At 34.8% G+C, this 72089-nt stretch overlaps 2 protein-coding genes and 1 non-coding gene across 4 annotated transcripts; 1 reads left to right on the top strand and 2 right to left on the bottom strand.

The window, feature by feature from the left end:
- Positions 1 to 41463: 41463 nt before the first annotated feature.
- LOC114379121 lies at positions 41464 to 45061 on the bottom strand. 2 transcript variants are annotated; one of them, XM_028337706.1, is made up of 4 exons: positions 44666 to 45061; positions 44384 to 44601; positions 43942 to 44170; positions 41464 to 42020 (listed from the first exon to the last, which is right to left on the bottom strand). In XM_028337706.1, the coding sequence occupies exons 2-4, from the start codon at positions 44588 to 44590 to the stop codon at positions 41590 to 41592; spliced, it is 867 nt and encodes a 288-aa protein (XP_028193507.1). In that variant the 5' UTR covers positions 44591 to 44601; positions 44666 to 45061; the 3' UTR covers positions 41464 to 41589. The 2 variants fall into 2 exon arrangements, with proteins under 2 accessions (XP_028193507.1, XP_028193508.1); XM_028337707.1 differs by having other exon boundaries at positions 44720 to 45061.
- Positions 45062 to 53331: 8270 nt separating this feature from the next.
- On the bottom strand, positions 53332 to 53402 carry TRNAG-GCC. The gene has a single exon. It is a non-coding gene; the product is annotated as a tRNA-Gly (tRNA).
- Positions 53403 to 60700: 7298 nt separating this feature from the next.
- LOC114378483 (probable L-type lectin-domain containing receptor kinase VII.2) lies at positions 60701 to 63090 on the top strand. Its single transcript, XM_028337080.1, has one exon. The coding sequence runs from the start codon at positions 60826 to 60828 to the stop codon at positions 62842 to 62844; it is 2019 nt and encodes a 672-aa protein (XP_028192881.1). The 5' UTR covers positions 60701 to 60825; the 3' UTR covers positions 62845 to 63090.
- Positions 63091 to 72089: the final 8999 nt, after the last annotated feature.

Below are 72089 nucleotides of genomic sequence, written 5' to 3'. Positions count from 1 at the left end.
CTTCAAGAGAAGAATATTACAATGAAGATCCATGGATGAACTCTTAATGGATTTGCAAGTGTTTGCCCAAGAATTCTTGAGAGAGCATTTAGCAATGAAGTTCTCTTGGAATCTTTCTCATTTTCTTTTGAGAGGATAAGACATTTTGGACCAGCAAAACTCTCTCAATCTTTTGAGAGGATAAAACATTTTTGCCAAGCAAAACTCTCTTCAATTTCGTCCCAAGTCACACATATATATAGGCCTTTGATGGCCATTCAAAATCCAAATGATAAGATGTGACTGTTGGCGATATTCCTTGAAAATCCTATCTGGTAATCGATTACAGAATTAGTGTAATCGATTACATAGTTGTTTTCTTGAACAATTGTGACTCTTCATTTAAAATTTGATTTCCCAACATTCAGAGTCTCTGGTAATCGATTACATACGATGTGTAATCGATTACATACTTTTAAACCATTGGTAATCGATTACATGTGCCTTGGATGACTTGAAACCTTTCATTGTGAGGCAAGGCTTGATCTTGAAGAAATCTTGAATCAAGGCTTTGTTTGTTGAAACAATCTTGTATTAATCTTGAAGCAAATGAGTCTTGTTTGATTCTTCTTTTGACATCATCAAAATCATGTATACATACATTCACAAAAATATTTTATCACAAGTTGTGACTTTTGAAATTTGAAATCTAATGATTTAAAACATTGGTAATCGATTACATGCTCATGGTAATAGATTACAGCTTTGTAAATCAGTTTGAAAAACAATGTTGGCTACTGGTAATCGATTACTACCTTCTGGTAATCGATTACCAGAGAGTAAAACTCTTTGGTAAAAGATTTTGTGAAAAATTCTTGTGCTACTCAATGTTTTGAAAAAAAATTTCAGTACTTATCTTGATTGAGTCTTCTCTTGATTCTTGAATCTTGAGTCTTGAATCTTGATCTTGATTGTTCTTGAATCTTGATTCTTGAAACTTGATTGTTCTTGAATCTTGAAACTTAATTCTTGAAGCTTTTTGACTCCTGATTCTTTGGAACTTGCTTAACTCTTGATTCTTTGGCATCATCAAAATAATCTTGGAAGTCATTGCTTCCACAATGTCCCCCTTTTTTATGATGACAATCCTGAAATCAAGAGGATACATACAAGTTTTGTTCTACCGTTCACTCATCTCTTTCTCCCCCTTTCTTTTTGAATTTATGCTTAATTTTAAAGCTTTGAAAATATAATATCTTGATTTATAAAAATACCCATTTTTCTCTCCCCCTTTGGCAACATCAAAAAAGCCAAAGTGCGTAAAACATGAATAATTTAAACGTACAAAGCATAATTTGTAAAACGAACATAAATGATTCTAAAGCATACATAAAGCATAATTTGAATAAAACCAAATTGAAATGCAAACCACTTAGTCATATATCACAAACCATAAACATCAAGTTCAGTCATACTAAGCAAATATTAAAAGAAATACTAAGCGTTCAGTTGTCATAATAATATAGACAAATACACGGCTAGAAATCAAAATACTAATAATAATAGTAACGTCTAAACTGATGGTGGTGGTGGAGGTAAATCAAGGCAGTCGCGAATGATGGTGCCATCTTCTTCAACCTTTGCAATCCTTGAGTTCATCTCCTCGAATCGTGTGTCCACTTGACGTTCCAAGGAGTCAAACCTCTCACCAACATAGGTTTGAAGTCCATCAAATCTGTCCAAAATACTCTGAAGGAGAGAAGAGTCCCCTTCAACCGGAAAGTGTCCTTCATCATCATTTGGTTGAACACCCTTTTTTACCCTAGAGCCATCACGCTCTTTGCGGTAACCAAAGGAGGCAACCATAGCAGCACCGATCAAGAAAGATCTCTTGATTAGAACATAAGGTTCAAAATCAAGAGGGATGTTAAAATGTAGAAGGAACAAAGTAACTAAGTGTGGATAGGGTAAAGGAGCATTTAATCGCAATGCCTTATGCATGCGATACCGGACTAGATGTGCCCAATCAATTTGTCGACCGGTATGAAAGGCCCACGTGACTATTAGATCTTCTTCAGAAACCTGTGCAAGGTTTGAAGATTTGGGGAGTAAGATACGGACAATTAGATAATGGAGGATGCGGCTTTCAAGAGTCAATGAACCGGCAAGTAGCCTTCTGGTCATAACCGCTTGGTTGGTGCAAACCAACCGGCAGACATCATGCACAGAAAAATCAAATTTCCAATCATCATTCAGTGTTCCTTCCTTTAAATGGTACACCTTCGCTAGACAATTGGGTCAAATCATAGAAGAGGGATTGGTCAATGACCATCTTTATCCCATAAACCTCAGAAATCAAAGTACTTTCTTGAATTTCAAGGTTAGAATAAAAAGCTTTTACCAATTCAGAATACACAGGCAGGTTTAAAGACATAAAGGAAATGAGATTTGAGTTTTGAAATGCTTGAATGCATTCGAAACTCTCATAAAAAAAGAAATCCATATCTATGAACTTAGGGTCAATGATAGAACAAGAGGAGAAGAGGTTTGTGTATTGTACATTGTTCTTCTGATGAGAACAATGAGGATGAGGAAATGGAGGAAGGAATTGGAGTATCCTGAGCCTCAGAGTGTCGTTGGCTTCTACTCGAAGAACCCTTGCGCTTCTTTGATGGTTCCGCCATTTGAGAGACTTATTCAAAATTTCAATCAATTGAAATGAAAGAGGATGAAAAAAATATGAATTTTGGGCTTTGTGGGACGTGATTTGGATAAGAAATGAGTAAGTTATGGGAGAAAGAAAATTTGGGAATGAGGGTTTCGCAAGAGAAACGAAGTTGCAATTTCGTGAATTCTGAAATTTGTATTTATAAGCAGCAGAGACGCGTTGTAATTGATTACATCTTTTGGTAATCGATTACACTTAGCCTAACTCGTTGTTATCGATTACATATTGTGGTAATCGATTACCAGAGAACATTTTATCAGAACTAAGTGCATAATGAATTCTTAGGGTGAAAGGATTTGAAAGGAGATCAAAATGCTACATATCTAAAAGCTCTTATATATATGTTATATATATATATATATATATATATATATATATATATATATATATATATATATATATATATATATATATATATAACATAATAGATTTTTTTTAAAAAACTTTATGAATGACTTTTAAGCAACTAATTTACATATCATACTAAAAATCATGCAAGAATCATAGGCACTATCAAGTATTTGTTTTAATAATAAACTTCATGCTTTGAGAAAGAAAATAACTCAATCAAAAATATAAGCACATAATCAAAATAACAATCAATCAAGACAAACAAATAAAATTTTGTTAGTCATCATATAAACAAGTTAATAGAAAGAAAAGTTTCAACCAACTTAATTTAAAAGAGAATGGTTTTGATGTTACCTTTTTCATGATTTAAGTGCTTAGATCTTTAAAGATGGAAGTCAGACTTTTGTTTTTCTTGCTTAAACTTCTTGAGAGATGTTCTCATCACTTTCATAGTCCTTGGATAGAAGGTTGATCTCCTTCTCCGAACCATTGGATGAGTCATTGTCATCTCAAGCAATATACGCCTTCTTGGATCTTCTTTCTTTATAGCTTTTCTTCTCATTCTTCTCAGGCCATGACTCATTTGAGGGGCTGTTTGCCTTTATGTGACCGGGTTGATTACACTTATAGCATTTAAGTGTAGGAGAAACTTCTTGGGATCTCTTCCTATTGTTGAAGTTATCGCTTCTCTCCATTATTCTATTTTTTGACGAATTTATGAAACTTCTTCACAAAGAGTGAAAAGTCCTCTTCATCATCAAATTCTTCTTCCTCTTCTTCTTCTTGCATTGAGGATGAGGCTTTGAGTGTTATGCTTCTTTTCCTTTTGTCGGTCTCTTCATTTTGGTTGAGACGTTGAAGTTCCATTTCATGTTCCTACAATTTGCCAAAAAGAGTGGCAAAAGACATAGAGGAAAGATCTTTACTTTCAGAAATGGCAGTTACCTTGGGCTGCCATTCCCTACTTAAGCATCTTAAAACTTTATTGATTAAATCTTCATTTGAAAAGGTTTTTCCTAAGGAGGCAAGATGATTGACTATGTGTGTAAATCTTTTCTGCATGCTTTGGATGTTCTCATTAGTGTTCATCCTAAATAATTCATATTCATGTGTAAGAGTATTGACTCTAGATCTTTTCACATCAGTGATGCCTTCATGTGTAAGTTGGAAAGTATCCCACATCTCCTTTTCATTTGAACAGTTTGACACTCTAAAATATTCATCTATTCCTAGGGCAGAAGTGATGATGTTTTTGGCTTTAAGATTATATTGGATTCTTCTTCTATCCTCTTCAGTCCATTTATCTCTAGGTATTTCTGTTCTTGTGCTAGTGCTTGCATCTACTATGGTGGGTACATAAGGTCCTATTTATATTGCTTCCCAAATGTTTAAATCTATGGCTTCAACAAAGATTTGCATTCGGGTTTTCCAATAATGGTAATCCTCACCATTAAAGATAGGTGGCCTATGGATGGAGTTTCCCTTAGGAAACAGAGAATTTAAGGAGGCCATGAATCTTGAAGTTGTGAAACTTTTTTCAATATACCTGCTTTGATACCACTTGTTGGATCAAGTGGCCTCGGAATAATTAAGAAGGGGGGGGGGTTGAATTAATTATTGATGTGTCTTGACTAATTAAAAATTTATCCTTCTTAATGTTACTAGATTCAACTAGGCTTTTACTACTATGTTAAGAAAGTAAAGAACAGAAACAATAACTTAACCAAAAGTAAAAGCGGAAATTAAAGAGTGTAGGGAAGAAGAAGACAAACACAAGATTTATACTGGTTAAGCAACAACCCGTGTCTACATCCAGTCCCCAAGCAACCAATGGTTCTTGAGATTTCTTTCAACCTTTTAAAATCCTTTACAAGCCAAAGATCCACAAGGGATGTACCCTCCCTTGTTCTCTTTGAACAACTAAGTGGATGTACCCTTCACTTGAACTGATCCACAAGATATGTACCCTCTCTTGTTCTCAGTATAACAACCCAAGTAGATATACCCTCTACTTGTGCCACAAAGGATGTACCCTCCAATGTGTTAGGACAAAGAATTCTTAGGCGGTTAGTCCCTTGAATTCTCTGTGAGGGGGATACAAAAGATATCTCATGCGGTTAGTCCTTTGAAATCTTTTGTATAAAGGGAAAAGGAAAAAGATATCTCAGGCGGTTAGTCCTTTGAAATCTTTTGTCAAGAGGGAGAAGGGAAGAAACAAAAAAATTCTCAGGCGGTTAGTCCTTTGAATCTTTTGGTAAGAGAAAGAAGTGAATGAAGAAGAAGAGTAGCACAAGTTTTTGAACAATGAACTTTTCTTGGAAGAGAAAGTATTGAACAAAAACTCTTCGAAAGAAGTTGAGAAAGGAATCAGAAATTTCTGTAAAAACTTGTTTTTTGAAATTCATGCCATAGTCACATATTTATAGTCATTTGATGACTCAAGTTAAAGTTTGTAACTCTTGGAAATTTCTTTAAAACTAATCACTTTAAAAGATTGTGACTCATTTGAAAACTAGTCAGTTTAAAAGTTGTGACTCTTTTGAAAAAATCTTCAGAAAACTAGTCACTTTAAGAATTGTGACTTTTGGCAATTTATTTTTTGAAATCAGTCACTGGTAATCGATTACCATCAAGGTGTAATCGATTACACATCAACAGATGTGACTCTTCATGTTTAAATTTGAAAATCAAAACATTTAGAAATACTGGCAATCGATTACAAGTATTGTGTAATCGATTACACAAGTTTGAAATGATTTGAAAATGTTTTATCACAAGTTGTGACTTTTGAAATTTGAAATCTAACGTTTTAAAAATTGGTAATCGATTACAGCTTTGTAAATCAGTTTGAAAAACAATGTTGGCTACTAGTAATCGATTACTACCTTCTGGTAATCGATTACCAGAGAGTAAAACTCTTTGGTAAAAGATTTTGTGAAAAATTCTTGTGCTACTCAATGTTTTGAAAAACATTTTCAGTACTTATCTTGATTGAGTCTTCTCTTGATTCTTGAATCATGATCTTGATTGTTCTTGAATCTTGATTCTTTAAACTTAATTCTTGAAGCTTTTTGACTCCTGATTCTTTGGAACTTGCTTAACTCTTGATTCTTTGGCATCATCAAAATAATCTTGGAATTCATTGCTTCCACAAAGGAGAGTTAGGAATAGGTAATGGAGTATATAATCCATGATGCATGACCTTTGATTTTGCCTTTTTACACACTAAACACCTATCACATAATTTATGCACATCATGTTTCATATGTGGCCAATATTTTAGGAACTCCAAAATGTCCCATCAAACCACCCTCATGAGTTTCTCTAATCAACAACTCATGCATGAAACTCTTAGGCACACACAATCTTTTATCTTTGAATAGGTAACCATCATGCCTAAAGTATCCGTTATGAGCACCCTTTTTACATAATTTAAACAAATTAGAGAAGTCATCATCACAAGCATACAACTCCTTTATATGATCAAATGCAAGCATCTTAGTTTCAAGCATGGAGAGTAAAGAATACCTCATAGAAAGGGCGTCGCCCACAACATTAGCCTTGCCTTGCTTATGTTTAATCACATAAGGAAATTGCTCTAGATACTCTACCCATTTGGCATGTCGCTTATTGAGTTTGCCTTGGCCCTTTAGATGCTTAAGGGATTCATGATCATTGTGTATCATAAATTCCTTAGGTAAAAGATAATGTTGCCAAGTTTGCAATGCTCTAATAAGTGTATACATTTCTTTGTCATATGTAGAGTAGTTCAAATTGGCACCCTTTAATTTTTCACTGAAGTAGGCAATGGGATGCCCCTCTTGTAACAAAACAACCCTTATTTCGACATTAGATGCTTCACATTCAATCTCAAGTGATTTGGAAAAATTGGGTAAAGCAAGAATAGGTGCATTTATTAATTTTTCTTTCAAGATATTAAAAGCTTCTTCTTGTTCACTTCCTTACTTGAACCCCACATTTTTCTTTACAATTTCATTCAAAGGAGAAGCTAGCATGCTAAAATGTTTAACAAACTGCCTATAAAAACTAGCCAGCCTATGAAAACTTCTCACCTTACTCACATTTTTAGGTGTAGGCCAATCTCTAATAGCTTTTATGTTTTCCTCATCAACTTGCACACCTTTAGAACTCACAACAAACCCTAGGAACAATACTTGATTAGTGCATAATGTGCATTTGTCCCTATTGGGATACAAATTTTTTTTCCTAAGCACTTTCAAAACACTTCTAAGATGTTCTAGATGGTCATTTACTGTCTTGCTATATATCAAAATATGATCAAAGAAGACAACCATAAAGTTTCCAATGAAATGCCTTAAAACATGATTCATAAGTCTCATGAAAGTGCTAAGTGCATTGGTTAGTCCAAAAGGCATCACCATCCACTCATCACCTTCTCTCATTCCAATTTGATGGTAACCACTTTTCAAATCAATTTTGGAGAAATAACTAGAACCATGCAACTCATCTAACATGTCATCAAGTCTAGGGATAGCATGTGTATACCTTTCAGTGATGTTTATGATGGCTCTACAATCTATGCACATTCTCCAAGTTCCATCCTTCTTTGGCACCAAGATAATGGGCATAGCACATGGGCTCAAGCTTTCTCTCACCCATCCTTTTTCCATCAAGCTCTCCATTTTCCTTTGGATCTCTTTTGTCTCTTCTGGATTATTTCTATATGTTGGCTTATTTGGTAAGGGCGCTCTTGGAATAAGATTAATTTGGTGCTCTATCCCTCTCAAAGGAGGTAACCCATGAGGGGGTGTCTTTGGGGAAGACATCCCCAAACTCCTTCAGTAATTCTTCCACACCTATAGGCAAAGAACTAGCAATAGAAGACAAACAGTAATCATGAGACATTAGTAAATACATAGGTTGCATAGCTAGCATCACTCTCTTCACCTTTTTTTCTCTCATGAACAACTCTATATTTTTCTCTCTTCTTGATTTTCATCCTTTTTTTTTTACAGTTTCACTCTTTTTTTTATCTCCACTCTTTTCTTTCCTTTCATGATCTCTCTTTCATCAATTTTGTTTTTCTTTTCTTTTCTCTCTTGTTCTCTTTTCACCCTCATTTTTATTTGATCCTCACAAACCTCACTTGGAGACAAAGGTATGAGGGTCACCTTTTTCCCTTTATGTACAAATGAAAACTTGTTTGTGACACCATTATGGAAAACATCCCTATTATACTACCAATGCCTTCCAAGTAAGAGATGGCTAGCCTTCATAGGGACTACACCAAACAATATCTCATCAATATATTTTCCAATGGAGAAACATATCAAAACTTATCTATCTACAACTAGCTCTTCATTCTCACTCAACCATTGTAGTTTGTAAGGCCTAGGGTGAGGGGAATTTTTCAAAGCAAGCTTTTCAATCAATCTTTGGCTAGCTACATTGGTACAACTACCCCCATCAATAATCAAAGAGCATATTTTTTCCATGACCATGCACCTAGTATGAAAAATGCTCTCCCTTTGAGTTTCATCTTTATCCTTACACACACTACTCAATAACCTCCTAACCATCAAAAGATCACCTTTAGGGCTTGTACATCACATTCACTTTCACTCTCACTAGAAGAACTAGAAAAGCTAGAAGAAGATGCACTAGATATATCCCCATTACCCAACATAACCATAGTCTTGTTGTTAGGACATTGGGAGGCAATATGACCCTTTTTCCAAACACTTAAAACATTTAATAGAACTCACCTTTCAAGAAGTGGGAGTAGGGTTAAAATTATTTTTACCAAGGGCAGCACCTTTTTCATGATATTTGAATGAAGATCCTCCTTCCTTCTTGAATATCTCCTTATCTTTCCAAGTTGAAGAGCCATAGGGGCACTTCTCTTATATTTGCTTCCTTTTTAATTGTTGCTCCACCTTGATGGCTTGATGAATGAGATCCTCCAAAGAGGCATAGTGGTGCCACTCTACAATGTCTTGGATCTCCCTATTGAGACCATGTAAAAACCTTGCCATGGTGGCCTCTTGAGACTCCTCAATTTGATCTTTTTCTCTTCATTGTAGTTGTAGCAAGCCAAGACTTGTTTAACCTTTATCTCCACTCAAGATACACTTCCGAATCACAAGTCCCTTTAAAAGAAGGGATCTTGACCTTCACTCCCTCAACCCCTTCCTCTCTTTGCCTACCTCCATATCTTCTATGATTTCTTTTCTTCCTATACCTCTCATTCCTCCTTCATCCCTCATCCTCTTTATACTCCTTATCTTCTCCATGAGAAGAATTATATGATCTGTCCTCTCTTCTTCGCTCTATATTTTCAATCGCCACACTTAAAGTTTCATTACTCTTGTGTATTCTTCTTAAACTTTCCTTATTCTCCTTTCTTCATTTTCATAACTCATTCTTCTCATTTGATCACCAAGTTTAATCATCTCTGCCATGAGCCTTGCGGTTTTAGGAGATGGTGGAGTAACATCTCCACTTGTAGAAGTCATACTTACTAGTAAAGTTAGTGCACAAGAAATAAACAGAATAAGGCCTCACCGCTCAACGCTACAAAAAAATAGCATTTTTCTTACGGCAAAAATCCATCGGTAACACTATAAATCCGTCGATAATTGGACGTTACCGACAGATTAGGAAATAAAAACTGACGGATTTTTTTTTTGTCTGTTAGAAACAATCCGTGGAAAAGTTCCGACGGAAAAATTCCGTCGAAAATTTCAGACTAATATTTTCCATCGGAAATTTCCCATGGATGCTTTCCAATGAAAATTTTGTCGGAAATTTCCCATGGCTCATTTCAAACGGATTTTTTTGGTAGCAAATTTCCCACGGATAGTTTCCGACGGAATTGTTTGGTCGCAAATTTCCCATGGGTCATTTCCGACGGATTGTTTGGTCGCAAAGTTTCATCGGAAAATATTTTTTATAAATAATTTATTATTTCTATTGTTTTTGTTTTTTATCATTAATAACTTAACAATTATTTTATGCATTTATATTATTTACCATGAATATTTGAATTAATACATACTTATAATTTAGGAAATAGTGAAATTGATAAAATCAAAATATAAAGTAAAATAAATCATTAAGTTAAATTGAAATCAAATGTAAAATGTCAATGCTGATTGTCAATAGTAATTTTGTGCTGCTAAGTCAATAGTCAAAATAGTCATCAGGAGAGTGTCTATGTTGGTCTTCTGCCTGGTCCTGCTGGTGAGGTTGTTGTTGTTAATGAATAATGTTCCATGCCTCTGGAGGTAGGAACTAAAGGACTACTGATTGAAAAACACGCATTTCCTCTTTTGATTAACGCAACTCCTCCCTCAAGCGGTTAATCTCTGCAACATCTTCAATGCGACTGGAAGATCCTTGCGTATGCTGCATAAAGCTGTCATTTATGCATTTGTAAGTATGAGCAAGGTCTCCAGTACCATAAAGGCGTCCCTTATGCTTTGGTCCTGCAGCTGCAACCCAATTCCGACTCCTAAGTCTTTGTTCTTCAGTAGGGTCTAAGGGAGTGAGTTGGGATTCACCAACACTTGATGCAACATCAGACCTAGCTTGAGATAGTCTAGCCTCAAATTCTTCCTGTAATTCATAAACAATTATTATTCCATAAATATAATAAAAATTTAAAAATTAAAAAATATGTAAGATAATGGTCTCACATGTGTCCATCTAGATCTATCATCAACAAATTGACCTGTATCCTTTCATAAATGAGTTTGCTGAAAGACCTCATCTACATATACAGATCAACCAAGCTCCTTTGACTATTAAGAAACATTAAAAAATAAACATTAAGTAGTAAGTTAAACAAGTATAAACAACTATGTATTATAATTTTAATGTACATACCAAGCGAATGACATGATCTTGCAAGCTGATAGAACCACCTGTGTGCCTACACCCACCCTTTTCAGATGCCCAATTTTTTTTGGCCCGTGCACACTTGGAACGATACTCAGGTGCATTCCAATGTGATAACAGGTCGTTCCAAACACGATCTCCAATCCAATATGGTCTTTTATTTTCATTTCGGGCATCCCTAAACATCTTAGAAAGTTTATGAGAAGCTTTCGAGTTAAAACCCTTTTTTATTTCATTCTCTTCCTCAGGTCTCCAAACCAATTTTCTCTAAAATATAACAAAGTAATGAAATTGTACACAATTAGAAAAATACAAATTATTATAGATGAGTTAAAATAAAAAAAATAGCATTACTATCCCATAACAACCGTTGAACTAATCATTAATAAAAGAATAATTTACCTTAAAACGTTGGAAAAAAGTTCTTGATGATGTTTTGGAATCACTCCCTATATAGGCCAAGGCTGACCTAATTTTTGCCTAATGGACAAAGTGACAGCCTTTGCCACAACCTTAGATGGATGAAACCTAAATATAAAAAATAATTACTCAAAATAGTAGCATATCATGTGATGTATCATATATAATGATAATTATATAAATTTTATAATACTTACGCTCCATTAAATAACGTAACCATAGGAAAATTATTAAGGGGAGGGGGGTCTTCCATTGCCAAATTTATAGCATCTTCATCTGTAGGCATGTTGCCCACGGGCGAGGATGGGGAAGGTGTAGATGTAGGTACTAGGGATGGTCCACGTGCATCAACAGAGGATGGAGATGGTGTGGATGCAGGTATCGGAGATGGTCCATGTGCATTAACATGAGATGAAGATGGTCTAGCTTCAGTCGAAGGTGGAGATGTTGTAGGTGCAACATCGGGAGGCCTAACTGGGATAGACACAGAAGACGGGGATGGGGTAGATGATGTCAGACTATCTCGAGGTGGTAATAGTCTAACCATGTATCATCTTTTCTTCGCAGTTGTCATTTTCCCATTGCAGTCATGTGACGGGTGTCATAACCTATCCTTCGGCGAGAGGGCGACGCGAGACTCACGGGTGCATCTTCCAAGGAAGGAAAACGCGTGGAGTCGCCACCAACGTTTATTTGAGGAAAACGTTAGAAAAACCAAAGAAGGTCTACGGATTTTAAAAAATAAAGGTTCGGGAGTTGTTTACATATGGGGAATGTATTAGCACCCCACGCATCCGTCATAAGGGACGGCGACCTTTAATCAAATGTGCAAGATCATGACTTCAAATTTATTTTATTTTCCCTTTTTTTATGTTTTTATCTTTTTTGGGGTCGACAAAAGCGGGGCTCTTACTCCTACGTATCCTCAATTGCGATGAGCAACTCAGACCTACGTAGTTCTTTGAAAAGCAAGAAAGTTATGCTAAGTATTGATTTTAGACTTCTAAACGGTTCGTTTTAACTGATAGAAGTAAAAAAGACTGTTTAAGGCGTTGGACCTTTGAACGTATTTAAGCGATTTTCTTGTGGACAAAAGCTTGATTATAAGTTGATTTTGGCTTTGGTTTCACTTGGTTATTTTCCAACTCATTAAATGAGAACTTTCAAAGTAAATGACCGGTTGAAACTTATTTTTTTTATGATTAACCGAGGTTACAACATAAACGATCGGTTGAATTTTATTTTAACGGTGATTAAACGAGACTACAACACAAACGATCGGTTGAAATTCATTTTAACAGTGATTAAGTGAAATTATGACACAATTAACCGGTCGAAACTCGCTTTAAACAAAGAAAAAGATCACCGATGGTAGAATAATGAAGATGAAGATGCGCAAAGCAAGAGTGGACCACTACGGGTGCATAGAATGAATTCACAACTTCAAAAAATAGAAACTAACCGGTCAAAGATCGAAGAACGATGAAGAACGAACGAAGAATGATGAAGAACGATCACAAAATTGATCACGGAAACGTCACGGAAGCATTACGGAAGTGCCTCGGCCTTGATTTTTCTTCTTCTTTCTCCTTCTTCTCACTAATTTCAGTGAAAACTTCTTACAAATGATGCTGAAACCCTTCCCCTCAGCCCCTCACACCTATTTATAGGAAAATGAGGGGAGGAGGTTGCACAGAAGCTCGCCCAGGAAGCTGGTTGCTTCATCCCTAAGCTTTCTGGTGGGCCCAGGGGCTGGAAAATGTCCCCAAAGTGACCATTTTGCCCCTATTTTGAACATTTTGCACATTTCCTTCCGAAACATCACAAAACCCTACGGATTGTGCGACAATTAGTGTTAAGCAGCTCAATTCAACTGGCAAGAATCCAAATGTTAGCCAACGATCGTCCTTGGACGAAATTAGGGTATGACAATGGGGGTCGAGGAGGGTCAACGCCACCTGATGACATATCTATATATAGAAAAATAATATTATAACATAAATACTCTAATAAAATATTGGGATGGATGGAAATTAGATAAATAAGGAACTTCCATATCACAACAAAAATAAAATACACTAACTAAGTTTTGAAGTATTAGAAGACAACAAACATGTCACTAATAACAAACATTATAACTGACTAACAAAGATCAACGTCTAATCCTCTTCAAAATTGTAAACTTCAAAGTCATCTTCTAATTCCCCTTCATTGTCTTGTTCAATATTGTTTGATTCTTCATTCAAATTAGTTGATTCTTCTTCATTTGTCAACAAATTAGTCGGGTTTACTTCTTCAACACCAGCGCTTAAATCTTGCAATCCAGAAATATTTTCAACTTCATTGACATGTGACATTTCCTCAATTTGATAAGGCACATCATCTTGTACATGATCGGATTCTATGTAACCTCTTGGCTTCATTTTAATTGCTACACACCAACCACATTTTTCCCTTCTTGTTGCTGGATATGACACATAATACACTTGCCTTACATTATGTGTACTGATGAATGGGTCAAACAAATTATATCTTTTATCTATTTGAATTTCCATTGTGCCATATTTAGGGTCTACCCTGGTTCCTTTACTCGATGGATCAAACCAATTACAGTAAAATAATACTACTCGCTTAGGATAGGTTATAGTATTATACTCTAGCTCATATATGTGTTGAACGACCCTATAAAAATCCTCTGTGGCACCTTCTGTAAGGCCTTTTACGTGAACCCCACTATTTATCATTTTCTTCCCTTCACTCCATCCTTGAGTATGGAATTTGTACCCATTGACAAAGTATGTGTGCCATTCTTTAACGTAACTCAAGGGACCATACAATAAATCCTTTAAGTGTTGGTTTCTCACATTTGTAGGCTCATTTATAACCTACGAATATAAAGAGTATGACCAGTTATATTTTTTTACCATAAAGTAGAAACATAAAATATACAATAACATACTTACTGTTTGCTGGAACCAAGTAGGAAAATCGACATGTAGATTATGAGTAGAGGCATTTGATTGGGATTACAAGAATGAATTGTCCAAATATAATGTTGCATAAGTCAATTAGGGGGAAATAATGTGAATATACAACCATAATTTTTGAATCCCAAATGGCATACATTGTGGAACTTACTCGAGGTATGGTTTAACTTCAGCATAGTTAATCAACACATGAACATGGGCCAAGTCTTTCTCATCATCAGTTAACGAGTGAATTAACTCTTTCCCAGAAGGACGACCTTTCAGCTTCAATTGCAATTTGATTCCTAAGATTACGTGGCGACAACACAAAGTTGTTGAAATAATGATAACAAAAATAAGTTGTCTCACGATGTATGTATGACGCGCAAATGGATCCTTCCACCCGGACCTTATTTTTCACTGCTCATTTAGAATCACCCATGAATCTACAAATTTCAAAGAAAACCAAGTCATTGTTCATGAGCATTAAAAAATGAATTGTAAAGAAAATACAATTATCATTTTAGTACCTTTCAAATGGATACATCCATGTGTATTGGACTGGTCCACCAAGTCTAGCTTCATATGCCAAATGAATAGGCAAATGCTCCATTGAATCAAAAAACCCAGGGGGAAATATTCTCTCTAACTTGCATAGAATTAATGGAATATTTTGTTCCATTCTACTTAAGTCATCCTCCATCAAAGTTGTAGAACACAAGTCTTTAAAGAAATGACTTATTTCAATAAGTGGATTTAAGACATGTGGCAACAATGAGCTAAAAGCAATAGGAAGTAAACACTCCATGAACACATGACAATCATGACTTTTCATCCCATGCATGGTTCCCTTATCAACATTGGCACATCTGGCTAAGTTAGAGGAATAACCATCTGGCATTCGTAGTTCTTTTATCCATTGATAGACTAACTTTGTTTGGTCTACAGTTAGAGTGTAATTTGTTTTTGGCTTTAATAACTTCCCGTTAATCGTCGACTTCAACTCCTAGTCTTTACGCCTGCAATAAAAAGCTAAGTCCATCCTAGGCTTGTCACTGTCTTTTGTCTTACCACTGACATTCATGACAATGTTGAATATGTTGTCAAAGAAATTTTTCTCTATGTGCATAACATCAAGATTGTGTCACAAGTTATCTTTCCAATAAGGAAGATCCCAAAAGATAATTCTTTTTGTCCAATGGTGCCATTCCCCATATCCATGTATATTTGGTGGCGGAAGACCAGTTTCTATGACTTTTGGCAAATCCCTAACCCTACGCCATACTTGTGTAGGTGTCAACATACGCGGTGGCTTATCCCTTTCTACTTCCCTTTTTTTGAAGGCATTTTTGTTCCTCCTAAATGCATGATCAGTATGTAAGAACCTATGATGACAGTCAAACCAAGAAGTTTTTTCCCCATTTTCCAACTGAAAGGGTCCTCCATGCAATACGGACATGCTAGTCTACCAGGTGTCCCCCAACCAGACAACATCCCATAAGCAGGAAAATCATTAATAGTCCACATCAAAGCTGCCCTCATCATGAAATTTTGCTTTCTTGAAACATCGTAAGTTATAACACCATTCCATAATTTTTCATATCATCAATCAAAGGTTGTAAATAAACATCAATACCAACCATTGGATTAAATGGACCTGGTATGACACAACTTAAAAACATATAAGGTTTAGTCATACACATTTCTGGAGGAAGATTGTATGGGATAACAATGATTGGCCAACAAGAATACGGTGAAGAGTATGCTTAAATATATGGGTTAAATCCATATGTGGATAAACTGAGTCGCACATTTCATGGATCAATAACAAAATCTGCATGTACCCGATCAAAGTGCTTCTATGCTTCACCATCAGATGGATGGCCATGAATAAAATGCATCTCACAATTGATGTTGCTTCCCTATCCTTATACAAGTGATACAGTAAGTGCTCAGATTATGGCTTCATGCGCTAGCTATTTTGTAGGCTTAACGGGAATTCAAAGTGTGGTAAATGATTCTGCCAAGCAGAAGCATATTGATATAGTCAAAGCTATAAGGTACAATATTATAGTCATGCTAACTAATTTGGTTGTTACTAAGAAAGTGATTTCCTAAAAAAATAACAAAAACTAAAATCAATTAGAAAATGAAGTGCTTCTTGGAAGGAAGCATTGAGACAAATTCAATACACACACACATAGAGCAAAAGAGTTACTAGCGCCCCCCTGATGTTGAACACATAAAAAATACAACCACATGATTTGAAGACTTGAATTAATTTTAAAAAATAACAAAAATAGGAAGAGTAAGCTCATCAAACTTGTTCATGGGTAATGTAATCCACCTCAAGTACACAACAATGTTATGGGGTTTCGACACTATCATGATCATGGCGCCTTTTTGGGTTTTGACACAATCACGATTGCATTTTGAAGTTTTGGGAAAAAGAAAATAGAGACGTATGATTGTTGTTGAGGTTTGAGTTTGAAATGTTTAGGGGTTTAGGGTTCTAGCTTAGCACAGGAAAGGTAAGGAAGTCTTTCATGGTGGGAAAGTGAATTTTCACCATAAAATCTATTAATTTAAAAATCAAGGATCTGATTTTTTTATTTTATTTTTTTCAATCACTTACCCGAATTATCCTATTCCCTTCCAATGTTTAGCTACATACGCTTCTAGTTCCTGTAACAACGTCAACTTTGAGTCTGTCACTGTTCATATTCTCTTAGTTATGCAGTGCACCTATTGCCTTCTTTATCACATCCCTACCATGGCATGAAGTGGTAAACCCAAAATTTTAAATTAAAGGAACAAAAATTAAAAGTTATAAAGCTAATCAAGTACCCTTCAAGTCAACAACAACTTTGTAGAATCATTAGCAAATATAACTAATCAAGGCGAGGTGCCTCGCTAGGATGCTTCACCGGCACTTGGGGGTTTGTTGGGACAAAATCTTTGGTAAAGAGTGCCACGATTGATGGTGGTAGTGAAGATGGACTCAAGGAGAAAGCCAGACTGAACTAGAATGTGGGTTTGTTGAGGTCTTGGTTTGAACCACAATGTGAGTATGTTTGCAATGGTTTATTTTAGTTTGAACTGAAATGTTTGGTTTTGTGAAATTACAAAGTTCAATTTCTTATTTAAAAATATATGGATTATACATGACTAAATTGTAATATATAAAAAAATTATTCTTAAATATTAAAATGACAAATATAATAATACAGTTTAATTCTTATTGGTCGAAAAAACAACAATATAAATACTCCTACATTAGCATGTCACCGTAGAAACTCTCTAGTTTTTTTTTTCATATTACCATCCAGTCACTCAAGTAGCAACTCTTTCTTTGATGTGAAGGTTAAAGTTTTTTAGGTTTAATATCTTAAACTCATGCCAAAGATATGTCTTGAATGCTTAATTGGTGCAAAATAATCATTTTTTATATGGTAGAAATTAATAAGAACTTTTCTACATCTGTCATTACTAGAAAATAAGCTTTTAACATCGGTTATTAACCGATATTGAAATTACCAGCGTTAAAAGTATTAATTCTAACATCGATTGTAGAAAACTGATGTTAAACTAAAGTACCCAACATTGGATTTTTAGAAAACTGATGTCGTATAATAAGAAATAACAAAAATATGTATAAGCCAACATCGATTTTTCTAAAAACCGATATTGTGATTGACCGTCAACATCGATTTTCCTAGAAACCGATGTTGTTAATTGATGACAAAAACAACATCAGTTTTTAGAAACTCAACAACATCGGTTTTTAGAAAAACTGATGTTGTTTTTTGGTAACCAAAGTTTTGTGCAACAACAACGATTTTTTGAAAACTAAAGTTGGTTTATAGATTTTTTTTAATATGCTGTCTATTTCTTTAATTACCCCAAATTAACCTGTAAATTGCAAACTAGAACTAATCCAGACAGTTTTCAGACAATTTTTATCAGGTAGTTCAAATTTTGTCCATAATAATTGAATATTTACTATCAATTAAAAGAAATATTTAAAGTAATGAAAGTCAATACATAAAATCCATTGTTATCTAATCTAAATTAACATAACTCTACAATTCTAAAATTACTTAAACACCTAGTGTTTCATTTTTAACTTTTAGATAATATCTTGCCCACTGAATGCAAATTGCCTTCATGGTCTCTGGTTTCAATGGTTTTGAATCAGTAAAATACCACATGATATAGTAAAACATAAGTTAATAAGTATAAATAACAACAATTATGACAAATTGAATTAGTTTTGAAGTAAACAATTATCATTTCTCAATTATCCTTGAAACCTCCTAGGACTATCGTTTACATCCAATGCATTATGTAGTACCCACATTTAGTGCTTCCTTTTTGCTTATTACACTTAATTGAATAGGATATTAAGATATTCAAAGTTAACCGAAAATTAGTGTAGAAAGTAATAAAAATTAATTTTTAAGGCAACAAACATTGTTTAAATCACTTACTTTAACTACAATTCATCTAGCAGCAGCCTTGGTTTTACTTCCTTGACTATAGTTGAATCCCTTTAAAGTACCGATTAAGAGAAACATGCATGAGTATTGTACAATTAAAATATTGATGTCAAATACTAATCATAAAGTAAATGTATAACAAAATACAACTGACCTATTAACAATTCATTTCAAGTAGTTGTTGAGCCTATTGTGCAAGGAACAAAATCAGAGGACAACATTGTCCTTAGGACATATAACGACCATTTGCCAATGTGTATTGCATTGGAGAACATTTAATATTATAGTGCATACATCATTTAAATTGATTTGTTCAGTTTAACTTACCCATTCAAGTAGACTCCTAGATAGACATCTCTATGTGAATTCTGCATCTATTTCTTAATATGATTTTCTGATTCAAATTGTGATTGCTCATATCTCTGTATGGACTGTGGCTTGAGGAATCCATACACAGAGGCATTCCCCGCTCACATACTTGTCAAAGTGGTATGCCTATTGTTTTTAAAATAAAGTAAATTATGTATGAACTTAAAATAGTTAGTTAGCTAACATATAATAATGTAAAGTGACTTACAAAATTCATAATTGTATAATAGAGATACTTAAACATTGACCACCATGTGCTATTTCAGAAATATTTGCATGCTTTATGTACAAGGGGAAGTTATCATTATACACCCCAACCACGGTAGCATTGCATGAAACTTGGAAAAGCTTGAGGAAAATCTGTGAGATGGTCAATGTCATCAGGTATAGGGGATTGACATCAGGATCCGACCTATCTGCAAGTTTTGCTGGTCTCTCAGCTCCTTGTTTATCCAACACAGTTAATAAACATAAGTGAATGACAATCAACACTTTATTTGTAACAAATCCTTTTTTAATAATTCTTAAAAACAACAAAATGAAATACTTATTTTGAAAAACTCTTTACAAGATGTGTCGGCCAAGTAAGGAAGGTGTTAAGTGCATGTCCAACTAAATGAACCTCTTAAGCGGGTACATGAACGCTAGCATCAGCATCTCAAACTTCCGCAACACCAAACTTGACTTGATCATTTCCCAAAGGGATGTTGTGGACAGTGGTCAACCCCTCATAAACTCTTCCAAGAGCAACCAGGTAGGGAGGATTTTCATCAATATACAACCCACATTTCTCTAAGTCACCCGTGTCTGGGTCCTACCCTGAGGGATCGACACAACTTTCCGTTGTGCTAACACGAGCAGTAGAAGGACCAACATCAGGCTCAGGAGTCAATGCGAGTCCCTATGATTGCATCTGTGACTGCAACTGGGATTGCATTTGGCTGAAGGACAACATTAGTTTTCAAGTCACTTTTTTTGTGATCGAATCTTCCAACTGGTCCCTGATTTTTTGTGTCAGCTACTCTAGGTCTTCAGGAGCCATGGACGTAGACGTGCAAAAGCTCCTTGAAGTCGGTCCAAAGTATTGTTTGATCGTGACACCAACTCCAGCAGCATTGACACGACTAGGGTGTTCTGGTTGCCCAATGGTAGTAGTTAGTACATCTTGACGTCCATGGGCGACAAAGCTTCCCTGTGAGGCCTGCTCTTCCAAGGAATCCTGTAGTCAACAAATAAAACAAATTTGGTTTACTCATCCAACAATTATTATAAAAAATGACAACTAACAAATGAGACTCACTTACAATCTTATCTACAATTTCTTTTCCTACCTTAGATGTCATTTGACTAGATTTTTTCATGCGGGCCATCTTCCACTTCACGTGTCATCTAATGGGAGATGGAGGATCAACGATTGTGTTAGTGTTCCCAGATTGGGCTGCTTCCTCCAATCTTTCCTTTTTCTTGTCCTCCATCGACTTTGCTTCTAGATAATCATAACCCCCACGAGCCAACATGTGAAGGACAATGTTTTGTTTCTAAATGGCCTATGCCTTCTTTCAAACATTTTATAACAATTACACATTAGTCTAACTTAATATGTTTGACAATAATGCGTAAATACAAAGTTTAAAAAAATGAAAATCATCTAACCTCCCATGAAGGGTCTTTATGGCTTTGACACAACTGGTTCCACTTTTCCTTGCTTATGTCGTACTTTTCACATGCTTTATCATCATCGCCCTTCTTTTCATCTGCCAGAGCCCATTTAGAGGTCAAATATGACTTAAACTGCCTCCATCGCTCTCATATGGTCTGAAGTATTTTTTTTCTTCGTCCTTAAATCAGATGCTTTAGGAATATCAAATTCAGCATGTGATACAATAAATATATTTTATAGTTAGTCAATTAAAATTTGAGATTTTTAGTACAACCAATTACAAAACATACAACATTTAATTGAAATACATGAATATCCTCCCATATCAAATCCTTTTGAGCTGCAGGGATTTGTTTCCAATTATCCACCTTATCACAAGCGACGATCCCCAAATATGTTCTTAATTTCTTTCTGTGGGGACCATCGACGTTCCCAGGGGTAGGATCCACATGAACCATTGGTCTCTTCGCCCCAACTGCCCTAATGGCCAATTATCTAACCCGTGTTACTTTTCTTGTCTTCTTCGACGTAGACGGAAAAGGTGATGCTGACTCAAGAAGAGGAGGAGGGGAGCTGGGTGGTGTAGCCATGTGCCTGTTAAAAAACAACATTAATTAAACAATGTTTGAAAATTATATTAAGTTATGTAATTGAAATTACGAAAGCAAGTAAATATAAAATAAATTACATTATACAATGTTAATTAATTCTCCTTCATCATGATTATTACTATTTGGATGCACGTCGTCAATTTCTTCTTCTTCGTTGACGTTAGGCAACATTTGTGTGGAAAAAAGATTGAGACAAGTATCAATGATTGAATCATCATCTTCAACATTAACACCAATTGTTTTTCCGTGTAGAACCACTGACCACCTTTCATCACAAAGATCTTGAACATAAAACACTTATTTAGCTTGTTCTACCATAATGAAAGACTCATTCTAATAAGCAAGCTTCTTCAGATCTACCAACGTAAATAGGAAATCATCCGTTTGCACACCCATATTGCTATCAACCCACTTACACTTGAAAACAAAGATCGTGAATTTGTCATAATTAAGCACCCATATTTCTTCAATGACTCCAAAGTAAGGCATGGAAGCTATACGAGGATTGTCACCACGTACAGTAGCGAAGTGTTGAGATTCAGCACTTAGACTAACCCCACTATTTTGCAATGTACTTTTGTTGTCTTGTGATTTCGGGTAGAATGAAAACTTGTTGATATCGTATCCATGCCAAGTTATAACATTTCTTTTAGGCCCATCTGCTAACTTTCTTAGTGTTTCAGAAGCATTATTGTCATCAAAGATTATATCTTTAAACTGATTCAAGAAAGTCTTATTTTGCTCTTTCAACACCCTATTCTTGGTCATTTTTGGGTTACTTTCCTTGGCTAAAGCTTCGTGATGAACTATGTATGGCAGAACTTCATTACTGTTATTCAGTATATACAAATGAGCTTGTTACAATTCTTCTAGACTTGGAGTAATAACATGCAGTCCTCTTGAACACTTACCTTCCATTCTTTCATCATGCTGAGACTCGAGAAGCACAACAGGTTTTGCCTTTTCAATATACTTTGAACAAAACTCAATAACTTCTTCTGCAATGTACCTTTCAATAATAGATGCTTCAAGATGGTGTAGATTCTTCGTATACCCTTTTAAGATCTTCATGTATCGCTCAACCGGGTACATCCACCACAAATAAATGAGACCATAACATTTAATTTCCCTCAATAGATGAACAATTAAGTGAACCATGATGTTGAAAATTGAAGGCAAAAAATACATCTCCAATAGACACAAGATAATAACGGCCTCATTTTTTAGGTCATCTAACTTGAGAGGATCAATGTCTTTTCTACACATGGCATTGAAGAAAAAGCACAGGCGAGTTATGGCATGCCTGACTTTGTTAGGCAAAATGTCTCATATTGCCATGGCTAACAATTGTTGCATCAAGACGTGACAATCATGAGAATTTAAGCTAACTAACTTTAGATCTTTGAACTGCACAAGACTCTTAATATTTGAAAAGTATCCCTGTGGCACTTTGACACGGTGCAGACACTGACAAAAACTTATCTTCTCTTTTTTGGACAAAGTATCACAAGCTGGAGGCAAGTATATTTTCTTACCATCAGACCTAGGAAGTAATTGGTCTCATATACCCATATTAATTAGATCTTGGCGAGTGTTCAAACCATCATTTGTCATGCCTTGAATGTTAAGAAGTGTGCCAATGACACTACCACACACATTTTTCTCCACATGCATAACATTAATACAATGTCTGACATCTAGATCAAACCAATATGGAAGATCAAACAATATCGACCTCTTCTTCCATATGCAAGTTTTACTCTTTTTTTCCTTCTTTTGGGTCTTTCCAAATATAGTATTGATGTCCTCAACCTGCTCAAGAACCTATTGACTAGTTAATGGTATCAGTGCACTTTCATGCTCTTGACTTCCATTAAAAGCTTTTTCCATTGTCGGTAAGGGTGATAAGCTTTCAGAAAATGTCGATGCCGAGTGTATACTATTTTTCTTCCATGTTTCAGTTGTACGTAGCCTGTGTCCACTCAAATTCCCGTATGCTGGAAAGTCATTTATGGTACAAAATAGCATTGCGCGCAACTTGAATGTTTCATTTCGATACCCATCAAACATGAAAACCCCCTTGTCCAACAACTTGCTCAAGTCTTCAATCAAGGGACTGAGATAAGCATCGATGTCATTTCCTGGTTGTCTTGGGCTTGATATCATCATAGACAACATTATGTATTTTCGCTTCATGCACAATCAAGGATGCAAGTTGTAAATTACTAACAAAGTAGGCCAAGAACTGTCTTGAGTGCTTAAACTACCATAGGGATTCATTCCATCAGTGGAAAGTCCAAGCCTTAAATTTCTTGCCTCTTTCTCAAAATCTAGATACAAATGACTAATCTTCTTCCACTATAGGAATTAGCCAGATGGCGAAACATTCCATCGTGATTTCTCCCATATGCATGCCATGAAAGGTCTTTAGCGTCATCTACGTTAGCAAACAAACGCTTGAACCTTGGAATGATCGGAAGATACCATAACACCTTCACTGGGGGGCCTTTCGTTGTGCTTTCATCATTGCTACACTTATTGTCATCCTTCACTTTGTACCATGATACCCCACACCTGGGACATTTATGCATTTCTTCATACTCATGTCTATACAATATACAATCATTAGGACATGCATGTATTTTTTTATACTCCATACCCATCGGACACAGTATCTTCTTCAGTTGATAATAACTTTTTGGCAACGTATTTTCCTCTGGAAGGATATCCTGCACTACCTAAAGCAGTGAAGTGAAGCCTTTGTCACTCCACCCATATCTGGCCTTGACATTAACCAGACTTAACATTGCTGACAACAGGGCCAAATATTTCTTGCACCCCAAATACAAAGGCTTCTTGGAATCACTTTCCAATGTATCATACATAGGGGAATGTGCTTGCCAAAAAAACTCTTGTCCAAGATCATGAATCATATCCTCTAATCGATCTCTCATTTCTACATCAATCGATTCAGTTTGGGACCCCCTCTGCATGTCTGTCAATTCACCATGCCAAGTTCATGCCATATAATTCTTCTTAATCCCATCATACAAAAGATGTTCTCATATGTCGTCTAGTATTTGTTGTCTCCCATTCAAATAGTTTATACAAGGACATAAATATTTTTCATCCTCATTAGGTCGACTTCTTTCGGAGACAAATTGCAAGAACTCTTCAACACCTTCCTTATACGTAGGGCTCATGTGACTTGCATTCATCCAACTTTGATCCATCTAATTAATAACTTTGTGATACTCACAAAGTTATTCCATGCATGAAAATCTCACTTTTTTCATTAAAGGTGTGACCATATCCCATTCAGGAAGACATTTCTTTATACTAGATTCATACGTAAAGGTTAAGTCTCTATTCTTAAATTTGACAAAATTTCGACAACATTTCACATTGATCTCCAAGTACACGACATGAAAGTGGTGACATGACTTCCAGCATATTCAAGTATGCACTCAAAGAACAAAGTGAAATGAATTATACCAAAATTTCATCAAATTTAACAAAGAGACTTAACTTATACATGTGAATCTAATATAAAAAATGACTTTTCTCAAATTGTCCAAACGGACAATTCAAGATTCAATATAACGATTAATCCAAACTATCCGAAAGAATCATTGTATTCAATCTCAAATGGGAAACTAAGGTTCACTCATAATGAACATAACTTGTATATAAAAAGCAATATGACATCATTAATCACATAATACAAGTTATAAAAACATTTGTTACAAAAATAATCATGAAAATAGTATGGCAGACATTTGTACCTATGAAGATGGTCACTATTAATAACAATGAATGATCATGATGGAGACAAGGAAAGGAAAAGTGCCTACAAATTACAATTACAACTACATAATGTTATTTAAAGGGACTAATTTAAAAAAAATATTTAAAGGACTAAAATAAAAAAAAAGGTTACTCCTATTTTATTAGGACCAAAAATGTTGATCGTTAGTTAGGTCCATTCACTTGACTGGACAATTTGCTTATGCTTGCGACTATAAAGATAATTATTGGTGAATCATTTGGTCTTCTTCATCCAACGGTCAAAGGAATTACTGAATTGGAGAAAGATCAAGAATCAACAAGACACTTGGTGAAATGCACAAGTAAATATTTTTTTTTTCATTGTCATATAAAATAAACCCTCACATCACATGTTCTCTCTCTTCTCTCTCTATATACATTTTATTAAAAATTATAAAATAACAAGTTTTTTAAATAAAGAGTGGGATTTATTATATAATTTTTTTCTAATATATTTCAATTTACAATAATGTGTTAGCCAAATAATATTTTGCTAGTATTTATTTTAAAGAAAAATATCTCTTTATAATAATGTTAATTACCTTTTTTATTATCTAACGTAAAAATGAATGCTACAAATTAAAAAAAAAAACAAATATTTCAATTTTTGAAAGAAAACAAATCAAAAACTTCACTTGTAATTTATATGTTTCACGGTTCATGAGAAGAATAAGGAAGAAAGAAGGTCATGGAATGTGGATTCTAAGTCTAGTTCATTTGAAGTCCCTTACAAAGGAAAAGGCCAAATTTTAAGTGACAAATTATAGCCAAATTATATAGTGGAACTTAAAAAGAAAATTATAGCCAAATTAATATAGTGATTCTCAAACCCTTAAACCCAAGTTCAAGCTAGATTACTCTACTCCAAATTCAAACATTTATTCTCATATAAAAATGAGAAAAGTAAATCCAATGAGATTTTTGTTACTCTACTCCAAGTTCAAACTTTTATTTGCAATATTTGTCAAAGTTTGCGTTCAAGTCAAAGGTGATCGAGGCTCATAGGACTTATCTATGAACTTAAGATTCATAGTTCTAAAACAGGACCAGCCACCAAACGCTTTATTTTACGAATTTAACATGACATGTATTCCATGGATAAGTCAAATTCAAATTGCAGAAGCAACAAGCTCATTCACAAACAAATTCATTTAATTCTCATTATTTCCTATCTTCGATACTTCTCCCCATCTTAGCACCCAAAATTTTATTTTCTTCCTTCTCTCGAAGCATCAATTGCAATGTGAATTTATTAAAAGTGCGACTCCATGCATCAAATATTCATAACAAATAAAGTATAATTTTTGCCTTATCAAAGTACAATTGAAAGGGAATATGCAGTCACAAATTGGACTATGGTACCCATGATCATCATTCATCACAAGTAATGCACAATAAACACAAAAAGGAGAGAACAAAATATTGCAGAACATGGAAATCACATGTAGGAACTAGTACTTAAAACTATAAATTCTTGTTATTGTTTTACTCCAATCCATGTTTGAAATCAATTCCTTTTATTTTCCCTGTGCACTATGACAAGTGTAGTAAATACTTAAATCAAGTTAATAGACAATATGGGAAAACTCAACCAACCCTAACTCCAACATTGCAATCATCAGTGCAACAAAAAAATTCTAACAATGTGTACGCCAGAAGATTTTCATATCTAACTTTTTCATACCTTCAAACCACAATGTATGGATGGCGAGATGTACTTGTGGCGGCGCGAATGGACTAGAGGCACGAGAGGCAACAACATCGGGAAGGCGAAGAGAAAGAGACACGGAATAATGGAGCTGAGAACGGACTAGAGGCATAGGAGGTAGCGAGAGAACGAAGATGAAAGAGAAGAAAGGAAGAGAAAGAGGCGCGAGAGACAGTAGTGACGCGAGAAACAACGAGAACGGAGAGGAAGAGAGCACACTGAGACAGAGAGAGGAAGAGAGCCCAGCGTGAAAGAGTAACCAGAGATTAGGGAGTGGAGGCATTTTTAAAAATTGAGTTTATTAACGTCAATTTTCACTAAAAACCGATGTTAACGACCCAATGTTAACTTATCATTTCACAACATCGATTTTTTCAAAAATCGATGTTAACAAACTCAGGTTAACATCGATTTTTTAAAAATCAATGTTAACAAAATCCTTTTACTTATAAATATACAACCACGCTTTTGTTAACATCGGTTTTATAAAAAAATTGATGTTAACATAATAAGGTTAAATCTATATTTTTTAGTTGTAGGTATTAATTCATCCTACCTATGGCAACTTTTCAAAGTGTTGACACTAACTAACAACATGAAACTTGAAATTGGTTCTTCAAATTTTGATATGAACCAAATGAAGGATATTTACTATGCTTCTATACTTTATACATATTACTATGATATTTGTTAAGAAATTGTAAATATGATGCTAAAATTATCCTATTTGATAGTTTTTAATATGGATACATGTTTTCTTGAAATAGTTAAACATATACTTAAAATATTATCATATATCAGATCTTTTTATTAAACTAAATATATAACTATTTATATACGTTATGACATACAAATTAAAAATTTAATCCGTCCTCACCAAAATATCCATCCATGCATCGCACTTTGTTTTAATATATAGTAGGTACAGAAGCCGCTGTAACAGCATATACATGTGTCAAATATTAAACTAGTGCTTAGTGTTGTTTTATCAAATGTAATCATTTCCTTACAAAATTTTACTTGTAGTTGAAATTTTAATTTATAATGGATATCTTTTTGGAGTTTTCTAATTATTAATGAGTAGATCCATTAAGGTGATTACGTAGATCGGAAAATTGTTTTCAAACAACAGCAAACACGTGCCCTCTCTTTGCAAACACTAAACATGATAATAAATGGAACGATAAATAGTTAAGTTAGTGTTCAAAAATGATAAATTGATCGTTAAAAGATAAAAAATATAAATTTAATTTTTAAATGGATAAAAATTGTGAAATTAGTTCTTCCATTAAATTTGAAAGATTATTTTATTATTAAATTGTAATGTTCAAAAATTAATTTGATAATAAATTATATTTTTTAAGATTAATTTAATATTAAATTATAAAATTTAAAGAATAACTTATTATTAAATTATTTATAAAATTAATTTATCATATTTTATGCACATTTAATAATTGAATATAAATTTTTTATCATTCAAAAATCAATTTATTAATACTTTACATTTTTATGAAAGAATTTGGATATTTAGCTGAATGTAATCATATTCTTGATATATGCAGACTCGCTCCATTCAATATTCCATATTGACCATAACGAGGAACATTTGGTTTGACAGGATTGGATCATATTTATATAATTAATTATATGATATTTATATCTTGACTTAAATATATTTTGGTTTTGCTAAATATTATCAATGTTTTATTTGGAGCTCTTTAATTTTTAAAAGTAGGAATTCAATTTCATATTTTTTTCACAGACTTCTATCAATTCTCTTTTCATCTTATTAAGTATCATGCATACTTACCTGTTAATAATTTCTTACGTACGTGGAGCACAAACGCGTATACCTACCATCCTCTAGCTGCAGTTATTTCTCCAACTTATTATATTAGTAAAATAAATATCCACTGTAAGTTGATATTTACCCACTAGGGGAACAAGATCACTATTTACTAAACATTAACCAATAAAACCAACAGCCGCGTAAGGTATGGTTTTGTATGACAGTGGAAAACTACCTAGTTTTTTATTTGGTTTTTTTAAGAAGATGTTTTTCACTTTGGATAAATATATTATAGAGATTGAAGTTAGGCGTGGCTTAATTAGGCTTAGACTTTCTACTCAAGCGTATCTAAACAATGTTAATTTAATTAATGTCATGCTTCTTAGGTTTGTGCGATTTACAAGTCAATGTAGTGTGGTAGTTCTAAAACCAATTCTTATAGGTATTCCTTTTGCTTGATTACGACAAGCAAGTTCAGTGCTTCGACATGTGTATCATTTAGCTATGGAATAAAACATACGATCAAATATCACACACTAGTAAAACAATGAAGTTGTTCTTATCCTAAGCGCTTATTCCTCATCGGTTTCATGATGAGGCTTAGTGGAGATTAATAAAGGGGAAATTAATAAAATAAACAAATATAACCTTTTTCTAAGAACAAGTGTCTATTAATTTCACGAAACGTTAATTATGACTGAAAGAAGCAATTTTCCTAGAAAGAATTTTGTCAAAATTAAAAATAAAATAAAAAATGGCATGCAATATGCATGCATTCTTTTTTTTTTTTACAGGAACATAGAATTTTGCTATATGCGATATGGATATATTATATAATAATAATGTCGTAAACTCTCAGTTATTAGTTTTCAAGGAGTGGGGGGCATAGCTGCCTATAAGAGTAGTTAGGGATTCCATTCAAATATAAGAGAGGTAAAATAAAAATAGTAAAAAACGAAACTACAAAATTCTTGTATACATTTGGTGGCAATCGGAACAACCCAGAAAAAAAAAAATTGGATTAAACCCTTAACGTCCAAAAAACATTTTAACCAATAAAAAGAGACCAGCTTAAAATGAATTGAAAACTACATATAACGAAAAAGTATTCGAACAAGACAAGAAGGCGGTCACCTAGTGCAACATACCCTACAAAGCCGAGTACTCTTTTGTTCATATGTTCACATATTTCATACAACACGTCTTGATCTTCAACATAGACAAGTGATGAGTACCATTTGGACAAAATTATAGTCAATTAACCCGCTTAAGAATAATTACTTGGTTAGAAGCACCTAAACAAGATTAAGGGATCTATTACCTAACTAGTAATCAAAACATGTAGGCCCTTAGACCCAATGCTCAGTAAGGTCAGTATATAAAAGGTAGAGCGCCCCCCCAAGTATGGTGGACTGTTATTTTTACTTGAATATTCACTTGACATCCTTGATAGCTCTGAGTCAAATCCTTACTTGAGCACTAGAGTGTCTTTTGCAATTAGCCCCAGCTCTTTCGGTCTCATGCACACAGAGACAAGTTACCATCAAAGAGGCCTTTCAACATAGCAGGAGACCCTTTGGAGGAAGAAGTGTTCGGTCCATTAGTGACAGGAATATTTTGGTGCCCATCGTGGGGCCCAAGTAAGTTATATGTCGACCCCAAGAAATTATGACAATAATTAGAATTGGAACGAATACAACAACAATGAAGCAACCAGTAGAACGAGGAGATTCATGTAAAGGACCAAACCGACTTGTCTTCAATCATGCGGAGATTACAAGCTCGGGTCTCGAAAATGCAAAGGCATCACGTCGAAGAACTCATTTCCTTTCATCGCGAGAACGCACATCTGTGGGAATGTCATAGGTCGTGGAAACCTGAGGCTAACCCATCTAAAGGAGGAGAAGTCGAGTCAACCACCATCAATTTACCTAGAGCTACAAATTTCAGTATACATTCAAACACTAATCCCCCATCCCTCAACACTTTAGGAAAACAGTTTCTACAGTTCAAGAACCTCTTTGTTCCCAGCATCATGGAGGCGACTCTTCCTTCTAACCGGAAAAACTTGACCATTGAGAAATATGATGGTACCATAGACCCAAATGAGCATCTGAACGTATACATCATCCAGGTAGGCATATACACCACGGATAATGCAATCCTCTGTCAGGTGTTCCCGACTTCGCTAAAGGGACAGACCCTTCATTGGTTCATGGGTCTACCCCCTCCCCCCCAACTCCATGGATTCATTCGACACCTTGGCAGCCCGTTTAAGCACATAATTTGTCACTAGTCGACCTCACCAGGTGTGGGCGGATGCCATTTCGGCCAAGAAAGACATGATAAGCCCAACTCCAACAAAGCTCGCGACAACGAGAAGAGGGATCGACCACCCCGAGAATCGTGTTATGCTTGCTACACTCCCCTTACAGCCAATAGATCTCATATCATGGATGAGGCCTTAGCTGTAGACATTTTGGCCATGCCAAAAAGGGCTAACACCCCATTGAAAGCCGACTACTCAAAACATTACCGGTATCATTGCAATTACGGTCACTCGACACAGGAATGCAGTGCCTTGAAAGAAAAAATAAAAAGAATTTGTCAAGCTTGGCCATCTAAAGGAGTTCATCCACAAGTCATAGTCATACAGGAACCACAATTCGTATAGACCACAGTCAAGCCTAGAAAAGGACCAATAACATGTAAGTCGTTTAGAGAGACGAATGAACTGAAGTCACTCGAGGGAGAAAGAGAATAGACCCCTGGACCAACCAAGGTGAGTCATAAACACCACTGTTGGAGGTTTCACTGGGGAGGGGCCACTACCTCTGTGTGAAAAAGGCACCTATGGCTAATTCGGTCGACCAATATGGTTTCGTGGCAGAAAGCACCCAACATGCTTCCCATAACCTTTACGTCAGATGACTTCAAAGAGATCGACCCAGTACAGAATAACTCAATGGTTATTAGTGTAGAGTTAGCCAACTGCATAATCATGAAGACCCTTGTAGACCAAGAAAGCTTGACTGGCATCTTGTTTTGGAACACTTTCAAGCAAATGGATATACCTAAATCTGAAATCCTCTTACATGATGACCCATTTTTCAATTTTGCTGGAGAACGGGTAGGGACAAAAGGGTGTATTTGGCTTTAAACTAAGTTCGGGCATGAAGGGCCACTACAAAAAGGGCTAAAAATACAATACAGGATAACCCGCGCTCACACATCGTACAATATACTCCTTCGGTATCCTTCACTGAATGCCATGGGTGTGATTGTGTCTACCTTTCACCTTGCAATGAAATTTTTGTCAGACATTGGAATCATCATAATTGTGCACGCTGACTAGAGGACAACCAAAGAATGTTATATGGTCAGCCTTAGGTTACATCCTTATGCAGGAGAGGAAGTCCCAAAAGTTGTCCATTATGTAGAGGGCAAGATGGAAGTCGAAGAGGTGGAGGAACTAGATCTCGATCTAGGAATCGATGATGACAACTGTGTAAGGATGATAGAGGAGACATCCACCTTCCAACTTAGTCCTAAGGAAGGACAGGTCACTCAATTGGGAAACCAACTTTTCGGTGACGACTGACGTCGCATCCAACAAATTATTCGGCAACATGCTAACTTGTTCGCATGGTCTGTGATAGACATGTCTAGGATTGATCCAGATTTCAACTGCCACAAGTTAGCCATATGCAAAGATGCAAAGTCCATCGCATAGAGGAAAAGAAAGATGGGGTAAGAGAGGTCTCGAGCAGTACGGTAGGAGATTGCCAGCTGATGGTTGCCCAGTTCATCAGAGAAATTGACTATAGCACTTGGCTTTCCAATTTGGTAATGGCGAAGAAATCGAATGGGAAGTGGAGGATGTGTACAGAGTATATGGACCTGAATCGAGCATCCTCGAAACCCACACTCAAACATCCACCACCTGATTGACGGAGCAACTAAACACAAATTGTTGAATCTTTTGGATGCGTATTTTGGCTGCAATCGGATAAAGATGGACCAAAGGGACGAGGACAAGACGACAATTATCACCAAATCTGCAAACTTTTGCTACAAAGTTATGCCATTTGGACTTTAAAATGTTGGAGCAACTTATCAGCGTTTAATGGACAAGGTGTTCAAGGGTCAGCTTGGATGAAACCTGGAAGCTTATGTGGATGGCATGGTGGTCATGTCTGATAATTTGGCAACCCACGTCACTGATTTAGAAGAGGTTTTCGGCCAACTCAAAAAAGTATAACATGAGGCTGAACCCCAAAAAGTGTGTCTTTGGAGTAAAAGGGGGAAAGTTTCTAGGCTTCATGCTAACCCACCGAGGAATACATGTCAACCTAGACAAATGCCAAGCCATCGTAGAGATTAGGAGTCCTCAGAATGTAATAGAAGCTAAAAGGCTAGCTAGCATGAAAGCCTTCTTGTCAAGATTTTTGCCCAGAATTGCTGAGAGGGTTAGACCAATCATGAACCTCCTCAAGAAAACCAACAACTTTGTTTGGGACGATGAATGCAAAGAATCTTTTCGGCACTTGAAAGAAACATTGGCAACACCACTCATCTTGTCAAAGCCTAACATTAACAAAAAGCTTATTGTCTACCTTTTGGTCTCAGGTGAGCCCATAAGCGTGGTACTAGTATAGGAAGAAGGGAGTGAGTTGAGGCTAGTACATTTCGTGAGCCAAGTACTTTAGGATTGAGAAACGAGGTATCGTATTATGGAAAAGGTAGCCCTCGCACTTGTTAACGTCGCCCATTGTCTTTGCTAATATTTTCTAAGGCATAGGGCCACTATTCGGACTAACTGCCCCATAACCAAAATACTGCGCAAACCTGAGCTGACATGGCGGATGATGGCATGGTCTATTGAACTCTCAAAGTATGAGATAACTTAAGAGCCAAGAGGGATTGTCTGGGCCCAGGTGCTAACTGACTTCATCAATGAACTTCACCCTCTACAATCACATTTTGAGCAAGAAAAATGGATGGTGCATGTGGACGGCTCTTCCAACAGACATGGAAGTGGAGCATGGCTGATTTTAGAAGAACCCAATGGCATAGCCCAGATTCAATCTTTACATTTCGATTTCAAGGCTACATGTAATCAGGCCGAATACGAGGCTCTCCTAGCAGGATTAACACTTGCCAAAGAAGTCGGGGCTCAAAGAGTGTGGTGCTAGAGTGATTCCAAAGTCGTAGTCGAATAGATAAACAAAGTGTTTCAAATCCGAGATCCCCAACTCCTGAAGTGCTACCATGCATTTGACAGACTCAGGGAAGAGTTTGAGGAAATTTAGGTGACTCACATAAGTCGAGAAGTCAATGACAAAGCCGACAAGTTGGCTCGACTGGCAACTTCACCTAAATCTAGGCAGCTGAAAACAATCATACTTCATTCGATTCCCAACCCCAATGTCTTAGGAAAAGAATGCTTGTAGGTTGAAGAAAACCCTTCGAGATGGAAAAAAAATAGATAGTTGAATACTTGTAGCATGAGACATTCCCAACAAACAAGGGAAAAGCCAAAAAAACGCTAAGAGCACAAGCCACTAGGTATACCTTAGTGGTCGAGGAACTATATAGGAGAGGGTTCTCCTCACCTCTACTCAAATGTCTTGATCATGACTAGGCTAACTATGTGCTTCGAGAGTGCTAACTATGAAGGCATCTACGACATGCATTCCGAGGAAAGAACAATGGCCTCAAGAGTGTTGAGCGCCAGATAATATTGGCCAACTTTAAGGACAAATTGTTCGAGATTCATGAAAAGATGCCTCCAATGCCAAAAGCATGGGAATTTGATACATTGGTCGTCCCAAGAACTACATCCTATGGTTTCCCCTTGGTTGTTCCTGTTTAGGGAATGAATATTTTCGGACCCTTCCCGAGGGCTCCAGGGCAAAGGAAATTTTTGCTAGTGGCAATCGATTACTTCAAAAAATAGGTAGAGGTCAAACTGTTGGCAAACATCACAACTTATACTATCCAAAAAATTCTTTTGGAAAAATATCATCACACATTTCGGAACTTCAAATACGTTGGTAACAAACAATAAGCTACAATTCACAAAGTGAAAGCTCAATGAGTTCTTGGGGGGCCTTGATATCAAGCATAGGGTGACATCAATGGAACATGGGCAAGTCGAAACAACTAACAAGATAATCTTGGGTGAGTTAAGGAAGCGGCTGGGTGGAGCGAAAAAAAGATGAGTCGAAGAGCTAGCAGAGGTCCTATGAGCATATAGATGCACCCTACAATTTATAACCCAAGAGACTCCTTTTCGACTAACCTATGGGATGAATGCCATGCTCTTTATCGAGATAGGAGAAGTCTCTCTCCGACGACACTACTTCGTTAAGGCTGAAAACAATGAAGCACTATGAATAAAGTTGGACCTTATCGAACAAGCACGGGAAGATCGGTCACCATGACTGAAGCCTGCAAGCAACACATGACCCGATGCTTCAACTTTAAGCTAGCCCTTCAACAGTTTGAAGAAGGGGACCTAGTACGAAGAGCATGTGGAGGAGCCTGAAAGGTCTTGTCAGATGGAAGTTGGTGGCCAACTAGGAAGGGCCCTTCAGAGTCCAACACAATTTGAAGAATAAAGCTTACAAGTTAGAAGAATTATCCGGGAAGATCATCCCGAGGACTTGGAACTCCACGCATTTGAAATTCTATTATAGCTAAGGGCATTTTTGTAAAGGGTGTCGTACTCTTTTTCTACCTCAATTTTTTATCCCTATAAAAATGTGAAAGGGTTTTTTCTGAGGGGGTTTTAATGAGGCGCACTCCAACAACCAACTATTAATCAAAATCTTTTTGTCTCTATCTTTGACTGGAAGTTAGCGTATCCGGGAGTGACAACATTTCCCTCCTAAGTACTCTGCTCGGCTAAGGTTGAACTTCAACGACTTATCAATAATTCCCTCTCGAGTACCCTTCCCAACTAAGGTTGAACTTCAACGACTTATCAATAGTTCCCTCCCGAGTACCCTCCTCGGCTAAGGTTAAACTCAAAAGCTTATTAACAATTCCCTCCCGAGTGTCTGCCCTCATCTAAGATTGAACTTCAACAATTTACCCTCATTGGCTAAGATTGAACAACAATTCAATAACAAGTTATATGGTGTATGTTAAAATTTATTACATCTCGGGTAAGTGGTAAATTTACACTTACGCGATTTACTTTTATCATTTTACTGCCAAGTACCCTTTCAATTGAATACATAACATATTGCTTGAGTCTTTTCTCTTGAGAGCTCCCATCCTTATACCGGAAGCTTCCCCGAGCCACTTTGGTGATCGCAGTGACTCCTTTTATTGTGCTTATGCTTCCCCTTAGGGTCTTTAACGAGAGGGGGAATGGACCTCCGTTGGCAACAATTTGGCTCCTGCGGGCCAGGCAGAAGGCGTTCATGTCGACACCAACTTGAGTCATGATTCCTATAAAATAACACAAGTCATAAATGCACAAATTAGAACAAGAAATTAGCGCACACCCGAAAAGAAACATAACTAAAGATTGGAGAAGTGACACTAAAGGCCAAACAGGTAGTTGTTAAGGGAACATGTCGAGGATATATTCAACTATACATAAGCCATTCAAATGGTACAAGGGCCATAGTGACAGTTAACCAAAATACACACACTTTATTATAGGGACATTATCATAATTTATTGTTTATTTTTTGAAAAAAAATAAAAACTTATGTTTCTCTTTTGTCCCACTCATTCTCACTTCTTTTCTATTTCTATAACGATCCATCTATGATATTATTCTCACTTCTATTCTATTTCTGAAACAACCCACCTATGGTATTATGCTTAAATACTACAACATGAAGAACTCTATTATAGTCCCTTCAAGCAAGAAGTATATATATAATGTTACTAATACAACTACAAGTTTTCAAAGAGTCTCCTTCGAGGAAAATATATACATAACAACCCAAAATGATATACTAAGGCCCTAAGCTCGTCCCCTTTAAGAGTATATGCATAACTAGCAAAAAGAAGGAGCTTGACTCCTAATTCATCCTTCAATTCTATATCTTTAAGAGACGGTGTAATTTCCTACAACATCAATATCATCTGATCCTATGTTAAACACAATCATCACAATCATACAACATCGCATAGACACAAAAGCAAGGGTAAACTTACATAAAATGAAATCATACTATAAAGGAATTATAGGCATGAGGATACAGTCCAAAAATAAATTTGAATAAAAATAATCATTTCCAAGTCAAATAAATATATGATATTATGTAAAAAAATGTTGATATAACTCCATGGAGATCTACAACTTTTGGGCGATCCCTATAAGATCCATCCCCTACCATGATCCTGTTCTCTAACCATTCAAGGAGTCCCTTGAGCTGACCTTGTGGAGACATTGTGGTTTTATCAAAGTTAAAAAAGTGTGGGTAATGAATTGTCTCTATAAGGTTTGCATAACCTTACATCTATAGGATTTTGCCCCCTCGTCTAATCTATAGGTTCATTCTCATTGGTTGCCACAAAGACTCCCAACACTAGGTAGAGAGTCCACCAAACACTCTCAACTTACATGTCTATCCATATGCATATGATATGCATGCATAAACCAAACATGTTCATCAAATCAATATGGTACTACAAGTTCATTCTCATCAACACACTTAGGAATCCATCTAGCAATTCCATAAGCTCAACAACACCATGATAATTATCAACAATAAAATCATAGACCAAACCTCGCATTATAAGTATATGTCACTCTTCATTTCTTACTATGCGTCTATGACCTTAATGACTTATAAACATCATAATTATAGTTATACTAACACAAATAAATTTATTCTTGTCTCATTTGAAATCTAAGAATATTATCTCCAACTTTTATGTTTATCCCAAGACCTAGTTTGGAATTATACTTTATCTAAAATTACAATCTATATGGGACTTTTTCTTATCTCCAACAACTTGACCTTTGTTCACTAATTTGGTAATTTCTAGAGTTATACATACTATTTTTAAGTGAGACCAAAGTCATTAGTTAGCTAACATCTAGGACTATAATTTTTCCTAATTCTATCATTTGAGTCATCTCCAGGGTCACTCAACTCACTTAGTGAGTTATTCTTGCCCTGCAAGTAAAACTTTTTTTCTCTTAAAATTTCCTCGAGGCAGTGGGGTTTGCTTGCCTAGCGAGACTGCAGAATTCTACCGTTCATGACTTTGCCTCAAAATAGAACATCCAAACCCATAAATCCATACCAAACCAAATTTTGATCAATTCAACATATACATTCATCATTCAACAGCCAAAAGTCACAAAATAGACATCAAAACTCAACACCAACAACAATTTACACATTAAAGCTTCCCTTACCTAAATTAGACCCTAGGTTTCCAACCTCTTGTAGAAGGAAGAATCAAGGAGGAACTTGGTGAATTTTTTAGTGAACTTTCTCACTTGTGATCCTAGACCAGTTATGGAATCCTAGGCCAACATCAATATAGTTCTACAAAGTTCTAACACCAACCCATAAGAGTTCATGACAAAAGGAAACAAAATAAGCTCAAGGAACCAAAAGAAGAGGAATTTGGAACTTATCAACTGAAATTAAACAAGGAGCCTTTAGGATTTTAGAGAATCAAGCCACCATTGACTGGGTGTTGAACATGTAAGCTCTAGAGGAGGAGATTTTGGGCACATATGGGAGTGAAGGAAAGAAGGAAGGGTGGGGAGGGGGGGCTACACGTTAGAAATGAATTTGTAGGAAGGGATGGACTATGTATTTGGTAAATTTCTAATCGGCTACTCGGTTTCTTCTATTCCCACCCTCATCAACATACTTTGTGACTTTATATTTTTGGGCCCATAAATGCCTAAGCTCACTAACACTCCTACACCACTCAAAGCATTCATATAAATAAAAAATCAACCACCACATCAATAATAAAAAGCCACACTCAAAACTCTATCTTGCAAAATAAAATAAATTAAGCATTTAATTGCACAAAAGAATAAGATAAAAACATGACATTACAATTTCTACCGGAAGAAAAAAATATGGCAACCACTAACCACATCTCCGAGGCTAATTCATAATTTTTGCGATGAGTTAGTGTTCCGATGGAAAAATTTTCTGCCCATTTTTATTTAACTTTTTGAATGCCCTCTCCTCATACATATGTTATCGTTTGTTTCTTAATAACTTTTTGTTTTTTCTTTTTTGTTTTTCCTGCATCACTTTGTTTTTATTCATTTTTTTTTTCATTTCTTTTCCTTTTTTGTGATTTGATTTTTCATTGTTTTCGTTATAATCTAAATGTAATGTGATATGTATATGCAAAAATTAAATAATGGTGGAGAATTGTTTTTGTGATTCAATAACAGTAATTTGTATTGATTTTGTGAAGACTGTTTGCATTTGAACTTTGGTGCAGACAAAGAGCGCCCTTTTTTATGATGAAGAGTACTTTGATATTGCACATCCCTGTAACGTTACCAATTTAAAGATCGATGCAATTTAAAAAGTTGATCATATTATACAAATATATTATTTATTTCAATAGCATTAATTAATGATGTGTTCCTTGCATGTCACTATTTCTATTGTTTGTTCTTCTCTCTTGAACTTATTATTATTATTATTATTATTATTATTATTATTATTATTATTATTATTATTATTATTATTATTATAAATTTTAATTATCTATGTTTTACATAAGTATATAGAAAGGTGGATTTTCAACATTATTATTCTATACTTTTCAGTTAACTATAATGCTTTCTATTAGATATAATTGAAAGAAAAAAAAAAGAGTATTATAAATTTAATTTCTTATTCTCAAGATCTCGTTTTTTTTTTTTTTTTGCATAGTCTTTTTGTTTATATTTCGTGACGCGACATATCAAATCTTATATAACATTAAATTAATATTTTTCTTTAATTAGCTATTTACTTAAAAGTTAAAAAGATTAAACCCTATGTGGGATATGCAAGCATGTAGGTACATGTTATGAAAGCGTACGCGTGTTGAATAAACAAACAACATCACATTGTGAATACGAAACTCTTATTATCTTGAACTTTGTTCCAAACTTCCTTCCAATGTTAATTTCGATCATATTATTTTTTTTACATGTAAAATAAGAGATATTATGCTATCCCTATTTCTGCCCCCACGTTTGATTTTAAAGAGAACCCAGGAAGAAACAAATTTTTAATTTTTTTATCATTTTTATATTATATGAATGAACAGAAATGTGAACAAAAATAAATCATGGACAAAAAGTTGACAAATTCTCTTATTTCTCCTTTACTTGTATTTTTTTTTTCTCATTTTGTCTTACTTTCTTTCCTAACTGTTAAGTTTGCCAGAGAACCCGTGTCGGCCCTTATTCAGGACCCACAATAGGATTGGGCTAGGAAGAGGAGTTTAAGCCCTGAAGAAGCCACTTGTTAACAGCCCGAATAATTTAGTGTGGGAATGCTTCTTTTTTTTAAAACTTAGAAAACTTGTTTAAAAGTATCGAATTCAATACCACTCAAACTATTGATGGTGTGTTAGAATAATACTTTGAGAGAGGGGGAACTATATTCAAGTGACATTAAATATTTATTGAATTGAACCAATAATTCTTTTCCCCTATTGACCAGGAGTAATTTTGAGTTTAAAAAGTCTTGTAGCTCCTAATCAGTGGCAGATCCATAGTGGAGGTAATGGGGCAATTGTCCCACAAAGTATTTTTTTACTTAATATGTCAAGTAATTGTCTTATCTTTCCCCATAAAAAAAATAAATGTTGCTCCCACAAAATAATTATTGTTAAAACTGAATGTAAAAAACAATAAATGATAAAAGACGAAATAAATTAGTATTAATTTAATTCATATAAAAAAATTGATAGCAATTTTATCAGCAGATAAATAAATTGGTCCTAATTTTATATTTTTAATTTTAATCATTCCTAATTTCTCTAAAAGCTTATAATATTTTTTGCCTGCGAAAATATAATAAGTTATTTTTTTTCCCACTAAAAAATATTTCTGAATCTGTCAGAACTCGTAACCCTAACTCAAATATAATTACATCTGTAGAATATATGTGATCTTAAAAAAATATTCTCACGTGGAGCTAACTTGGAAGTTGATAACTTCAGGCTCCGTTTAAGTCTTAACAATATTGCTATTTACATTAGACAGCTGCTTCTTCTTGTTGTTGTTGTAATATACTTTTTAGTTTATGCGAATAGCATGTTCTCCACACAGTTAGGATTTATCAAAAGAGAAACAAGGTCATCAAAATGAATCAAAAATGAAAAAAGAGATACAAGGTCATGAAAATGAAAAAAAAAACACAAATAAAACAATAATGCGCCAAACAAGGTCTTACATTTAACTAGAAATTTTCAGTTTTCCATCACACATTAATAATTGAGCTAATATTTTTTTCCTTATTCTTGGTAGGTCGTTCAACTAAAAAACTATGATCCTCATCCTTGATCCAAATAAAATATGTTTTGAATCACTTAAACAAATTCTCAGCAAGATCAAGAAATACGTGACTGAAAGAAAAATCTTACTAAAACTAATTTCTAGTCAAGATTAATTATTGACAAAATTAATATATATTTCATAATTCATACCAATAGCATAAAAGAAAAAAAAAGAAAAACGATGATCATCATATTAACTTACTAAATTTTTACAGTATTTTAACACAGCCATATACTATTATGACATGAAAACATAATTAACAAGATTCCTCATCATCCCATTTTCACACGACCTCAACTGTAGTACAGTGCAACCCGTGAATAATGTTATCTAATAAATCAAAAGTGAGCATTGAAGCCTTAGCTTTTGGTTGCTGAGCAGAGTTCATTATCGTTGGCAGTGATTCCGTTGTGGACATTTCGCACGTGCTGAACCACTTAGCTTGCATGTACTTGTGTTTCCTCCATGGTCCAATGTGCATTTTTTTCTCCTTCATGCATTTTTTCGATGCTGAGCACATAATCTTGACTAACGCTCTTAATCTGTCTGATTTACCAACAAATACTTCGGGTAATCGCTTAATTAATTTGTTGTACTCTTCATTGGCCCGTGCCATCTCGAATTCGGCTCTAAAGTACAATTCAATCACCACTTTTACTGCCCCTCGTTTGGTGTTTGATACATTATTTCTCACTTCCAAATAAGTATGCTCCCCTGAAACAATCGTGGGTAAAAACAATACCATTTGATCATTCTATAAGTTTGTACTCAATACCTAGCAAATAAAGTTCCATGTATATGTAAAGAAATCATAATTACAATCTATATTCTATAGTTATAAAAAAAATGTTATTTGCCACAAATGCAGTATCAGTCAAAATCACACAACTATATATATATATATATATATATATATCACCACACTCTTATATATATAAAACCTGTCCAAAAACTAGACACATGTATGTATTTTGTGCCGACTTTTTTTATTCAATTATCTCTTTTCATTTTGAATTAGTTTCGTTAGAGTGTTAGTTTTTTTTTTTTTTTGGGTTGACGTGATCGAAGGTCAAATTACGGGTAATATATACGGCCATGGCCCCAAAAGAACGAAATGACAGAATAACCATTCGTGAAGTAGAGAATAGAGACCCAATACTATAAGCTAAAAACAACTGCTTCAAAACATCTATTGTTGCTCAACCATCACATACTCAACTTCTAAACTAGTAGCTATATTGGCCGAAGCATCTGTAGCCCATGAATTTGCTTCCCTATAAATATGCATCAAAGAAACTCTCAACCCACTATTCAACAAATAGGCTGCTATAGCATATTAATTAGCACGAAGAACCTTTTGTTTTGTATACTCACATAAGGAGAGATTAATTTATATCACATTTAAGTTATACCAATTATTTTTCTTCAAAAATAAAATTTATACCAATTATTATATTTAAAAAATCTAATAAAAAGTTATTAAATAATAGTGTAATTTTTAATTCTTATATTTTAAAAATAATATAATTTTTTCCCTTCACCAAAAAATAAAAGTATGCAATTTTTGTAATTTTTAGAGAACAAAAGAAAAGTAAAATTTTATAGAAATTGAAACAAGGACTAAAATATTAATAAAACCAAATATTTATTGTGCTTTTTTAAGTAAAAAATACTTAATGTGATACATTGAATACTTTTTAGCAGAACCCACGAGTACCAGAATACGGATTGTGAACTTGTTATTACCATTTCCGATAGGATTAATTTTGATGTCAAGCTTTTTAAACCGCAGAGTGTATATCTAGTCATGACATTCTTTTTTTTATGGGAAAAAAAATTATGTAACCATACTTAGTCATGACATCATCATAGCTGCACTACACTGCGATTACATATTTATTTTATAATTCTAAGAGATTCACAAGCATCTATGATAATCAAAATCATAAGCATGATGTAGGTTAAGTTTTGATAAATCTTCTCAGTTAGTTTTTAATTTTTTATTAATTGAAAAAATTATTTCTCAGTCTGATAAATAAATTTTTTAATAATTTTTATCATTGTTTAAAATGTTACTTAAAAATTAATTTTTTTTAAAATACTGACTATTTAAGTTTGTATCTTTTTATATTTTTTTTTTATCTTCAATATATTTATTCAATTTTTTAGTTATTCTTTCTAAATAAATCAACCATTAATTTTATCGAATACTTTCAATTATTTTAATAGTTAATTAATTAAATTATAAATGTTTGATTAAATTAACTATATTGAAATAACTAAAAAATATAAAATAAAAAAAATAATAATAAAATTTTAATTTATTTAAAAAAGATAACTAAAAAATTAGATAGATATATTAAAGATAAAAATATAAAAAATTAAAAATTAGAATCTAACATTTTAAAAAATAACAAAAACTATAAAAAAAATATTTACCAAACATTTAAACAATTTTTTTTACTACTAACTGAAATAAGTTACGAAACATATTGATAGTAGTGGGGTAGCCACAATTGTAATTTAAATCCTTATCGGATATACATAAACCAAGACATGCTACTTGCAATTTGATTTATTTGTTTTGCTTTAATTTCGTTAACAATTTGAATGATGGGTAATTTCAAAATAATACCTGATGGGATTTCGGGTGAACTCCTCCATTTAGATTTGCAAATGGCACAATTGTAGCCAAGGTTCAATAATCGATCACATACTTCCCTCAGCAAGCAATTCCTGCAACTCTTAGCCACCTCTGCCCTCCGGCAAATACAAAGCATCTCCGATATGTTCAGTTCTCTTAGAACCCCCTTCGTTGCTTGCCGAACTTTTGTCTCATATGAACTGGTCCTGCACAAAATTGCCTTTGCAAATGGAAAAAAAGAAAAATTGAAATTATCTATTTCAATTCATTCAATTAAAAAGTTAAGGATTCAACTTTCTATGCATGAAACAAGACAGTGATTTGGTTCCCAAACCAAGTAAAACTTTTTGTTCCCCTTCATGACAAGATTTGTGGTGAATTATAGATAGTAGATGTAAATATTGTTCTAGAATTTGTGTAGTAAGTTGTATACCTTAAGAAGTTGATATTGTTCCTCCCAAAATGCTTTACCATTTTCCGCAGTACAAATGGTTTCATCATCGTCGTCGTCATCGTCGTCGTCGTCGTCGCGATCATTGCTTGAATTGGATGAATCCCAAAACCCAAAAACTGTATCAGCAAAGCTCACATCGTCGGAGCTCCGGCCGGCAACCGGTATAGTGGAGAATTCTTTGTCCATGAGTGTGCAAACTGCAAAGAATGTTAATGCTTCTATATATATAATTAGAGAGAGATATGTGTTGAGGTGTGGTACCCGTGAGTGTGAGCACTTCAACTCAAATTAAAAAAATTATGGTACAAGTTTCACATGGTTTTATTCATGGCCATGACGTTGGATGCCTTCATGGGATCCAATCGGTTTCAGTTGTCCGCATATTCTATCCTCGTAGCATGTTCTTCTCACCATGGGGATGATTAGCTTCACTGTGAAACATGGTACATTCCAAATGAAATGCGAATTTTTTTTTCTTCAAACTGAACCTTCATGAAGTCTTTACAATTTGCCTTATAGTTTCATTTTTAAATGTTAGTGGGTATCATCAATGTGTTTATTAGTTACTTTATTTTTTCACGGAAAAAGCTGAACAGAAAAGCTCATAAAATATTTGTATAGCTCAGATCCTTTTGTGCTGATGGCACTGATTGGAGGATATTCGTATCATTTCAATAATGTTTTTATGGATGCTTTTTAAGAGTGACTATATTATATATAAGTTTTTTTAATTGATTTTTAGATAATAATATGTCTCTCTTTCTTTTCTTTTCTTTTTTCGACACTCAAGCTTACTCTTTACTCTCAAACTTTTGACTGTGAGTTATAGGCAAATGTTTCATTTTCCTCCAATCTTTTAATTTACATTTTCCATCTTTTTAACAGATAGCCAACAACTAATTTTAACAAAAGTTCCTTCAGATTTGAAAAACACCTAATTGTAGGATAAATTTAGGGTGTATTGGTGAAAAACTCAAGCTGATCCAATAGTAAGTGAAACTTAAAGTAATTTTTTTAAAACAATATTATTTTAAATAAAATTCATATATTAATATTGGACCATTTTTCCAACATATATATGTGATCTTTTGGCCAACATATGAGATCTTTTGTGCTTTATAAAAATTAAGAAAAAATAACTTTTTTTTGTTGGTGGACCTTAATCTTGAGTTTGAGTTGCTTTAGTCTTGCACTAGTCCTATATATTTTCATATATGAAATACTCCATCAATATTTATTATTATTTTCTTTTTTTTCTAACATGTTATATATATTTGCAATTTATTAAGGTTGGCCTAGTGTTGGGATTAGAATAGTATGTATGAAGTCATATGTTCAAACTTATGAGCATTATAAAAAACCTAATATATTTACTTTTTTTCTTTTTCTCTTTCTCTCTCTACATTAAATAGCATTTAATTAGTGTTCTTTGCTTATTTTTCTTTATTTTTAATTGAGTAAATCTATAAATTATAAATACATTCACTTGTAATATTCACTTTATGAGTAACATATCCATGAAGGTTGCATGTTAGGTTAAAAACCGTGTTGGAAATTAATAAAGAGATAAGGGCATACTTATTTTATTATAAAAGTGAAGATCAAAGAACTATAAAACTTCCAAATTTTTTGAAAGGTAGGTTCAAATGAAAATAGTTTACGATAGCATAATTAAGCACAAAATGACAGGTTTCGCCCCCAAAAATTCGGTTCGAGGGGAGTTAAGAAAAAAATATAATTTAATAAATAAAAATATAATTTTGTATGCATAAAATATGTATAAAAATTAAATATTATATATATATATATAATATTTTTTATAAATAAAAAAATATAACTACATTGAGTATAAAAATAATACTATCTTTAATTCTTTGTATAAAAAACAATAGATACATTTTTCTAACTCCTATTATAGAAATATAGACTTATTTTTAAATGTATTAATTGTATATTTTCTTTTATACCCTTAGTTATTATGAAATTTATTGACGAAACATTCAACTATTTCATAAATAAATGCATCTATTTACCTATTAACATTTTGAAGTCACGCTTACATTAGTGAAAAAAGTTATTATTTGAATTACGAATAATAATGTTGTAAAAATATAGCAACTGCTTAAATTACCTAATTCTTTGACATTATTAATTAAAATTCACTAACTTAATTAATTGTTGTTTTTGATAAATTAATTATTTGTTTCTTATATATATATATATATATATATAGAGAGAGAGAGAGAGAGAGAGAGGGGGGGGGGGATGGAGGGAGAGAGAGAGAGAATACATGAAAAAAGAAATAAATTAGATAGAATAAATTAGATAATTATACGTGGACACAAATATTCTACTAAAATTTATAGTAGCATTTTTTATCTTTTTTCTATGACATTATGTTATTTATCATATCTATATTGTTTTCTCTTCTCTCTTTTTCTTCCCATGTGTTAATTAATATTTTAATTTTATGTATTATATTTTAATATATTTTTTATAAATTTTAAGGGGGCCTATAAATATTTTTATAATAATATACCCCCGGCCCCGCTAATTCACCAATTAAAACCCGATAAGATGAAAGCTAGTGACGGGAGGAAAGAAAGGCATACTATATAATAAAAAAAATAAAAAAATATATACTTAGATGAATCAAATTGATTAATTGTAATATTTTTATGTCAAAAAATTAATCATAATATTTATTAGGAGTACTTTTGATAAGTCACTTTTAGTAATTTATAACTTACTTTTGACTAATTTATTAGTTATTTTAGTTTATAAGCTTTTAACTTCAGTACTCCTAACATTCAGAAAGAAAAAAAATCCTTCACTGTTCCAAACTTATAAATTATAAATTTTAGCTAACTTATAAGATAATTTTACCAATACATCCTAAATTATTTGTTCTTAATTGTTATTAAACATAAGAGAACCCATATATATATTGTCAAAAAGACTACATATATTGACAAAAAATGCCCAATATATATGACTTTTATTTAAAATAATAATAATAATACTTTTTCTTTAAAATTTACTTTAAATCTCATATATTTATCCCACAATTAGATTTCTTCAAATCTGATGGAACTTTTGTTAAAAACAGTTGTTGGTTTGGTTGTCTCTTAAAAAGATGTAAAATGTAGATTAAAATATTCTAGGAAAATGAAACAATAGTCTACAACTCACTTGTTATCTTCTATAGATAAATAAAAAAGTCAAAAAGTTTGAGAGTAAAGAATAAGTTGGGTCTAAAAAAGGAAGAAAAAAAAAGGGTGGATAAGCTCCTTGAATTTAATTATCACTGTCTAATGTCTTAGTTGTCACACCTACACTGCTTAGAAACAGTAAAAGGGTAAAGCAGATTAAAAAATCACGAATAAAGTAATCATAAAAAAAGCTTACGTACTCAACCAACATGATAAACCATAAAGGAAACAAAAGAATAGAGTAATTGATAAAAAAAAATCCCATTATGTGATTATTTAGTACTATTAAGAGCCAACGGATAACACACAACATTTTACATGATATAATAAAATGATTACACAATATATATTAGTCACTTTCTTTCGTGAGGATAATTCAAGAGCTTCACATGTCATATGACATATGCATATTAGACGAATATAAATTTGACAAAATAATATTGCAACTTGCAAAAAGTTTGATAAGTCTCTTTTTTGCAATAAAAGATGTAGAAATGATTTGTTTATTTAAAAGATAGCTTTGAGTTTAAGCCGAGTCATCTTGAAAGTGAAATTTGTGTGAAACTGATGCAAATGAATACAGTATATGTATGTTTTCCACTTTGACATGTTTTGCCAGAAACAAAGGCACCACGAGAAAAAAAAGAAGAAAAAAATGTGGTGAGCATGGATCGAACACGTGACCTTTAGATTTTCGATTTGATGCTCTCTCAAGTGGGTTATCTTTGCATAAATTTACACAAAAGACTGTTGTAACTTCCAAGAAGTTTGATGATGCATATAATATATAGTGTTCGAACAAGGACAAGTGTATCCTACACAATAATATCATAAATACTAAAGTTCAGATATCAAACTTAAAGGATCAGTTCTATCTTCAATTAGTCAAGTTTATTAAACTAATAGTAAAAATAATTAAAAAGAGGATTTAAATAATTTTATGATTTTGATTTATAGAAGAAAACAAATAAATGAATATAAAGAGAGATTTCAGTTAATTGTTGATTCCCAAAATCAACCAAAGTCTATGATCAAGGTCACAAATATTCTTTGACTTAAATCAATACCCAAATTATCATAAATCTATCAAATTAAGTCAAAGGATAAAATCAATTCTAAGGATGATTAATTAAAAATTGATTAATATATTGAATATTATTCAAACAGTTTGATCATTTAATTTTGTGTAAAACATTGTCTACCTAGATCTATCAATTACATGCAAATGATCACTACTATGCAATTGATTAAGTATTAGAATGTGTGATTCCAAATAAAAAGTAAAAAAAGGAAGAAAATCAATTAACATAAAACAATGAGGAATTTGATTAAAAACAAGAAGAATGATACAAATAGACACTTACATCATAATCCGTACTAGGGGGACTGATCACTTATGATCAAAGCAAAACTAGTTATCCTATACAAAATAAACATAGACATACCAATAGGCAGGAACGATGATCACGATTCATCTTAACGATATTGTCAATGCTCTTCAACTCTTAAAAGCTCTCAATGTTCTCTCAAATTCATAAAAGAATAAAAGTAAAACTAAAGATTGTTTTCATAAAATCTATCATAAAAGAATAAAAGTAAAACTAAAGATTGTTTTCATAAAATCTAGAGACCTATATAAAGCTTTCTAAAGTTACCAGCATGAAAATGTGCACTACAACTGTGTGGTAAATCTGCCATGGTCGTGGTACGAAGTGACGCTGGAGCTCTGGCCCATTATGAATTGACTATTGCCCTCTTGATTGACCATGACCCTCATGAATTGACCATGGTCATGATGAGTTTAGCATGATCGTTGTCGAATCTTTGACATTATTCTGAGAGAGTTGTTATCATCTGACTTTGGTTGTGTTGATTATCACAGTCATGGTAAATTTATCACGACCGTAATCAAGAGCAAAGTCTTCAAATCTTCAACAAAAATTATGCAATTTTCAACTTTTTCACATAATTGAGAAATTGTACTTCTACAATAAATGTGAATTCTACCAACAAAATAGATACAAAATGGCACAAAATATCACCCAAAAAGTGGTGTATCAACCTCCCTACACTTATACATTGCTTGTCCTCAAACAATTATTTCAGTTTCCAATCAAAACAAATTCTCCTGAGTCAGAACTCATGCAACAAAAATTCTCATTTATTTAACAAGTAAAAACTCACACAATGAGACATAAAAAATCCACTCAGGAATCCATTAGGCTAATAATTAACATGCAAACAATCTTAAAGAGTTTCAAGTTCACTCTGCTCACCATCTCTCAATGTTTTACAATATTATATAGATAGACAGTTACACTTAAGATCACAATTCAATGAGCAAGTTCAAAACTTTGTAGAACAATCAACTTAATTCAAACAAATCTAAAAATTACAAATAAGTGAGGCATGTTAGGTTGTAATGGGAGCAAACATATTGTGTAAGGTAGGTACTAAAACAAATAGCCTAACAAAGGGTTTCACTCAATCATATGAAAACACTTAGAAAACAGAGGAACTTTACCTATTTTTGCACCACACACACACATATTCTTTCTTTCTTTCTTTTCTCATTTTTGTTTTAGTTTTATCTTTTCTTATTTTTCTTCTTTTTCCTCTTTTTTTTCATCGATCATTTTTTGTCTTTGATTTCACTTGAGAGAAGCACTTGAGATTTATTTATTGGCACAACCTGCAATATATATTAGTTCCCATCTTTTCCTCACATCAATAATATTTACACAATATAGTTTAAGGACCAACAAAGAAATAATCATTGAGGCTCAAAGTGGTCAACTAAGGAAATAACTAATCAAAATAATTCACAAATCTCAAGAAAGCCTATATGAGTCTCACCTTTTCAGAAAATTCAGAATTCATTCAAGGATATGCATGCCAAAATAGAGAATAAAACAATGTTGGTAAAATAATCAATTCACCCGCACTAAAAGAATCAAATCTCAACACTCATATTTTTTAGGGTATCTCTAAGAACAGTTTACAATCATGCAAGCTAATGTTCATCCCTAAAGAAAACTTCCAATTGCCCCAGTACACACGCACGTACACACATTTTCTAGTATATTTTATTAAAAATGGAACAACTGAAAACACAAAATTCTAAATCCAATAAATTTTCACACAGTGATTGAATAAAAGTAGCTTTGAACCAAAAGCTTATCCTAAATGGCACTCCTTATACCACCAAATTCCTAACTCAGACACTTTTTAAGTCCTATTGAATGATTATAAAGTGACTTGCAACAATTTGGTGAGTAACTCGACACTGTATATAATCAGTACAAAAGCACTTTTATCTATCCAATTTTAAAATCATATACATATTTAAGATGAGCTTAATGTTAATTTCAAGATATGCCAGAGTATCATGTACTTGTTTATGAAATGTGTAGGATTCATTCATCTGAATTTGGAAGGAATTACGGAATGCAGGATTATTTATAATCATTGGAGAAAGTCTGCAAAATTTGGTTGTACATGGAGGACTTTTGCATAATCACGAAATTTGAAAACTAGAATGCAAATTATATTTGAGTTCTCATATTCAACATCTAACTTTGTTTTATTTTGGATTTGTTTGTAATTTAAGTACATTATACTATACTAATATCTGTAAATATTTGTTTATAACTCTGGATAGTATATTTTATTAGAAATGATGCTAGGAATCTTTCTGCTAGGAATCTTTTTGTCAACTTATCATTTTATGGATAGATGAGGGCGAGCCCTGGTGCAGCGGTAAAGTTGTGCCTTGGTGACTTGTTGGTCATGGGTTCGAATCCGGAAACAGCCTCTTTGCATATGCAAGGGTAAGGTTGCGTACAACATCTCTCCCCCATACCTTCGCATAGCGAAGAGCCTCTGGGCAATGGGGTACAAAGTAAGTAAATCATTTTATGGATAGATAGTTTATCCTATAAAATATATTGCATAATCTAATTTTGCTTGTTTTAATTTTCATTTACTTCTTTTCAATGATGGCTTATGTTTATTTTTAGAATTTTTACAACTTTAAATGATAAGTTGTGTTATGTATAATTACAGTTGGTAATTAAAAAAACAGTCAGGATATTAAAAAAATTCCAAAAAACTAAAAAAAACCGATGTTATTTTATTAGAAAACAACATCGATGTTGGTGAGCAAAAAACAACATTTATTTTTAGAAAAACTTATGTTTTTTGTTGATAAAACAACATCAGTTTTAAAAAAATCAATGTTAATGTTAATACTTTTAACGTTGGTAATTTCAAAATCGATTAATAACCAATATTGAAAATTCTTAATGATCGATGTTGAAAATTCTTACTAACCTAGTAGTGATTTTCACACTAAATAAGCTTTAATTTGTTTTAGGAGGCATCAACACTTAACACACATCTCACTTTGCAGGTGACACGGTGCTTAAACTGTAGGGCCTGGGCTATCCTTTTAAGTAAATACAAATTTTCTTTGCATCATTAATTTGTTGGAAAAGTATTTTTTGTTCTTGCAAGAGTTCTCTAGATCTGTCAAAATTATATTCGTCAAAAATGAATAAGTCAAATGCCGTTTTCTTGAATGATCGAACAATTTGCGTGAAGCACTCAACGAATTGGCTATCTGATTTTTTATTTATTTAAATTTTGGTCATAATTTAGTTTTTGTCATTTTCAAACGTGTTGTCATTTTGTCGTACTTTATGTTTGTGACAATGTTGTCTATTATCAATTGGCTCTTAATAGTAGTAAGCAATAGGTTAGAACTCACAAAATTATGTTGATATATCATATAAACATATAGTACAAATACCGGAGAAGGGAAAATTAATTAGAAAGTATGCTGATTAGGTAAGCACCAACAAACCCTAACATAATGCAACTTGCATTGTTTCAGTCCCATGCCATGTGTAACATGAATGGCCACTTTATGGTTTAATCATACTTCATCGGATGACATACGATTGCACCACCAAACCTTGTCTACTTCATAATTTTACTGAAAGTTATTGCTAATAATAAAAACCCAGATTGTTATATATGGCAGAATCAATATCTAGAATTCTAGATATATTATGCAGTTCTTTTAATAGCCTGAAATCAATCCAGCTTTATCAAGGTCACATTTACACCAGCAATAACACATTTCCTAATTATCTCCATTCTCCAGTTTCAGATCTAGCTAGTGGCCGCCTTAACCTAAATCACAGACCCCTAAATTTATCTTGCTTGTCACACTGACTTGTGACTTTTAAAACAATCTTCTTTTGCATCTAAATTTAAATAAGGTGTACTTTTGGATTTAAACACCTCTTAATTAAGGTCAGAAACCTATCAGTAACCACCATCAGACTGAATAGTATATACTAGTAGTCAATTTCAAACACCTAAAAATACTAGCATAATAACCGTGCTCCATACATAAATCACCAGGCCATCGATGTTTTGAGCTTTAAAAGAGTTGGAAATGTCATACACCAGAAACAAATTTGAAGTCTAGCGCGTGCTATTCTCTTAATTTTAGTTTCGCATGCATGTCATGAAAGGAAAGAAGAAACACAAAAACAACTTTAATGAATCATATACAAGCAAATAATGAGTTTTATCAAAAGTAAAATTTGAGTTCTGAATTCTTATTCCATAAACAAGGCACTCGGAAATCAAACAAAGAAAAAAAGATAAAATAAAATGAAGTTGACCCCATTTTCAAAAATGTCTTGCACCAGCCGGGAATCGAACCCGGGTCTGTACCGTGGCAGGGTACTATTCTACCACTAGACCACTGGTGCTGCTTGTAGATGTTTTGTTTAAATTATTTTAAGACTTATTCCTTGCAGAGGTGTTCAATTCTGATAAGACAAAAATACGTACGCATGATCCAATTTTCGAGTGGTCCAATAAAATTGCTGCCTTTCACTGCACGTAGTGAGGCAAAATCATTTCAAAGTTGACAAAATAGAAAAAAGCGCCTACTTGTTTTTCTAATATTAATTAAAATATAAAAACAATAAAGAATTCAAGTAATAAACGCGTTTAAAAACCTTAACAAAAGCAATCTCTTTTATTAAATTAAAGTACTTTATAACAATAGATATAGGTTCCTCCAAAAAAAAAAAAAACAAATAGATATAGGTTGAAAGTATTGACCCACTTTTTAGTAGAATATTTTCCCTCTATTACAATTTTTTTCCATTTACAAAATTTAAATAAAGATTTTATCTAAAAAATTCAAATCAAATTTTATTTCGACCAATGTAATTTGACGTTAATTAATATTTAATTTTAACTATTAAGTATTTTTTTTATTAGTATGAAAGATAACAAAATAAGATTACAAACGAGTAAAGAAAGTGTCTCTTTCATCTGCCATAAGAGCAGGAATTTTGATCATTTAAGTATAATTGCATGGTTGAAATTTATTTCACTTACTCTTTTATTGTTAGTAATTCAGCTGCTAGCAACCCAGCCCAAGCACGGCCCAGATCAGTTCGGGTCAAGTCAGCACCCATTCACTTGAAGGACTACCACGTTGACCACATGCATGGATCTTCATGAAACCTCAACCCAGGCCGTTAGGACAAGCATGAGCCATTTGTTCATTCCTGCACGTGCTTGTATTCGTTAGCTCTAACTGATTCTGTTAGGCAGTTACGTGAGCATAGCTATAAATAATACAAACTGTGTAATCACAAGCATGTAAGAGATATTCAGTTACGAAATCCAGGAGTTTTCCCTTCCTCGAATAAGGGCGTGTGTGAATTGCTTAACTCTCTCTCCTCTCCCTTGTACCCTTTGCCATCGTGAAACATAACAACTGGTCCGACCTACCGCCGTCGCCATCGCCATGGCCGACCATGGAACCAGAAAAACCACTACAGACTGCCTTGAAGAGGCCATAACGCTCCTTACCAATAGTCAAGCCTCTCTCTCAGATCGATACATGGATCTTTCTGGCAAGGTTAATTCGATCCTCGATCACCTTCGCCTTCACGACTCCGGCCGGAATGCGGCCAACTCTGCAAACCACCACAAGCCTCAAGGTAATTCCGTTAAGCTAGACATTCCTCGGTTTGATGGTCATGATCCTTTAGGCTGGATCTTCAAGATCACTCAACTCTTTCAATACCAGGATACACCGGAGGAGGAACGTATCACAGTTGCTTCCCTGTACCTCGACGGCGCAGCACTGAGTTGGTATCAGTGGATGTTCTCCAATGACTTCATTACCTCCTGGGAAGGTTTTCTTCAGGCTCTTGAGTCACGCTTCGCTCCAACCTTTTACGATGATCCAAAGGGAGTTTTGTTCAAGTTGACACAGAAAGGCTCCGTCAACGAGTATCTAACGGAATTTGAACGCCTTGCAAACCGTGTGGTAGGTCTTCCTCCCCCATTCCTTTTAAGTTGTTTCATTTCCGGTTTAAACGCCGATGTCCGTCGCGAGGTAATGGCCCTACAACCAATCTCCCTCTTGCAAGCAACTGCTCTCGCTAAGCTTCAAGAAGAGAAGCTTCGAGATAGAGTGGTCTCGAACACTCGCAACCTCTACCAGCCTAAACCGCTTCAACCTCTCACACCCAACCCCACTACAAAAGCTAAACCTCCATTCGTGCAACGTTCCCCGGCCGAGATAGCTTTCCGACGAGAAAAGGGGCTATGTTACAATTGTGATGAGAAGTGGAACACTAATCATCGTTGTAAAGGACGAGTCATGCTCCTCATCGCTGATGATCAACAACTTGACCCCGACGTGAGCGTTTCAGAGCTCGAGGAAGCTCTCCCTACCTCCATCGATACCAACAACGAGCCATCTGCGGATTCAAACTGCTCCCATATTAGCCTTCACGCGTTATCAGGTTCCCCGTCAACGGACACTTTCAGAATCTTTGGCTCCGTGAAGAACGCACAACTCACCATTTTGGTTGATAGCGGAAGTACTCACAACTTCCTTCAACCACGCATTGCTCAGTTCCTGAAACTTCCAATTCAATCCACTCAACCTCTGCAAGTGTTAGTTGGTAATGGTTCCACCTTGGATTGCAATCAAGTCTGCCCTAAGACGTTAGTCACGATCCAGGGCCACCCATTTTCCGTTTCGTTCCACCTTTTGCAAATCAGTGGAGCTGATGCCGTCCTGGGAGTCGACTGGCTGAAGAAGTTAGGCCCAATAACAACGGACTACACATCACGTATCATGAACTTCACTCATCATGGCCAGGAGGTGTTGTTAACAGCAGACTCAGCAATTTGGCTTGAACCCGTATCCCCGGCCCAACTAAAGCGGTTCATTCAAACAGGTGCCACTTCAGCTTTTTATCAGCTCAGTGTCTGACCCGTAACCACACCCGAAACTGCCCTGGCCCAACATCCCTTCCCTTCCATTCAGCATCTTCTTCTCCGATACAACCATCTGTTCCAGACTCCCTCACGACTACCACCACCTCGTCAAGTGGTTCACCGCGTTACACTACAACCCGCCACAGCCCCCATCAACGTCAGGCCGTACAGGTACCCCCACTTCCAAAAGAATGAAATTGAGAAGCAAGTCTCCGATCTCCTCTCAGTTGGCCTCATACGACCCAGTTCCAGTCCATATTCTTCACTGGTTCTCCTGGTAAAGAAGAAAGACGGTACGTGGAGGCTATGCGTTGATTACAGGGCCCTCAACGCAGTTACTATTCACGATCGGTTTCTCATACCAATGATCGACGAGCTGTTAGATGAGCTAGGACAGGCCACTTGGTTCTCCAAACTCGATCTCTGGCAGGGTTTCCACCAAATTCTGATGCATGAAGCAGACGTGGAGAAAACCGCCTTTCGAACACATAATGGCCACTTCGAATACCTCGTGATGCCCTTCGGGCTTAGCAATGCCCCATCAACATTTCAATCCGCCATGAACCACTTCCTGCAGCCCTTTCTACGAAGATTTGTCACAGTTTTTTTTTATGACATTTTGGTCTACAGCAGCTCCCTGTCATCCCATCTCCAACACCTAGAGGCTATCTTCGAAGCACTGCAAAACGCTGAGTTCTATCTCAAGCAATCTAAATGTCTATTCGCGCAACAAACCATTGAATATCTGGGGCACATGGTTTCAGGCAATGGAGTCACGCCGGAACCCTCGAAAATCCAAGCTATGGTGCAATGGCCTACCCCAACGTCCGTCAGGGAACTACGCGCCTTCTTAGGCCTTATTGGCTTTTATAGAAAATTCATACGAGGTTATGCCGCCATTGCAGCTCCCCTCACAAGCTTACTTTGTAAAGATGCATTCACATGGACCACTGAGTCCCAAGAAGCTTTCATTCAGCTCAAGTATGCCATGACTAACGCTCTGGTATTAGCACTACCCAACTTTGCCGAACCTTTCGTGATCAAAACGGATGCCTCCGCGATGGCTATCGGCGCCGTCCTCACCTAGAAAGGACACCCCTTAGCTTACTTCAGTAAGGGTCTCAGTCCTCGACTAACCCAGGCTTCCACATATATTCGTGAGCTCCACGCCATTGTTGCAACTGTGCGTAAATGGAGACAATACTTGTTGGGTCGTCCATTCACGATTCTCACAGACCATAAGAGCATTCGAGAATTGATGACACAAATCATACAAACTCCAGAGCAGCATTATTATCTATCAAATCTTTTGGGGTATGACTACTCCATACAATACAAGGCAGGAGCAACCAACGTAGTGGCTGACGCTCTCTCTCGAGCTCCACCACCCACGGCGCAGCTACTCATCCTCTCAGTCCCTCAGTTGGATTTCCTTAGTGATATCCGCAAGTCGTTAGAATCCACCCCGGAGTTCCAACAACTCAAGCACTCGATTCTCTCTAACCCAGCTAGCTACCCAGGTTACACCTTCTGCAACAATTTAATCTTGTTTAAGGGACGAATCTGGTTGCACAGTAACAATCCTTGCATCCCTAGCTTATTATCTGAATACCATGCAATGCCTTTGGGTGGCCACCTCGACATCGCAAAGACCACCCACCACATCCAATCCAACTTTTTCTGGGCAAACCTTAAGGATGACGTTCGCCATTTCATCAAACGATGCTCCGTCTGTCAGCAAAACAAAATCTCGTCCAAACGCCCGGCGGGCCTCCTGCAGCCATTACCAATCCCTACAGGGGTGTGGGAAGACCTCTCTATGGACTTCATCACACACCTCCCCTCCTCCAATGGCTTCACCGTCATCTTCGTTGTGGTTGATCGATATTCAAAGGGGGTAAACTTAGGAGCCTTACCAACCAGCTTCACCGCATTCAAGGTAGCTAATTTTTTCCTGAACATTGTGTGCAAACTTCACGGTTTCCCCAGAAGCATCGTGTCCGACCGTGATCCTATATTCCTGAGCAACTTCTGGCGTGAATTATTCAGACTTTCTGGCACCCAACTGCGACTCAGCACAGCCTATCACCCCCAGTCCGATGGACAGACGGAGGTGATGAATAGGATCCTCGAACAGTATCTGAGATGCTTCGTTCACTCTCAAACCGCAGCATGGTTCCATTACTTGGCCCTCGCAGAATGGTGCTATAACACATCATTACATTCCAGCACTGGATTGACACCATTTGAAATTATCTATGGCAAACCCCCATCAGCCATACGAGATTACCTCACCACAACCACCAACAATGAAGTCGCCTAGTCTCTCCTCGAGACCCGACAAGCCCTCCACTCCCAGCTCCAGAAGAAATTACAGAAAGCTCAGGCCACCATGAAACGCTATGTTGATGCCAAGCGCGACGACGTCTCCTTTTCGGTGGGACAGTGGGTCTATGTACGCCTACGGCCCGGCCGACAAACGTCTGTCACAGGCCCTCATCACCCCAAACTCTCCAAACGTTTCTTCGGACCCTTCATGTTCGAAGATCGCATTGGTTTCGTCGCATACCGCCTGCGTCTTCCACCTGACTCTCAGGTTCACCCCGTTTTCCACAGTTCTCTTCTTCGTGCTCACCACGGTCCCCCACCCCTTTCCACCGACACCTGGCCTTTGGGAACTCTCACTCAACAACCAATACGGCGTCCACTATGCTTCCTCGATTCAAAGATGGATGACTCAACCGACCCTCCGACACAGATGGTTCTCACACAGTGGGTTGGGGAACCCCCAGAGGACACCACATGGGAGCCATGGCCCTCCCTTTGCAAGTCCTACCACCTTAAGGACAAGGTGGACTTTGGTGGAGGAGGTATTGTTAGTAACTCAGCTGCTAGCAACCCAGCCCAAGCACGGCCCAGATCAGTTCGGGTCAAGTCAGCACCCATTCACTTGAAGGACTACTACGTTGACCACATGCATGGATCTTCATGAAACCTCAACCCAGGCCGTTAGGGCAAGCATGAGCCATTCGTTCATTCCCGCACGTGCTTGTATTCGTTAGCTCTAACTGATTCTGTTAGGCAGTTACGTAAGCATAGCTATAAATAATACAAACTGTGTAATCACAAGCATGTAAGAGATATTCAGTTACGAAATCCAAGAGTTTTCCCTTCCTCGAATAAGGGCGTGTGTGAATTGCTTAACTCTCTCTCCTCTCCCTTGTACCCTTCGCCGTCGTGAACCATAACAGTTATTAAAATGGTTTTCTTACTAGATAGTAGATACACTCCCGTTGATTAAATTAATTAATATATAAAATTTCTTTCTCTTAAGTATTTATGAGATACTTTTATATTTTCAATTTTTTTTAATTTATTAAAACAATAATTTCATTTAATTTTTTATAACTTGTTTTATTTCCATTTTCTTGACTTTCCATATATTTTAACTGTTCAATAACATTTTGTATTTATTATATTTATGTAAAACAAATATTAATTATAGAACATTGAGTCGTTAATGAATTAAATATATACTTTATTACATATAAAAATATTAAGTAAATAAAAATATACATTGGTAAAATTTCTATATATTCCCTCGGAAATGCCTTTTAATTTATTTATACTACTAACATTAGTATAAAGAAAATTTCAAAAAAAAAATCTTAGAAAAACGGTAAGTTAAATAAATATCTTAATTTTTTTTCATAAAGAATGAAAAAAATTAATGGAGTGACATAAATTTTAATAAAACAAATAACACAGTAAAATTTGAGTGATAAAAATTACTAAACTAATAATAATACATATTGATAAATGTTTAATTATTACAGTTTACAAATTTGAAGTACAATTATTAAAAAAGAATATGATGACAAGTAAATAAAATTTATTTTGTCAACCAACCCCCAGCGCACTCTCACTGTCTACCAAATTAATATATCATTTTTTTCAGAGATCAAATTTAAAATTGTTTTTTTGTACTATTTTATTGGTATATATGAAATGATGACTAATTTTAGTAAAAAAAATTGATTAATCACTTCTAGAAAATTAAATAAGTAAATTATTCATTTTTTAATTAATTATAATTGTCTATTTATTAATGATATATAGCAATATATATATATATATATATATATATATATATATATATATATATATATATATATATATATATCAATATGAAAAAAGCTTATTTAACATTATTAATAATAAATAATGAGTAATCAACAATATAAAAAATAAAATATCACTTTCTCTATCTTAAAATAATTTTCGTTTTAGATTATTTTATAAAAAAATAACAATAAATAAAGAAAAAATATACTAATTTTACAAAAGTGATTAATTTATTTATAAATTTTATTCATCATTAATAATGCAAAGAATATAAGTAAAAAAAGATAATTAACATTTATATTAAAAAAATTAACATAATAGTTATTTTAAGATAATTTTTTTAGGAATTGTAGTGAACTTTCAGTATAAATGTGGTGAACTTTTTATTTTGTGTGAGAAGTTGAGTATACGTGCATGATCTCATAATCATAATGGTCAAAGTGTCCAAGTCCAACCATCCAACCTTATCATAAAGTGATTCACACAATTTCTTCAAAGAAACAGTGATACACAATTCTAGTTGCCGAATCCCTCTTGAAGTCATGTCCCACATGTCTGCTAACTGAGTCTGAGTCTCAATTCTGAAACATTCCTCTTTGGTGGTGTGAACAAACAAATAATAAAATGAAAAGAAAAAGAAAAGTCTAACTTTTCATCTCATGTTGACCTTTGATTGCATATTAACTTTCCTTTGATCACTGCCATATTGCTTCTTAGCAACAAAAAAATCTTAAACAATCACTTCCATCTTCAATGTCTACACTTCTCATCTCTTTGCTTCTTTTCATCATCTCAAACCTTACCCTTCTTCTTCTAACCTCAGTTTCATGTACAGAGTTCATCTACAACACCAACTTCAACTCCACCAACACCCTTCTACACGGCAACGCCACCATAGAATCTTCCATCCTCACCCTCACCAACCGTTCCACCTTCTCTGTGGGCCGTGCTTTCTACCCTTTTAAGATTCTCACAAAACCTTCCAACTCTTCTTCAACCCCTTTACCATTCTCAACCTCATTCATTTTCTCCATTACACCCTTCAAAGACCTTCTCCCTGGCCATGGCTTTGTCTTCATATTGACACCTTCTGCAGGCACCACTGGGGTGAATTCTGCTCAGCATCTTGGCCTCTTTAACTATACCAACAATGGTGATCCCAACAACCATGTCTTTGGCGTTGAGTTTGATGTGTTTGACAACCAAGAGTTTAATGACATAAATGACAACCATGTGGGGGTGGACATAAACTCTCTTTCTTCTTTTGCTTCCCATGATGCTGGATTTTGGGGTGGCGGCGACAACGATGAGTTCGAGGATTTGAAGCTTAATGATGGTGAGAACTATCAGGTGTGGATTGAATATTTGGATTCTAGAGTTAATGTCACAATGGCTCCTGCAGGCCAAAAAAGGCCTCAGAGGCCCTTGATTAGTGAAATTGTGGATCTTTCTGAAGTTCTTCTGGATGAAATGTATGTTGGATTTTGTGGGGCAACAGGGCAGCTTGTGGAGAGTCACAAGATTTTGGCTTGGAGCTTCAGTAACACAAATTTTTCCATTGGTGATGCTTTAGTCACTACAAATTTGCCTTCATTTGTGCATTCCAAAGAGTCTATTTTGAGGTCAACAGGTTTTATTGTAGGGATCATTATAGGTGTTTTGTTTGTCATTGGTGGTGCTGTTGTGATATTTGTGCTTTTTCTCAGAAGAAAAAGGAGCAAAAGAAAGGACGAAGAACAAGAAGAAATTGAAGATTGGGAACTAGAGTATTGGCCACACCGTGTTAGTTATGAAGATATTTATGCTGCTACTAAAGGATTTTCAGACCAACATGTAATTGGGTTTGGAGGGAATGGGAAAGTCTATAAAGGGCTTCTGCAAGGAGTGCAAGTTGCAGTGAAAAGAATTCCTTGTGACAGTGAACATGGAATGAGAGAGTTTTTGTCTGAGATTTCAAGTTTAGGCAGGTTAAAGCATAAGAATGTGGTTCCATTGAGAGGTTGGTGTAAGAAACAGAGGAGCTTGATTTTAATCTATGACTATATGGATAATGGGAGTTTAGACAAAAGAATATTTGATGGTGATGAGAACACAATTTTTGGGTGGGAGAAGAGAATCAAGGTGCTGAAGGATGTGGCACATGGAATATTGTACTTGCATGAGGGTTGGGAGGTTAAGGTGTTGCACAGAGACATCAAGTCAAGCAATGTGTTACTTGATAAGGGTATGAATGCAAGGTTGGGGGATTTTGGACTAGCAAGAATGCACCATCATGGGCAGATTGCTCATACCTCACAAGTGATTGGAACTGTTGGTTTCATGGCACCTGAACTTATTCACACTGGGAGAGCCTCAACTCAGACTGATGTGTTCAGTTTCGGTGTGTTGATTTTAGAGGTGGTGTGTGGGAGAAGACCAAATGAAGAAAACAGGCCTTTGGTTACTTGGTTATGGAGTCTAAAGGAGAGAGGAGAAGAGTGTTCTGCTCTTGATGAAAGATTAAAAAGGAGGGGTGAATGTAGCATTGATGAGGTTAAGAGGGTTCTTCATCTTGGTTTGTTGTGCACTCATCATGACCCTCATGTTAGGCCAAGTATGAGACAGGTTGTGAAAGTGCTAGAAGGAGAGAGTTTAGATATGAGCTTGCTTGACAAAATAAATTCAGCAGCTGGATATGTTGGGAGCTTTGTTAACAGGTTTCACCCCACAATTGAGGATATTTACTCCTCCAACTGCTCTTTCACGACTCTGACAATGAGGGCAGATGAGTAGTCTAGAAAATCATTTGACTACTGGTTCATTGGTACACCTACAAAATGAATCACCACAATTTTGTAAACTGTGTTCCCATGATATATATAGGTTATTGTTTCATTCCTTTAATCATCAATAGTTGAATTGTTTGTATGAAAATAGCATTCTGTATATGGTTTAAAATTTGGTTCTATTTGATGCAATAGTACATATACATAATAACAGACTCCAGTGCAATTCTTTTATTTTAAATATTTTGGGATATATCCAACTATCCATAATAATTTTCATTTGCTGGATTTGTGTGCCTTTTATAAGGAAATCACATAAGAAAGAAGTCATGCTGATTGATCTAACAATTTGTGTAGTTCTATTTCTCCACGGCTCATGTGTATAATATAGTAGCATTATGCAGAAGCTGATTTTGATTCATTAGGACAATACATTGTCCATTTTCTTTTGATTGTAATTGTGATTTATTGTAGTTGACTTGAAGTTATAATTTAGAGTTAGCTTTTTTTGTCCCCGATGAAATTATGAAAACACCTTCCAAGACTCATTCTTATTCTTACTGTGCAGACCTTTTTCTCCACAGACCATGCTTTTTAACCTTACTGAATATCCAAGATGCCAGCCAACTCTTCTTCCTATACCTATTCCTTTTGCAACTTCTTTTATCTTCTTCATTGCTCTTTGTACAGACTTGCCTCGTGGTTATGGGTTTGCTTTTATGTCTTCATTTTCTTACAAACACAACTTGCGTCCAGCACCCTCTCAGCCAGATTTTTTTTTCAGAAACATACATAAAAAAAATTATATACCCAAACATACATATCCCACATCATTTACACATATATACAATTTACACTGTGTTTTTCAAAAAAAAAAATCAAAAATCCGTTGGAAATTCGGATTCTCTCAACCTGATCTTTTTTAAGAAAAATTAATTTTTTCTAAAAGATTTAAAAATAATATAAATAAAGAAAATTAATAAAATTAGAAAATATATTAAAGAAGATAATAAAATTAAAGAAAAATAGTTGAAAACACTCTTGTTGAAGAATTTTTTTTCTAATTTATATATAGTGTGAAATTAAATACATTGACACTAAACATAAAAAGAAATTTAATTTGTTAGACTAGAACTTTCAGGACGATGAGGATACTTATTTTTTAATAACCTACAAGCCTGCAGATTGAACAATGATTTGATTTACCTCTTTCTAGTTCATCCATATTAGTCTGTATTCTTGTTGACTTTGGTCGACATTTTTTTATTTTTTCTCATGGCTGGATTGATGCATAATTGTGGTCCTTCATATGATAGCCAATAATCATGATGACGCATGCTTGCTAACGGGACTTTATAGACACTCGACACGCAGTTACACTAGATGAACATATTGCAAGTAATCTATATTGATGTGCTTACATGCAGCAATGACATCTGCACATGATATGTGTAGCTTTTGAGACTTCCCACAATCGCATGTTCTTTGATCTAGTCTCACAGGATGTCTGTATTTCGAATTCACTCTTTCCTCACTTTGAAACTAAAATCTTTGGCAGTCAAATTGTTGAACGAAATGAGTGGTGGACTTGGTTTCTTCTTCAGTGATGAACTTGGTGCAATGAGTGCGTAAACTTGTCTGAAGACAATCATTGCATCAGCTTGAGTCTCACGGTCAATGAAATATTTGTTTAACTTCTCATACATAGTTTTGACCAAGGTCGGAAAATTTTTCATTTTTTTAGCACCGAATTGAGTTACTATGCCAAATTAGTGATCATGTGTCGTAACGCTTTATTATGTTTTGTTTATTATGTATATCTCTAATTTTATGAATTTTTTATTTATATTATTTTTAAATCTTTAAAAAATTATTTTTTCTTAAAAAAATTACGTTATGAATTCAAGTTGGAGGACCCAAATTCTCAATGGGTTTTTGAAAGAAAAAAAAATAAAAAACACACGGTAAGTTTAGGTCCTTCCAATCCGAATTTACAATGTACATAGTAAAGTTGTATTTTTGTGTAAATAATAAAGAGATATGTATGTTTGGGCATGTTATTTTTTTTATGTATGGTTCTGAAAAAAATCTCCCAACAAATCGTTAGAGTCTTTTCAATCCTTCTTGTGTGGGTATTTTTCTCCAACCACTTTTTTTTACTGAATTTGATTATTATTATTATTATTATTATTATTATTATTATTATTATTATTATTATTATTATTATTATTATTATTTTGACTTAAATTCTTCAAATTTAAAATTTGTTTGCTTTTTCCTTCGATTTTAAAATTAATCTTTTAATTCCTATGATTTGAAAAAAAAAAGGTTTGTTTTTTTCCCTTTGCCTAAACATCTTTCCACAGAAAATCGTCAAAATGAATATTTTGAAAGGAAAACAAACATGTAATATGGTGTTTGATGACAAAAATGCAAAATCAATTTGTTTATTTCAAAAATTATATTTTAGATTAATCGAACTAAAATATAATTAATGTAAAAAAATCGAATATTATTTCTAGTTATAAAAGAATTAATGAAATTTAACCTAATCACATGCTCATCTCCTTCCCGCTGAAATTCTCTGCTTCAACTCGTCATTTTTTAAAATATTCTACTCATCAGTCACCTTTCTCAGCCTTCAAGACTAGCATTCGCGGCGGTTAAGTTTTGATGGGATTTTGCTTTTTTGCTTTATCTATGCGTGGTAGTCCTTTTTATCACGGTGACTGAGGGATTTCTGCAGATAACGATTTTTATTGAATACAGATTCCTATATTTTTAAAAAAATTTATATTTATCCCTGTTTTTGTACTGTGATTTATATTTATATATGAGAAAACATGTTGGATAACTAACTCTCTCCAAAAGCATAGAGAAAACATAGGTGTTAGGGGTGAAGGATAAGAGCATTTGAATACGTATGAAGAATTTGCAGGGGGTTACCATTTTTTATACCATAATGATTCTAAGTTATGAAGTACGGACACTCCGGTCCCTTGTCGTGTCCGGTATCCGACATGTGTCCGTGTCAATATTCGACATCGACACGACACCTGTACTACGTTCTATGTTTTGAACATTACAGGTGTCCAGGTATACGTGTCCGTGTTGTGTTCGGTGTCCGTATCGATATCCGTGCTTCATAGATTCTAAGACAATAGACATCCATGGCGTGGAGTTACAATCTTAAAATCTAACTTCCTTTGCATGATTTTACCTATTCCATAACTGATGAAAGTTAGTTAGACTAGATTCCTCTGCCTTCTTTTTCTTTTTTTTTTTTTAATAATAATTGAAGGTCCTCATGTCTTTGTGTTTTGGTAGTCTTCATCTCTTTGAACTTGGTGATCCTCTTGAGAGTTTGCTTTTGTGATTCTTCACCTTTATTCACAGGCATGCCTACAATTACACGAGAAATGTTTCCTTCATGGCCAATGAGATTTTGACAAACCCCAAGAGTAGTAGTCTCTTAAAGTTCAAGAAATCTCACTCTTTTGTTTTCCTTATTAAGTTTGAAAATGATATTGTCCAAATTGTTAGTTCTACAAATTGATAATATTTCACTATTTCTTATGAACTGGCTTTGATAATATGATAGATTAATTTTAGTTGAATTATCTAAATAAATAAAAATTTGTGCCTTGGTGACTTGTTGGTTATGGGTTCGAATCCGGAAACAGCCTCTTTGCATATGCAAGGGTAAGACTGCGTACAACATCCCTCCCCCATACTTTCGCATAGCGAAGAGCCTCCGGGCAATGGGGTACGAAGTTTTTTTTTTTATCTAAATAAATAAAAATGTGGTGGATTTTCAAACGCAGGGGGACGGCTCAAAGTCAGTAGGAGAAAATACTGTTTTACCTCTTTCAAGCAAAACGGAGCCCCCATTAAGGCAGAATCTCCGATAAGTAAAAAGGCATCTTCTTCAGATCATCAAGCTTTTGATAAGCAACATCTGCAGCATTGACAAGAACATCAACAAGAGATGGCATTGCAAGTGATGCCCCAAGAACAACCTCTTCACATGATTAATCAGCTACCAAATCACCTCAAGAAAAGTTTTGTCACTAAGGGTCTAGAGCCCAAGAAATATACCACTTTTCTTCACTGTTGGGGCATCCAGGGTCACGGTAGGCCGGTAAAATAATAAGTTTAAAAACAAAGGAATCACTACCATAATTTATCAAAAGGCAAACTACGAAAAAATATTTTTTAAAACAAAATGACCTTTGGAATTAAATTTGACTTCGGAGTTGATTATACATACGGAAAGTCATTCTATTAAGTTCGTCATAAAGATAATTACTTCTAGCAAACTAATTTTAACTTTTAAAATATTTATCTAACATAAAAAGATTATGATAAAAAATATTTTATTTTTAACAAGCTTCAAATTTTGTAATTATTTTTGAAAAAAGAGAATTAATGTTTTTTTTTATTTTTTATATTAAATTTAGGATTTCCATGTTGTCACAACTTATAGGTCCTAAAATATGAAATTGCCAAAGATATACACCCAAGCGAATTCTTTAATGCCATTTTGTTAAATTAAATTGTAAATACTTGGTTATGAAATATTATTGTTATCTAATTAAGTTATAATTGTTAACTTTCCTTCTTTTTTTTTTTTTATCAATATTGCCTATTTACATTATCATTCCAACTGCAATGCCTTTTGCATAAATCTCAACTTTTTATCCCACTGCAGCAAATGCTACAAGACCAAATTAAAAAAGAATCAAAGCTAGTTGACAAAATAATGCATCAAGATTCAAAACAATGCAGACAGAAACTTAGCAAAGAAAAGACAAGGCAAAACTAGTCGAGACTTGGATTAAACAAGGAATGAAGAAAAGAAAATCAAAGACAAATAAATGCAGTGGAGTGGTGCAACAGTGTATCATTAAATAATCATTAACAACGTAATTGCTATTGCTGTGAAACCAAACCAGACTTATGGAGTAGAACATGTTGATGTCCCTTCTTTTAACTTAGTCATTGAACACTAACAATACCGAGAACCAAAAGCATTTTTATCAATCTCTACATATATGTATTTTGGTCAGAACTATGAGACCGTAGAGAGCTAAAATCACACCAAGAGGTAAAAGTAATGAATAGAACACGAGGGCCAAAGAAACAGAGATCCACTCATCATAAATCCCTCATAAACATATGCATATTATTGAACCGGTAAATAAACTTCAACTCAGACATACAGAGAACATATACACAATCAATCAAAGGACAGTGTTGAAGACCTGAGGTTTAGCCAAATCAACTAGTCTAGATATTTATCAAACAAGTAACTGGCAATAACCGAATAAATCGCAATAGTAGCAAACAACAAACAAACCAAAACTAATAACAACTCAAAAGCAATAAAAAAAAAAAAAGGGAGGATGATTCAGGGAAAATCAGAAGAATCAACCACATGGAACATATTCCTCACATAGAGATTGCACAATGAGAACTTACACTTACACAGATAATTAAGATCAGTGTTGCCTACTATTAATAGCTCAGTGCCAAAATACAGCTAAATTCTTCAAGCCCTGAAAATTACAACAAGTTTTTCTCCTTGCAATTCCCTTTTCTCCCTTTACAGAAGTAAAAATTCTCACCCCCTTTCTCTCTTGCGGTGGCTTCCATTTATTGTTGGTGTCTTGCTCTCCTCCTTGAGCCAAGCGTGATAGTTGACTGCAGGAGGGTCTTGTGTGTTGCAGCTTCCAGTCACCTTCATTTCTCCATTTGAGGTTTTATTCAATTGCTATGTTTTTTTGCTTCTTCCCATGCTCTGCTTTAACCGAGAATAGTATTAAAATGACTCCCTTTGCTGATTGCTATGCCTCGAGCTGGGAGAGTGAGAAGCTTTGTTGAGACACGGTTGAACTGTATGAGGAAATGGCGGTGGCTTGTGGTCACAATGAAAGTTGATTGGGTATAGAGGATTTTGGGCCCTTAACCTTGGTGTGTGGTAGTTCGGGTGTTGCTAGGTGCATAACTAGCATTAAAACAAAATTTAAAAAATATTCTTTAAGTGTTTTTGTTTTTACGAATTATGTAATTCGTATAATTCAATTATTGGTTAATCCCTATGAATTATACTGATCACATAATTCATATAACTCATATGGATTAACTTAATCCGTATGAGTATAGTGCCAAAACACGCCTTTGGAAGAAATCGTTCATGATTTACAACTTCGTTTCCAACATATTATTAGTTAAATAATAGTTAAATTTTTATTTTTTATTTTTTATAATATTGCACAACCTTATTTTGTCAAAAAAATAATTCATGATAGAAAAAGATTTAAAATAGGTGAAATTGTAGCCAATGATGAAATATTTGTGTGAATTCACTATTACAACTTTTCAACTTGAGCATGTCTCGTTTCTATGTAAAGAGTAACCATCATGGCTTTGTTCGCTAAGGATCTTCATTTTAGTGTTATATCAAAATTAATTGTCACAAAATTTATTATTTAAATTTACATACGCATTAAATATGCATTAGAAATTTTAGTGTTATATATAGTAACATTATTTATTTTATAACATAATTAACTTATTTGCTTAATTGGTTAGAGTGTCGTGTTAATGACACGAAAGTTAACTCTTGCTTGGACCATTAATTTTAAATTAATTCATAAAATATATTTTTGAAGAAAAAAAAACACTTCAAATTAGTCAATCCGTGTTCCTTTTATAGAAGGGCAACACGGGAAAATCATGCAATTGTTGGGTGTGCCAGCAATTTTGCTAGGTGCACGTAGCAATGTCCTCATACCCTAATGAATTTTAATATTCTAAGGGATTAATTTTTTACTTTCTGTCTAGAAATACTTGGTTTTAAAAATAAAAAGTATAGAGGATTGTGGGACAAAGGGAATAGACAATTGAAGAAAGTGGGATGTGTGTTAAACGGAAAGAGGGAACCGTGTAGCTATAGGGTTTGTCTTTGCTTAATGGGAATTGGGTTCAAAAACGGGTTTGGATTGTCACTATGGGTCATGGGTATTTGACTTGAATTGATTTTGATGGGTTAAAGGGTCAATGGCTCTTGATTAAATTGGGCTTCGTCAGTATGTTACAGATAGAACTGTGTTTTTAGTCAACTTTACTATAATCTTATGCTTGCTTAGGACACATATCACTTTACCTTTTTTCTTATGTTTTGCATGCCTGGCATTTATAATGTTCATTTGCTATTGATAAATATCCTTACAATTTCTTAGTGATTTTTCATGTGTCATGTTTAGAGCCTGCCAGATACTCTTAGCAGATGCTAGTAAGAATTAGTTAAGTCTGTTAGGTTAGTTAGAATGGTTAGTTACAACTAACTTGAAGATACTTCGTGTACATATATACTGCAACATTTCCCCAATAATGGCAAGATGCATATTTTGATCCTCCAGAACATAAGTCTGCACTTTTTCCTTACTGCTATCATTCCTTTATGGCTTCTGTGTTTCCTCTCTCATCTTATCCCGATACGTTCTTCAACATGGTATCAGAGCTCTTCAAATGAGGAGCTCTGCTGCGCACACACATCATCATCTTCCTCTCAAACGAATCATTAGCCACCATGAACGAAGCAACTTACAACAATGCCGAGAGTTATCTGTACCTTCACCCAAGCGAAAACCCAGCTACTGCCCTTGTGTCACCAGTGCTAGAATCGACTAACTATCACTCATGGAGCCGTTCCATGATCACTGCTCTTAGCGCCAAAAACAAACTGGAGTTCGTCGACGGAAGCGCGCCGGAACCGCTGAAAACCGATAGAATGTACGGTGCGTGGCGGCGATGCAACAACATGGTTGTATCCTGGATAGTCCACTCTGTAGCCACTTCCATAAGGCAAAGTGTGCTTTGGATGGATAAAGCAGAAGATATTTGGAGAGATTTAAGATCGAGATATTCGCAGGGTGATTTATTAAGAATTTCCGACCTTCAACAAGAAGCGTCAACATTGAAGCAAGGAGCGTTGACGATAATAGAATACTTCACTCGACTACGTGTCATCTGGGACGAAATTGAAAGCTTCAGACTTGACCCAGTCTGCACCTGCAACATCCGATGTTCTTGCTCAGTTTCTGCCATTATCGGACAGAGAAAGCTTGAGGACCGAGCTATGCAGTTCCTGCGAGGTTTGAATGAGCAATACACGAACATTCGATCTCACGTATTGCTTATGGATCCCATACCACCTATATCGAAAATCTTCTCGTATGTGGCGCAACAAGAACGACAATTACTAGGTAATTCTTCTCCCAATCTCACTTTCGAATCTAAGGAAATCTCCATTAACGCTGCAAGGTCCATTTGCGAGTTTTGTGGACGAGCCGGTCACACTGAAAATGTGTGCTACAAGAAGCATGGTATGCCCCTCAATCATGAAGCAAGAAACAAAACCTATGGGGGAAGAAAGTCTTGTACCCACTGCGGAAAAATGGGCCACACCGTAGACGTGTGCTACCGGAAACACGGCTATCCACCGGGATATAAGCCATACAGTGGAAGAACCACGGTCAATAACGTGGTGACGATGAATGAAAAATCTATGGACGATCAAACCCAGCATCATGAAGCCCAAGATTCCGTTTGATTCTCACTAGAGCAACATAAGGCTCTACTTGCTTTAATCCAATGGCCATTGACTGGAAGCACGGCATCGGAGCAAACCAAACAGGTTGCTTCAATATCATCTTGCACCACTGATAGGCTTCCCAACCCAGGTATGTCGTCATCCATCATAAGCTCCTGGATACTAGATTCAGGAGCCACAGATCATGTGACTTGTTCTCTGAACAATCTTCATTCATATGAGCCTATCAACCCCGTCACAGTGAAACTCCCTAACGGTCACCATGTACAAGCTACCCACTCAGGGATTGTGTATCTTTCGAAGACCATAACCTTGTTTAATGTCTTATACATACCCACGTTCACTTTCAATCTCATTTCAATTTCTAAACTTGTGTCATCCATTGATTGTGCACTAATTTTTTCTTCTACATCATGCATGCTGCAGGACACGAACACTCGTATGAGGATTGGTATAGTTGAGGAGAGACATGGCTTGTATCATCTCATACCAGACCAAAACGATAAAGCTGTATACTCGGCCATTGTCCACCCTAAATGCAATATTATACCAGTTGATCTTTGGCATTTTCGAATGGGCCATCTATCAACAGAAAGGCTACAATGTATGAAACCTTATTACCCAATTCTGAAACA

This window comes from Glycine soja, chromosome 12, assembly GCF_004193775.1.
Source record: "Glycine soja cultivar W05 chromosome 12, ASM419377v2, whole genome shotgun sequence".
Classification (NCBI taxonomy): Eukaryota; Viridiplantae; Streptophyta; class Magnoliopsida; order Fabales; family Fabaceae; genus Glycine; species Glycine soja.
The sequence above is the reverse complement of the archived record's forward strand: the minus strand, read 5'-3'. Positions and strand labels throughout refer to the sequence as shown.

Bases quoted from the DNA above. Each gene is read 5' to 3' on its own strand.
- LOC114379121 (XM_028337706.1), bottom strand. From the start codon at position 44,590: ATGGACAAAGAATTCTCCACTATACCGGTTGCCGGCCGGAGCTCCGAC. The intron at 44,171-44,383 runs GTATACAACTTA...CCATTTGCAAAG, and splicing joins AACAATATCAACTTCTTAAG to GCAATTTTGTGCAGGACCAG. The intron at 42,021-43,941 runs GTATTATTTTGA...CGATTGTTTCAG, and splicing joins TTCACCCGAAATCCCATCAG to GGGAGCATACTTATTTGGAA.
- LOC114378483 (XM_028337080.1), top strand. From the start codon at position 60,826: ATGTCTACACTTCTCATCTCTTTGCTTCTTTTCATCATCTCAAACCTT.